Source organism: Mustela erminea, chromosome 5 (assembly GCF_009829155.1).
Source record: "Mustela erminea isolate mMusErm1 chromosome 5, mMusErm1.Pri, whole genome shotgun sequence".
Taxonomy (NCBI): domain Eukaryota; kingdom Metazoa; phylum Chordata; class Mammalia; order Carnivora; family Mustelidae; genus Mustela; species Mustela erminea.
In genome coordinates this window covers 141,393,356-141,465,275 of record NC_045618.1, presented here as the reverse complement: position 1 = coordinate 141,465,275, position 71,920 = coordinate 141,393,356, and the positions used below count along the sequence as shown (strand labels likewise).

Below are 71,920 nucleotides of genomic sequence, written 5' to 3'. Positions count from 1 at the left end.
ATAGGTCATTTCTCCTGCATAATTTTGTAACACTAAATTGATTATTTGAAAAATATTACTTCTTTGAGTTATGCAGGTTTTCCAAATGTTGACATACTTGAATATATGACATAAAATTATACTTATTTATATCAGCATTAAACTTACCAGAAAAGTCTTTAAATACTTGGGGAACCACTAGGTTCATGGTGGCTAATACAAGTTTTCCACAATATTAACTTTTAATTTCTAATTTGAAAACTCAAATTATGTCATGGGTAATACACACTGTAAATTGTTTTCCTTAAGTAACATGTTAACTTTGTTAATTTTATTTGACTGCCAAATATCCAGGTTGGAATAACCATAGTCTATTAGCTGTTCTTTCCAAATGAAATGGTGTTGGATTAAAAAGTGGTTAGTTCACCTTGCAACTTAATCACACAGGTGCTCTTCCTTGAGACAATCATTTTATTTTAGGATGAAGTAGCTGTGCATTATGTCCATGTCTCATTTCATCACATGGAATGTTAAAAATATGTGGTCAAGGGTCATGATTTAATAAAAATTAATGCTTTCAAAAAACCATCCTATGAAGGCTGGTTGAATAAAATTGGCTCCCCATCCCACATTTTTCTTGCAAGCATATTGTAATGTAGACTACAATGACTGGTGTTGTCGTTTCTTTCCACTCTTGTGATTTGTGTTAAGGCACCAACATTTTTATCTACTGTAGCTTTTACAATAGCAGTACACATGCTGACAAGATAAAAAAGGGCAAATGATGCCTTAGTATTGTTATGAAAATAGTTTTCACCTTGAAGACCCCTCCAGAACTCCTAGGGCTCTATTAACCACATTTTGACAATTGTTACCCCAGAGATTACAGTGGAAGTCTTTGATTTTTTTTTTCTTCTGTCTAATATGAAACAGGACTTTCCCACTATTTGGCAAGGTTTTTTTTTTTAATATTTTATTTATTTGACAGAGAGAGATCACAAGTAGGCAGATAGGGGAAGCAGGATCCCCACTGAGCAGAGAGCCAGATGTGGGGCTCGATCCCAGGACCCTGAGATCATGACCTGAGCTGAAGGCAGAGGCTTAACCCACTGAACCACCCAAGTGCTCCTTGGCAAGGGTTTTAGAGGGCTTTAACTTATTTACTTTTCCCCTTCTCTACTTATAAATATTTTACTTACATTTTAGTTCTTTATTCCATGCCCCACAAGTCATTATTACTGTATTTCACACAGTTGATATTCATTTACATCTACCCACACATTCAACTTTCCATCATTTTGTCATTGTTAACTATGTCCAAGCTTTCTGCTAGAGTGCCTTTCAGTATTTCCTTTCTTGTGGGCTGCTGGTGAGTATTTTCTCAGCCTGAAAATATTCTTCTCCCAGTCTGAAAATGTCTTTATTTTACCTTTATTATTGAAGGATATTATTTCGCTGGGGAATTTTATGTTGACAAATTTTGTTTCCAATACTTTGTATATAGTGTTCTATTGTCTTCTGGCTTTATTGTTCTGCAGAGAAGTCAGATGTTAATATTATTCTTGCTCTTTTGAAAGTAGTGCTTCTTTTTTCCTCCTCTCTGATTTGTAAGATTCTTCTGTGTCTTTGGTTTTCAGTTGCTTTAGTATGATCTAAGTGTGGTTCCCTTTGTGTTTATTTTGCTTGGGGGTTAATAGTACCATTGAATCTTTTAAGTATAATTTACCACTTTTTGATAATTTTCAGCTATTATCTCTTGAGGTGTTGCTTCTTCCTCACTCTTTCTTCTGTTCTTCTGGGACTCCAGTTTCACATGTTAGACTTTTTGGTGGTTTCTCATATGTCTCTCACACTTTTCCCCTATCTTCATGTCTCTCCATGCATCATTTTAGATATTTCCTTCTGACAGATCTTTCAGTTTACTGATTATTCCTTCAGCTGTATCTTGTTATTAAACCTATCCACTATTTTTAAATTTCAGTTATTCAATTTTTCAGTCATAGAATTTACATTTTGTCCATTTTTATAGTTTCTGGTTCTCTGATGTAATCCTCAATCTTTTGTTTCCTAGAACATAATAAGCTAGTTATTTCAAAATTCTGGGTCTGATACTTCCATTTCCAGGAGGTCTTGTGGGAAATTTCCTTTTATGTAGTGCCTCTTTGTTTTCAGCCATGTAATTTTGTTTCCTTATATGCCTTGTATGCACTGCGAAAAATGTAGAGATAAATTGAGTACTGGGTTTAATGCTGGTTTCTGGCATAGGCTACTAGCAAAGCCAGATGTGCTTAATACAATTAGGGGTGGAGATGTTTTAGACTGGGCTAATTCCTTTTGAAGGATAGCATATTATAGGGTGGATCCCTCTGAAGTCAGTTAAAAAACAAAACCCGACAATTCTTCAATAAAAGGCAAAGAAAAAGAAAAGAATATCATAAGAAAAATAGATACCATTTTGGTGTTGGTGATTTACTAAGTCCCCCTTATGAATCGTCGCTGAACTTTTATTTTTGTCCCTCTAGTGATATGAATTTGTCAAAATTTCAGCCTCTCAGCCTCTCCTTCCAGAATCACTGGGCACCTTTAGGGGAAAATCTGTCCAAATGCTCAGCTTGTCTCATCGAGTTTCCTTCTTCTTCTGGACCTTCGCCATAAATCTTCACTATCTTGATAACTCTCCAATGCCTTCAGGCTTTTGATTTTTAATTTAAAAGTTTATCCATATTTTCTAGGTTTTACAGTGGTGAAGTTGGCCCTAATTACCTAGTCTGCCATTGCCAGGAATGTGGCAATCTGGTACAACTACTTTCAATTTGTCAATATCTAGGAGAATTGAAGGTATTTACATTCCATGACTGAGAAATTCTACACCTAAGAATATTTACCTTGGAGAGAAACTTTTGCAAATGTAAACAGTTTTTAGAATAGCAATACCAATCAACAGGGGAAATGGATAAATCAATTGTGGCATAGCCTTTTACAAATAATACAGCAGTGAAAATTAAGGAACTAATGTTAATGTATCAAAATAGGCAAACCTCATGAATGTAATATTGAGTAAAAATGAGATGTGCTGAAATAAAAGTGCGTGTGTTTGTGTGTGTATAGTAATATTTACATTTGTAGTGAAATATATGAAATTGATCATTTTAATAGGCTCTGAATTGGATACTCTTTTTATTTCTGGTGGGAGGATAGGTTTGAGATCAGGTTTGTACTCTTGGACAAAGATGTGTCAGTTTTGCTGATAATGTCTTAGTCCTTAATGAGGTAGTAGGTACACCTGGGTGTTTCTTGAGTTAAAAAAAAACAACATTTTGGATAATCTTGAGTTGGTCAGTTTAGTCCATTTATATTTATCTAGATTATTGATTTTTTTATTATTTCTATTATCTTTGTGATTTCTCTTTTTCCACTTTTTTTCTATCATTCCCTTTTCTTCTTTCTTGCCTTTTGAGTTTTTAAAAAAAGTTATCCATTTGCTTTTTTCTTATTCCATTTTTCTTTTCCTTATACTGCTTTGAAATGTATTCTTTCTTATTATTGTTTTTCTGATCATCTTGGACACGAAATCATGCATATTTAGCTTAACAACCCATGAAATAAAGCATTATTGTAGCATCTTTTGAATAATAAGAGGAATAGCCAAAATTAAATCACCACCTTTTTGACTTACATATTATTGTTTTCTAGTATTTTAATTCTGTTATTTTCTTTAACTTTATAAATTAGACTATTATTGTTTTAGACCCACACTTTTGTTCACTTTACATACATGTCTGTCAACTTCTGTCCCCTCTTGCATCTCGTACTGCTCTTTTTGTGATCATTTGCTTTCCTTCCTTAGGGAATATCTGCTGGTTTACCATTAACCACACGTGTCTGAATATATCTTTATTTCATTTTTGCCCTACTGGGTACACAGTTTTGTGAAGTACACAATTCTAGATTGACACTAAATGCACCTCCTCATGTGGAAGGTGCTCAGCTATGCCTTCTGGCTGCATTGTTGGAGCCGAAAGCTTTTCCCTCACTCTTATTGTCATTCTTTTGAAAATTAGCTCTTCTTTTTGTCTGACTGCTTTAAAAATATTTTTGTCTTTGGTATTTTAAAGATTCATCATAGGAGGGTTGAGGGAATTTAAAATATTGAATTTTACTTGGAATATATTGTGATCCTGAATCTTGGATTTATATTTCTCATCTGTTCTTGAAAGTTCTTAACTATTATATCTTTGAATATGACCTGTCTCTGCACTAACCTTCTGGGACTCTGATTAGATATATGCCAGCACTTCTCATTCTGTTTTCATATCTCCTACATTTCCCTTTATGTGTTTCTATTTCCCTGTCTCTTCGTACTGCAGTTGGGTAGTTTAATCAGACTCTTACTCTTGGGCTTATAAATTTTACTTTTAGTTGTGTATAATCATCCTTTGAGGTTTTAAAAAATCAATCACAATGTTCACTTTTAGAACTTCCATTTGGTTATCTTCCAAACCTGTTGGGTCATTCCTGGTAATCTTTTGTTGATTGTTCACCTTTGTGATCCTTTCTGTCCTTATACGTTTCATACTTGATGTTATATATTATGTATCAGACTATTCAATCTCTGCCAGTTTTGGATGTTTACATCTGTTGTTTGTTGTCACTGCCACTCATGGACATGTGCCTCCTTCTGTTTCTGTGACTTTTCATTGTGGGGTCATTGCTTATCTTTAACCTGTGGGATGTTTGTAGGCCTAAACTGGGGATGCTTTCCTCCAGAGATTTCTAACTGGTTCTGTTGTGATTCAGGACCACCAAAGACCGGGAGACACTTCTATTACCTTGAGCTTCCCAGATCTGCAAGGAATCACTAGGTTCAGCTCCTCTGCCTTGACTTTGGTCCTAGGATCAGAAAGCAAATTGCAGTACTCTTATCGGTGCTCACATTCAGGGCAATTAAACTCCTTCTCTCTGTGCATTGTTGGCTCATCCCAGCTTCAGGTCTAGCTCACATTTGGGGAAGCAATGGGGTGGGGGATTCGGAGACCCCATATGCCTTGCCAGCCCAACAATGTGTCAGAAGCCCTTGTTATTCAGGATAGTCTTGTTTTGACATGACAGAGTACCTTGGAGGACGTGATGTGCTGTACTCCCAGTGTGGAAGTTCTTGAATTTTTCTGTACTAACTTTTTTTTTTTCTTCTTAAGCTCTCATAAAGATTACATAATAAAGGCAACAGTACTATCCACCTGGAAGGATAATTATAAGAATCAGGGAGCTTAGAAAGCCTCTAGCATTTAGCAGATGCTAAATGTACGAAAGCTAATAACAATGATGATGGTGATTAAATATTTGCAGGACTTAATTGACCATATATTGATTGTTGTAGATGCACAGACCCCCATGCGTATATTATCTCACTTAATCTTGTAACACCATTAACCAGGTAATATTCTTATTTTATAGACTAGGAAACTGAGGCTCAGAGAGTATAACAAAAGGCATCTGTTTTTAAATGATAGAAAAAATATGATGGTGCCTAATCTATTCATTCTTTGTTTTTTGATTTTTAATTTTCTAATTTTTAAAATTTTAAAAATTTTTTCAGTGTTCCAGAATTCATTGTTTATGTACCACACCTAGTGCTTCATGTAGTATGCATCCTCCATTCATTCTGTGAACAGATACAAGCCAAGTGCATTTGTACCAGACCCCATGCTGATATGTAATAGGTGTTTGCACTAGGAGGGACCTGGATAAAATCTCTTTTGAGGTGGGGCTTGGGATTCTGGTAATAATCTTCCTTCTATAAATTACTTGGAACTCCGGGGCCCTGGCTTATAAGCACTGTAAGTTTGTTTTAGGGCAGTCGTTTAAGATGTGAGATGTGATGTATGAATTGCAATGTATCAATGATATTTAGTAATAAGTAATATCATTAGAATGGAATGATGGGCTTGAGTGGCACATCGCTTAAATACGTGGTGCTCTCTGGGGGAGCAGTGGCCATTGGGTCCTCTGATTCTTTCAAAGATCTGCCTGGGGTGACAGAAGTGCACCACATTCTGTCTACTGCTGTCATCTTCTGGAATCTTCTATTACTCCTCAACACATCCAACTCTTCTAGGGATCTCCAAGGTGCTATGATACCAGCCCCACTTTTTCCACTGTGCTGGGTCCCACAGGCTGCTGGGATGGTGAAACCTGTGACTTTTGCTCTCCCCTAGAAGTAGGACTGTGAAGATAGGTCATGAAGCTTGGTTTTGTTGTGTTTATGGGCAATGGTGAGCCTGTGTTTTGGTGAGGGTCCATAGTGTAGGAGTGCCTGCCTTGGCCCCACCTTGAGAACTGTGACCTAAGTCTTTAAGCAGGACTCAACCTTTTATGTGTACTTATACATGGGGATGTGTGCTGGAGAGAGGGGGTAGGAGGAGGGGGGAAAGGAGGGAAGACTTTTATTTTACTTTTTCATCCAGTAAGTATTCATTTATTGAGTATTGAGTTTGTACAACTACCAATAGTCAGAGAGGGTATTCAAACTCATTTCTGTCTGGGTTCTGTAGCCCACACCCTGCTGTCTGTCCTAATACCGACCTTCCGGGGTGGTTATGAAGCTTGGAGATATTCTGTGCATGGCCAGCACAGTGCCTCACATTGTAAGAACTCAGTATGTGCTATTGTCATTCTTTCTCCGAGCAAAAGGAAATCTTAGAAGGAAGTGAAAATCTGTTGCCTTGGAGAAGTTTGAGAAGAAACCAGAGTGTGTGGGAAGGAATTTGCTTGGCCTCAGCCTGGGCTGTTGCACTAGTTCTGGTGGGCTCCCAGAGTCCCCCAGCTGATGGGGTGCATTTAACCACCTCCTGTTGGTTTTTTGTCCCCCCATCATCCCCCCCATGGTCCGGCAGGCATCATAGGCAGACAGGCTGGCAGGTTTGCACCTTTCAGTGATGTGCTTGGATACGCTAAAGCTTATCTTTTATTTATTATGATTATGCTTATAATGAAGGGCTGCAAATCTGACAGATTGAATAACATCTCAGAGGCTGTACTTTTCATAGTTCTTGCAGTCTGGGTTGACTTGGGAGAGAAAAAAAGGGAGAGAGACTCTTTGTGAGAGAACATAATTTTTATCTGAATAGTCATTACAGAACATGATTACATTGTATTCATCTAACTGTGTAGAAATGATGCCAGCAAACACGACTCCTTTACTTTGCTGAGTAAAAGAAGTCGCAGTGGTTTAGTAAGCTGAAGGAACACAAACAATCGAGTGAGGGGTGGGACAGAGCAGTGGCCTCTGCCTCCCTCCACGTGCTCCTGGGAAGGAGCTGAGGGTCAGACGCGCAGCGTGGTTTGACCTCTCTCTCTGGATGTTTCACAGCATGATTCTGAGGCCGATCCTCCTTTATAAGATGAGTGTTCTGCTTGTCTGTCGCTGCAGCAAACCACACCACTACTGGGATAAACCGATATTTACTTACCATCATTGCTTCTTTTTTTGTGGGGGTGGCGGGGCTCAGCAGGGCGGTTCTCACCAGGACGTGTCAGGAGCTGTGGTCAAGTGGCTGGACCACCTGAAGTCATCCTCACTCATGTGTCGGGTGGGTGCTGTGGGCTACTGGTTGGGATCTCAGAGGGACATCAGCCAGAATGTTTGTGCATGGCCTCTCTATGTGCCTCAGGCTCCCTCATGGCATGGTGGCTGAGTTCTCAGGGTGAGCGGTCTGTGAGACCTGAGGAGGCTGCCTTGCCTTCTATGACTGAGCCTCAGAGGTTACGCAGCTACACTTCTGTTGTCCTCCATTGTTAGACACTCACCAGAACCACCAGGGGCAAGGGGAGGGGACACGGACTGCTGTCCTTGATGGAGGAGAGGCAAGGCTCTGATGGGAAATACTGTGGCTGTTCTGGAAAATACCCTGGGAGTTGGCAGGCAGGTCATTGTGCATATAAATGAGACACTAGCAGGTGAGGAGGTATGGGGGAAACAGCCTGGCGTGGGTGTCAGGAGGGCTTGGATCCTGACTCTGATTTCTCTACTTCCCAGGGTGGGCAATCTGACCACGTGTTGGTGGCCTCGGTCCCTCAGAGCCTGATTGACAAAGGTGTGGGGTGAGGGTGGGGGCATTTCTACCTGTTCTAGAGGTTCTCCCTTTCCCTGGTTCTGGTATATCTGGTGGGTTGCTGCTGACTTGTACAGTGTTTGAGGGTAAACTGCGGCAAGTCTTACCTTTCCTTTAAGATTGCTGTGATTTCGATGAAATACTGGGTTCCTTAGGTTGAGAGTCATGTTGGAAGCTGTCCCTGTCACAGTCCTTTGCTGTGGGGAAATTTGCTCCTTTATAACACAGTTCTTCCTGGGTCACGGCAAAGCCCTAGTGAAAGAATATGCTTGAGGGGAGAGTGTAGAGTGTGGTGGTGACGGACTAAGTGTGGGCTGTGTGGGTGGGTGCACTTGGGTTGGGATCCTGCCTCAGTGGCTCAGCTGGGAACCTTAGATAAGGCAGGAACCATCTCTGAGCCCCTCTTCCCCTGTCTCTAAAATGGGCTGATATCTAGGTCGGCCATGGTGCACACACTACAAGGAACATTGACCCACAGCATCGACCACGTGAACGGCACCCCCTGGAGGTGTGTACACAGAGTCTTGGTGATCTCAGTGACCTCTGCCTTCCACAGCTACTGTGAGGGCAAGAAGAGGGGTGGAGGGGAAAGGTAGGGGCAGAGTGAGCCTGGGTAGAGGAGAGTCTCAGCAAAGATCTGCTTCCCCATCTTCCTGAACCCTCAGTGGGGACCCGCGAGGTTTCTGTCTCATCTGGCAACTTTACAGACAGTGCCCTTCTCTCTCCCATGCTAAGTGCACACCTCTGGGCTCAGCCCTGGAGACGCCAGAGTGATCTGGTTCCTCACATCCCACAGCCCCGGGAAGGGCACTCTTGATGCCAGTAGTGACATATGAAGCCACAAGTTTGTTCCCTGTGGTTTATGTCCAGATCGAAAGCTCAGAAAGGGATTTCACTGGTCTTCTGATTAGTCCAGTGTGTTCTCAGACACACAGCTCATTGATTCTGCACCATCCCCTCTAGGCTGTGTGTAAAATGGTGAGGTGTGCGTGTGACGTCCAGACAAACCTGGATTTGAATTCCTGGCACTCAGTTGCCGCATACGGGCTGCACCATTTCCTCAGTTTCTCTGAGCCTCGTTTTGTTATTTACAGAACTGGTGCAATGATACGTGCCTGTCAGGCTGGACATGGGGATAAGATGAGATAAACCTGTGAGTAGTTAATTAATGAAGCAATATGGACCAAGTATTGATCTAGTATCCAGGCCCTAGTCAGGTTGCGAGAGATGTGAACAGACAAGTGCAGGTGCTCACGGGGCAGAAGTGGACGCTGGTGAGGACACAGGTTAGCACACTAGCTGCCAGACGGCGGTCCCTGTATGAGGGGTGTGTGGGGGGTTGGTCTAGCAGCTCCTGGCTGTTGTGGTGGGTCTGAGCAAAGCCTGGAGTGAGAAGGGAATGAACAGGTAGCTCTTCGTGGGAAAAGCACCGGGCAGAGGGGACAGCATGGCAAAGACCTCGCCTGGGGTGTGTGTGTTGAGCACTGGGAGAGGGGCTGGGAGTCTGGCGGTCTCGGGTAGGACCAGCACAGGTAAGTGGAGAAAGGGAAGGAGCAGATGCCCAGGACCCTGCCGGTCACGGTGCATCAGTCAGCCTTAGACCACAGTGAGAAGAGCCTGTGCGGATTCGGGAAATGCTCTGCTCTTCTCTGCTTGCTCTCAGTATTTTACCACTTTTTAATACACCTTGAAAGACTGTACATTGTTTTTAAACTTTTCTCCACACCTTCTTTACAGTTTTTCCTCTTCCTCTGAAAACAAAGAAGCTCTACTTTGGAGAGCAAGGTAAATCCAAATGCTTGCATCTGCCTGGCGTGTTTGGAAGTGATGTTTATGCCTAGTTCCATCCTCCAGCCCCGCTTTTTATTTTTGATTTTAGATTTTATTTGAGAGAGAGAGGGAGGAGGGAGGGAGAGAAAAAGAGAGAGAGCAAGTGCAGGAGCAGGGTGGGGGGAGCAGCAGGCAGAGGGAGAGGGAGAAGTAGACTCCCTGCTGAGCTTGCCACAGGCTTGCAAAAGGCAGACAGAACTTGAACCTGAGTTTACCTGAGTCCATCATCCTTGGCTGATGACGTCCAGTCCTGGAGCCTCTGGCATCTGACAGTTTCTGTTGCTGATGCGTGCGGATGACCTGGGCTTCCCCATCACCTTCCAGGTTTGACAGGGCTAAATGGGTTTCTTTTGGTGGTGATGGATGTAATTAATTTGGAATAGAAGATGCCTCATTGCTGCTGGTGTGATCAATAAAAAGACCGCACGACAGCTCTGAACAGAACGACACGCTCAGTCAGAACTGGAGGGAAAGGATTCTTTGGGAGAAGTGGACAAAGGGTGTGGGCTGGCTCTTGGAAGTGTGAATGCACTTTGACAAAGTGAATGCGCTTTGTCCCAAACAGCAAACAAAACACCAGCAGTGTGACAGCCGACGTGCTGGGCTTGGGAAATGGGTGCTGCGAACCTGGCAGGTGCACTATTTCCTGGACGAACTCAGCAGGTGGCATGCTGTTCAGTGTTCCCAAACCTCACTGTCTATACACATCATTCAGGAGGCATGTTAAAAAAAAAAAAGTCCAGATTCCTTAGCCAAAGCTTCAGAGACTCTGATTCAATCCATCTGGGGTAGGTCCTGGAATCTTTATTTTTAACAGTCATTCGGAGTGTTTTTGGTGCAGGAGGTTTGAGAAGCATGCACGCAGGGGTGGGGTAGCGTGAGCTCTGGTGCTTTTCAGTTGCAGGTTTGAAGCTGGTAGGACCCAACCCAAGACCTCCGACCTCTCCGAGCTTCACTAGGCCGTGCTGTAAGGGAGCCAGAAGAAAGTCTCCTTTAGGGGCTGGTTGGAACAATTACGGGTCCATCCACATAGCTCTGCTTTCATTCCGCATTTACAAGTGGTGAGGAGTAGACTCAGCCTCCAAGGGGACTGATGTCTGTGTCCACCCCAAATTCGTAGATTGAAGTCCTCATCCCCCAATGTGACTGCATTTGGAGTTAGGGCCTGTGAGGTGAGAAGGTAAAAGAGGGTCATAAAGGTGAGGCCCTAAGTCATGAGGGCTGGTGGTCTAACAAGAGGAGAAGGAGACATCGGAGTGCTCCCTCTCCCATCACAGGAGGACCCAGTGGGAAAAGCGGCTGTCTCTAGGAAGAGGGACCTTGGCAGGAACTGAGTCATCTGGCTCCTTGATCTTGGGCTTCCCAGCCTCCAGAATAAACAGAAATAAGCGTCTGTCAGTTAGAACATCCCGTCTGTATTGTATTGTTAGAGCAGCCCGAGCTAGTCACGGGGCCCGCGGAAGGCAGATTGGATGGAAGGGAGGAGGTGGATCCCCAAATTTTCGGAGCTCACCTTCATTTTCCCGGATGAACCTTCTCTAGGCATCTCCCTGGAGGCAAGTGGCACTTTGTTGCATCTGTCCTGGTGCACAGGGCTCCTGGCACCCTGCACTGCCCCCCCATGAGCTTGAGTGCTTTGCAAACCCCTCTACCCGGGTGTTGGCTAATTGCATAATGCAGTTAGTTATCTGCTAGTGAGTTGAGGCCCAAATGTTGCTCTTTGCATGGTAATTATGCTGGATAAGTGAATGGCTGGAATATTTACAAGATTTTGTCCCTTGGTCGATTTCTTTTCTCAGAAGACAGCCGCTGTGTGGGGTAAAACATAAGAAAGAAAATATCTCTGGGGCTTACGCAACATGGCGACAGGAAGGTTTGTGGTGTTTGAGAGAGGAACATGCAAAATATTAAGTTTGGGTAAAAAAGAGCATACAACTGTTCCGTCCTCGAGATGCATATGTTCTGCCGGATGATTGGCAGGGCTCCGGCCGGCTCTTGCCTGTTTCCAGCCGAGGAACGCCTCTCATTTCCGGCCCCGGGGCGTGTCGCACGGTGCAGGGGCCACAAGGTTGGGCCGGACGTGGATCCCAGGGTGTGTGGTTGGGTGTTCGGGTTCTGCTGCGTTAGGTCTGGAGCCTGGTGTGTCCATGGTTGATTTAAACACCCTAAGCCTTGTTTTCTTCATTCATAAAATGGAAGAACAGTGTCTTTGGAGACTTGTGTGGAGGGTCCCCGAGGGGGGTAAAGGGTCCCATGCCAGGGGTGCGGTGGGGGGACTGTGTTTCTTCACCTTCCCTCCCAGACACCAAGGGGCAAGTCAGGGCCCAGCAGGTGGGACTCCTGGGGGACCCAGAAAGCCCTGCCTCAGGTCACCCATTGCGGCATCCTCTCCATGGATTCAGCACAGCCGGATGAGCCGGGAGGCCTCGTCCATTGAAGATCGAAGGGTTGGGAGTGGGAAGAAAAGAACTAGTTGAAGGCTCTACGAGAATTTGCCTTTCCTACGCATTGCCCAGCACTGTGGGAGAAAATGTTCTTCCATTACACGTAAGCCTTGAAAACATTTCCACCTCTGTTCTTTGTAGGGTTTGAGGCTCAGAGAGGTTCCATGATGTTCTCTGTGTCCCACAGCTCGCAGATGGCAAGACTGGCTCCCAATAGCCCACAGCACCTGGTGTGGGGGGCAAGTGTTGATGAAAGGTTTGCAGAGGAGGTCAGAGTCCTTGCGGGGGAGGCCTGGCCTGGCCATCTACCAGCTTCATGACTTCATGACTTCCAGTGAGTTCTTCATCTTCTCTGTGCCTCAGTGTGTTCTTCTGTCCAGTAGGTATATGACATTTCCCTCAGGGGTGGTTGGTGAGGGCAGTGCCTGGCTCACGGAGTCATCTCAGGCTTTCTGTCATCCTGGTAATCACTGCCACTGTCTGGCTGCTGAGTGATGGAGCCTGGGACAGCAAGAAAGTTGGACCAAAGCGTGCGAGGACGGTGTGTGTGTCTGCAGTTCCAGCAGCACACATAGGTGTGCGAGATCTCGCCATCTCGCTGCCAACAAGGGGCCTCCAGCGAGCGTGTGTGGATAGGGCTCACTCAGGACCTCTTTGTTTCATCTCCTCCAACTTGGGGCCTTAGGGAAAGGGACCAGGTGCTGTGCTGGGCGGGTCGGAGCACTGGGTTGGGAAAGGCAGAGCCCCAAGAGCTCAGGGTGAGCTGTACCTCACCTTGTTGTCCTGCTGTGACCCTGGCCAGAAATAGTTCATCCCCAGCAGCATTTGCCAAGGGCTCACATGGTGCCGGGGTAGGTCAGGGATGCAGGTAGGGTTCTCAAATAGCTCACGACTTCAGCAGGCAGATAGACATGCACATAATGAGTGCAAGTTGCATGAGGATTTGGAGGTACATGGGTGCAGCCTCTCTGGTCTCCCCAGATTGGGATCTTCTGTCTTCTTAACCAATAGGCCCTGACCTTACCAGCTTTGGATCTTTCCTGGTCACTCCTGACCGATGTGCTCATACGAGGTTTGAATTTCCTATTTTGGCAGGACAGAGCAGCTAAAGCTCATCCCCGGCTCGGTCTGACCACCTGCCAGCCAAGTGCCCAGCAGCTGGGGCTGTGCTGGCCCTCTGAGCAGGGCACAGGTAGATACAGGACAAGGACTGTCTCCTGCAGCTGTCTTCCCCTTAGTGGCTGCAGAGGCCCCACATGCAGTGGCCCCAGGCGGTCTTTGTGGAGACACGACCTCGCCTCTCAGTAGCCTCACATGTCCTGTGCGCAGTGCTCACTGTACCCGGTACATAGTAGGACTGGACAATGCTTCTTGAATTGCTGATGGATATAAAAACTCCAACTCCCCTCAAAACAAACAAAATGTGTGTGTGTGTATGTGTGTGTGTGTGTGTGTGTGTGTGTTTAATGGCAGTTTGGAAACTCCTGATGTTGTCAGGTTAAAAATAGAAAGGGTCGTGATGTACTTTGCAGAATGTCATGAAACACTGTTGGCATTTGAAGCCTAAAATGATGAAATACACTAAGTATAGTTTGAAGTAGGATAGGTGATATCTTCTACTAGCACAGAGAATCAAAAGTTTAAGAGAAATTTAGGACAGGAAGAACTTGAAATTGAGAAAATTCTACTCATAGCTGGTGTGTGTGTGTGTGTGTATGTGCATACATGTGAACAGGTGGGCTAGAAAAAGTCTTCTACTGCAGTGAGTTTGCTCCAGAGAATTAGGCACATGTGTAATCCTAGCCTAGGTATATAGCAGGTGTTCAATAAATGCTCTTGGATGAATGAAGCACCCTGCTTCATGCCCCATTTATTTTTCTGGGGTTTATTATTTAAAAATTGCTGGACTGCAGAAGAAAAAAACGCCTCAGTTATCAGTTAACTTGGTGCAAAAATCTATTATTTTGGCCTCAAAACATTGTACTCACCTGTCCCTTTACTCACCTGAGAGGCTCTGAAACGGGTGTCGGGCACAAACGTGAGAGGCCAGTTCTGCCTCCACCTGGGCTGGTTTCTGGTGGCAGCCATAACAAAGTACGGCCTGGGTGAGTAATCCAACAGAGAGGGGTTGTCTCATGGTTCTGGAAGCCAGAAGTTCAAGATCAAAGTGCCCTCAGGGTTGGTTCCTTCTGTGGGCTGAGGAAAACTCTGTTCTGATCTCGCTCCTTGGTTTGTCAGTGCTGTCTTCATGTTCACGTGGTGCTCTCCCTGTGTGTCTGTGTCTAAATGTCCCCTTCTCAGGACACCCATTGCATTGGATCAGAGCCCACTCTAATGACTTCAACTTGAAAACTTCATTTTAACTCTGTAAATCTCTCTCCAACTATGATCATGTGCGGAGGTACTGGGTGTTGGGACTCTGGCATGGGAATTTTGTGAGGGACACAATTCAACTCCAGATGGTAGGACCCCAAGGATCAATGAGAAGGCGGGAAGGCCATGGACAACTACTTGGGAGCTAGACTGAGGTATCTTGGAAGTGGGGAAATAGTTGCCGACTCTGCTTGGGAAGGTCTGGAAGCCTTCAGAGGATGCCACAAGTAGTTGGAAGTGGATGGCTAAGCAGGGTTTTGCAGATTGTCAAGGCAGATTGGTGGAGAGGGTTCTCTGGGTGACCTTGAGGGAGCTCAGGGAGCATGGTGGTCTGGGAGGGTGCCGGCAGCACCCTCGGGGCCTCCAAAGCTGTGTGGGCAGTAGGAGAAAATGCTGCAGGTTCCTGGGGCAGCCATGGGAGCTCTGGATGCCAGGCGAGGACCTTGGGCTCAGTCTGGAGGTCATGTTGTCTAGAAGGGCTTTACACAAGACAGGAACAAGATCAAATTTGTGCTTTAAAAAATTCACAATTTAAAAAACTCATACCTTTCGTCACTTATTCACTTGCTCGACAGGAATTTACTGGTTGGATTTTTCCTTGGCCCTGGAGTCTCTACAGTTGTCCTTATTAAGGTCACCTAGCTGAGTGACATTGGCTGAGTTATTTAAACTCTCTGAACCTTGGTTTCTCAGCTGTAGAACGAAGACATGGTAGTGCCCACCTCCTGGGCCCTGGGAAGATGAGGCGACGGCAGGCAGGGAAGCACTTGCTTTGGGCCCGTCATGTAGCCAAGTGTTGGATAAATAGGATCTACCACGAAGCAGGAAAATGGAGGGGCTTCGGGTGCCTGGGTGGCTCAGTTTGTTAAGCATCGAACTATTGATTTCATTTCAGGTCATGATCTCAGGGCTTTGGGATCAAGCCCTGAGTTGGGCTCTGCACTCAGAGAGGGGTCTGCTTCAGATTCTCTCTTCCTCTCCCTTCTGCTCATTCTCTCTCTCTGTAAAATAAATAAAGTCTTAAAAAATGAAAAAAGGATAGGTTGCAGTAAGAGCAGGGTGTCTAGCAGGGGTGGCCTAGCACGGAGAAGAGTGGCGGACAGGGCTGAAGCCAGGAGGAGCATCACATCCTACAGAGGCTGGAGCTACCCCTTGAGCATTCATGGTCTTCCTAGCACGCTTTCCCTACCTGTGGCCAGTAGACAGCTTCTCGGACCAAGGACAAGACTGCTTCCTTGGCTCAGTGACTACATTTCTGGTGTGTGCACGTGGATAGTTCCTGTAGATAATCAATCACTGGGAGACTGAGCTGTCCCCCTTGGCTGTCTCAGTGGGATGGATCAGGGTTTGGCTGCTTCCCGAGGTACAGTGTCTTCTGGATGCTGGCTCTGCCTCTGACAGTGTAGGGGTTGTGATCCTTCACCTGGCCATCTGTGCACACTTGCTGGGCTCCTTCCGATGGTCCCTGTGATCTTAATTGCCTGGTGTCATTTCCCGGGAGGACTCAAGAGTGTGTTGAGAAGTGAGGTCTTGTCCTGCACTTCCTCACTTGTGAAATGGACCTCCTGGACCCATGGCTGAAATTTCAGCTGTTGTCTCAGCTCCTGCATGCTCCAGCGGGATGTGTCTGTGCTGTTCTGGTTCTTACACGTATCTTGAGGCTGTTGGAGGAAATGAAATGATCAGTGGTGTGGTGTGGTGTTAATGTGTAACCACCAGCTTTTTGGGAGGAAATTCCTGATTTGCAACAATTTGCCAATTTCCATGGTGTCAATACTTCCACCTAGATAATTTCAAGCTACCCAAATATGCTACTGAATGCTGAGATGGGATGAGGGGAACACAGTCAGATTTTGGGACCTGCTGTAAGCTACCTCCACAGGACATTAATGCCTCCAGAGGTGGACACAATGTGCACTCCTGGCAACTGTCGTTATCTTTGAGGACTGGCTGTAGACAATTGATCTGCCAAATGACAACTGATGGGAATTTGATGGTCCGGTTTGCTGGCACATGTGTCCACTGAGCACCCCATCGGAATATTAATGCACATGAACTCACTTAATCCTCATGATCTTCCATGGTGGAGACTTATATTCCCATTTTGTAGATGAAGAAACAGACCTAGAGACGCTAACCCCCTTGTCAAGTTCTCCAGCCAATAAGTGGTGAATTGGGTCTTGAAACATGAGGAAGATGATGACGGTTCATAGTAGTATTTATAGGAAATCTTCACTGGGTATTTGTTCTATGCCAAGACCATTGTTATTATGCTCTTAGGTGTACTAGGGGATACTTGGTACCCAAGTACCGAGAAGTACCTTGGGGTACTTCTGTCCATAAAGAATCTCCGATTTTAGTCCCCAGACTTCAGTAAAATAGAAATCCCATTTGGGATGCCCTGCTAAGTGCACGTGCAGCACGCATCCTGCTGGGACGGCTCTGACAGATGCGAGGGGTGGTGGGTGTGTAGGGAGGAGGAGGAGGCCTCTGCACGTCTGTGCCGGGGAGCGGCAAGAGCACAGACCTTGGAGGCAGAGACACCTGGGGCCCTGGTATTGGTGGACGAGTCCCTTTCCTGCTCAGAGCCTAGTTGGCTCCTCTGTGTACCGGTTGTGACAAGGCCCTCCCTACTCACAGAAGTAGGATGAGATAAGGAAGATAAAGTACAGGGCACAGGCCCTGGTACACAGTAAGTGCTCAATGGATGGAGGTTTTCTCCCTCTTTCTTATGGGCCACATCATGTTCTTCTTTTCAAATGGCCAGGGAGTAAGTCCTTGTACATCTCTAGTCCCACAGAGAAGCGTTGGCAGGCGGAGTCCTAGGACCAGCTCATCTCCTCCCTGGAAGTCCTCGTGTTTGCAGACTCTGGACCGAGCCTCCCTGAGCTGGAAGGTGGCCTGTGTCTGTGGGCTGCCACTGCACCCTCCTAGGGCTCTGCAGACGCTGGCTCACTGGGGCCAGGACAAAGCCCTATTATGAAGGGCACTCTCAAACACGGCTGAAGTGTGTGAACCTGCCCGCCCAGCCCGCCTCGGCCCACGGCCGGCCGGCACCGCTCTGCTCAGCCATTGTTCCCCCAGAGCCAGGGAGCTCACCCGGGGTGATGCTGCCCAGCGGCGTCTTTTCTGGGTACAGACCATGAACACGCTTTTGCCGAGATGGGACTAGCTGTTCTGCACTCAGCTTGGTCCTGGTCACAGGCTGTGGCTCCGGTGGCGGGGTGGGGGGGAGTCTGGAAGGAGGGGCCCAGGCTCTGTTCAGCATCGGGTTGGAAAGCTGAGTCCCGGGCTTCTTTTAAAACAGAGTAGGTGTCTAACTGGAGGACGTGGCCCTTGTCGGCCACAAAGGGCCAGACTACATTCGCTCTTCCGGTCAATAAACACTTGTCGAGAGCCCACGATGGGCCAGGCTCTGCGGATCCATGAAACCAGATACAAATCTCTACTCTCGTGGGGCTTACATTCCAGGGCAGATTTCTCCTGGAAGACCTCCTCTGGCCTTTTCTGGCTTCCCATCTCTATGAAATAATTCGCGAAACCAGCCAACACTTACTGAGCCTGGGGACGTAGACATTCATTCATTCAACAAACATCTGTTGAGGGGCACCTACTGTAGGCCACACCCTTCCCGAGCAACGGGGATGGTCCGCTGCTTAGACCCCATGTTAAGGACATGCTCCCAGAAGAGGCTGATAAGAGACAGGGGCAGGGATGAGAAGAGGGTAGGGAGAAGCCCAGTGAGAGCATGATTTTGGGCGAACCCCAGTCTCAGCCTGACTCCATAGGGGTGCTTTGGAGCACAGGTGTATGTCTTAGCTCCTAGGACTGGAGCACAGGGAGCTGGGCCAGGCACTGGCCAAGGGACTTCCAAGGGGTGGTGAACTTCTGGGTACTTGGACTTTCTGAATGCAGGTGAGGCAGCTCAGGTAGCCCAGACGTGTCCTCTAAAGGGTGTTGCAAGTACAGGCTGATAGAGGCAAAAGTGATGGAACCAGAGGAGGACACATGCAAAAATGTAAAATGGATCCCGAGGACGTGGTCCCATAAAAGAGATGAAAAGGTCCAAGACCTGGTGAGGGATGGACAGGTCAAGAGATCATGACATTATGTAGGGAAAGCCCCCAGCACGGCTCCCACTAACACAGGAAGGAGCTGTGGCAAAGCTGTGAGGTGGGTATAAGTTGATCTGGGTCAGACAAGCCCTTCCCCACAAAGTCTAAGGAAGAGAAATCAGGGAGGGCTTCTTGGAGGAGGTAATAGCTCTGGTGCATGAGGAGTAGCACCTCCTCTTTCACGCACACATGTGCACGCACAGAGGCAGAAAGTCATGGCACAGTTAGGATTTGAGGGTGCACCTACAGATTCTAAACTTGCGTTAGTTTGTTTTTTTCTCCTTAGATTGGCGTTTACCCATCCAAGGTCATGTCTTCACAGAATCAGAGCTCACTGAGGGTTGGAAGGAATTTTAGTGGTCATCTTAACAGTACCTTTGATTTTTGGATGGGGAAGCTGAAGCCCAGAGTAGGGCAGTAGCTTGCCTGTGTCACACAGCAGTTTGGCACCTGAGCAGGGTTAGAGCCCCGGCCTCAGAGCCCTAGCCTGGACTTGCCAAGGCTCTGTTCCTGCCAACATTGATTCATGGGCTGTGGGTTCTGTGAGTCTGCAGTCCAGATGGGACAGGCTGCTTCCTTCTGGGAAAGGCCCTCGTGGTCACTCTGAAAACAAGATTGCAATGATGGCTAGCGGGAAATGAGACAGCGCCTTGTCTGCCTCCTCCAGGAAAGCAGTGGGGGTTCGCCCAGGTGAGGACAGGTAATCTTGGTAGGGGCGAAATTGCAAAACACATTTTGTCAGTTTTGACTAGCAAATTGGTTTCACACTTGCATTTCGGGGCGCTTGTCCACCGTACCCAGAGCCTGGAGTGCAAGGTGAGAACATCCCTGCCGTGCCTCCACTCTAAGGGGTGGGGGGCAACCATCACTTGAAAGGAACTTCAGCTAGAAAAGAAGTTTGTGCTCCTCAGCTTTGCCTGGGGTGCATTTCTTATCTGTGAGTAATAGGCTTTCACAATCCACCTTTTATGTTCTTTTCAATAATGCGCCTTCCCTAAGCCAACGTTCTCTTAAAGGAGAAGGCGCTGCTTATTTTCCGATCTGCTTCCCGAGCGAGCGCGGCCCCTGAGCCTAGAGCCTGGGAGAAGCTTGGGAGGCTCATCCTCCAACCTACTCTCTCCTCAATGAAAAATTAAACCAAGAATACTCATTTCATCTAGACCAGAAAACCAAACAGAGTGAAAAAAACCCCCAAGCTCCAAAGATTTCAAAGGAACCCAGCTTTAGGGGCTTTTGAAGGTGGAAGATGAAAGCCCCAGATGGTAAAATATACTCTATGTCATGCGTGTCTTTGGTCAGGGTTGCTGGCCAGGGATCCTGGACAGGTGGTCACAGTGCCAGCCAGGCTGGCTGTCAGGAGCCTTCCTCCTGGCCACAGTAGGTAGGAATGTGGATCTGTCTCTCACCCTCATGGCCTGCGTGGTACATCCCTCTTCGATGGCTGGGATGTTTCCTGATCCCCTAAGCAAGGTAGAGTTAACCTCAATAAAGCACACTACAGGAAATTCACAGAGGTTCTTGCAGCTCTTTAATGAAGGCTGGATATTTATTTATTTTTACTCGTCTATTTCTGGGCTTATAGGAAGCAAAGGCTCAGAGAGGTGTAGGACTGGCTCGGTCACACAGCTGGTTCGCGATGGGGCCAGGATACCAACCTGCTTGTGAAGGTCTTCTGGTTTCCATACCAGGGCCCGTCACCACCACCAAGGCGGTTTCAGAATCAGCCCGTGCCCACAACCAACCCGCGCCACATGCATTCCTCCTTCCTCGTGCCTTCCACGGTAGTCTGGCTGCTCTTTACCACAATCATCAGCCTTTCAGTGTTTGCTCTGTGAAAAGGATCCGTAGCCGTGGGTCAGCAGCAGCAGCTCAGAGAGAGAGAGTGTCCGAGCCGTACCCTGTAGTCCTCGCCGGGGCGGGAGGTAAACAGGCTCCTGGGACTCAGGCACAACATTTTTTAGCGTCTTGCACTTTTGGTAAGTGACAATTTTGCAAATTGCGGGTAAAGAACTTAAATGTCTAATTAAATCCTGAAGATGTACAGGAGTTTGAAACCGGTGATTGATGTTCACGGAGGTGCGGGTCCTTGATGGAGGCTGCCTGACAGGGACTGCAAAGCCCGCTCAGCAACTGATGTCTTGTTGTGATCCGTGTTGTCATTTTTTCATTACTGATTAAAATTAAAAATCTGCTTGGCAAATCCATTGTAAAAATTCCCTTCATGAGCATCGACGGGTACAAATTATTTTGTCAATCGTCTGGCAATCAAAATGGGGCTGGAGACGGTTTCTAGCCCACACTTTTTTTTATCCCCTCTCACTCACGCCAGTGACTTTTCACAACAAAGTTTTAAAAAGCGTAGGTAGCAGTCTTGGCAGTGCTTAAAAAAAAAAAAAAATTAAAGATTAGTCTCTCTCTCTCTCTTTTTTTTTTTAATGAAATGTTCTGTTTATGCGTGCCCCTCCCCCTACTGAAAGCGGGGCTGGGGTGGGGGGGGGAAGGTTTGTGGCGGGAGAGCCAGTCTGCGCTCTGTAATTGTCTAATGCCTTGTAATGACAGGTGGATAATAGTAATAAAAGCCTTTATTAGGATAAAAATCTGTTTTGAGAATGGGAGCGTAAATTGTCTAAAACCACGAGGCAGGAAAGGAATCTCGCTAACCTGCAAACCAAATGGAAAATATTTGCAGGGACTCCACTGAGATAGTTCTTGACTTGGTATCCAAGCATCATTAAAGATGGAGGGAGGCAGGGGAGTGCATGCCGGTGGCTCGGAGCTGCAGGTGGAGCCCTGAGTTGGAAGACTTGGGTTGTCGCTGTGTGACTCTGAGGAAGGCAGTTCCCCTCTCTGGGCCCCATTTCCTCTTTTGTAAGATAAAGTGATTGGATTGCTCAGCGAGTTCCCGGGTTCTTTCCAATACACACTCTGCAGACAGGCTGATTCATCTGAAGTCTGGACGTCAGTGAGGCATTCAAAGATGCCCTGGATTCATCTCTTCAGGCGGAACACGGTGCAGGGAAGAGAGCATCCCAGGGTTTGGAGCTGGAAGTGCTGGGCTGGACCTTGGTCAGCTGCATACACGTTCTGGGTGTTGAGAAATTTACTCATGTCCTAGACGGTCAGTCCCTGTGAGTAAATGATAAAATGAGCTAACAGCATTAGGGGTCCCGGTGTGGGGCTTGCCATGGGGTCGTCACTGAACTCAATGAATATTTTTATTAAGGTAAAATTGGTATACAGCACGATATTAGTTTCAAGGGTATAGCATAATAATTTGATATTTGTATACACTACAAAGTGATCAACACGATGTCTGGTTGCCGTCTGTCTTCACACAATTGACTTACTTTCCTCATTGTGCCCCCCCCCCCCCCGCCAAACCCTTCCCCTCTGAAGACCACAAATCTATCCTCTGTCTGTAGGAGTTCTGTTTTGTTCATTCATTTGTTTTGTGTTTTAGGTTCCACATATAAGTGAAATCGTATGATACTTGCTTTCCCCTCTCTGATTTATTACATGTAGCGTAATACTGTCAAGGTGCATCCATGTTGTTGGAAGTGGGTCGAGTAATACTCCATTGCACATACACACCACGTCTTCTTTATCCCTTACCCATTGATGGACACACAGGTCGTTTCCCTATCTTGGGTATTATAAATACCCAATATAAATAAATAATGCTGCCCTTGAACGGAGAGTGGTGAGATCTCTTTGAATTAGTGTTGTCATTTTTTTTTTTTTTTTGGATAAATATCCGGCAGTGGACCTGGATCATACGGTAGCTCTATTTTTAATTTTCTGAGGCACCTTCATGCTGTTTTCCAGAGTGGTTGCACTAGTTTGCATTCTCACCAACAGTGCACGAGGGTTCTCTTTTTCCACATTCTCTCCAACACTGGTTACTTCTTGTCTTTTTGTTATTAGCCATTCTAATAGGTATGAGGTGATATCTCATTATGGTTTTGATTTGCATTTCCTTGATAGTAATGTTGAACATCTTTTCATGTACCTGTTAACCATTTGTATGTCTTCTTTGGAAAAATGTCTGTCTAGATCCTCTGCCCAGTTTTGAAAAGATTTATTTATTTATTTTAGATAGAGAGCAAGAGAGGGGAAAGGGATAAAGGGAGAGGGAGAAGGACAAGCAGACTCCCCACTGAGTGTGGACCCGGACATGGGGCTCCATCTCAGGATCCTGAGATCACCATCTGAACTGAAATCAAGAGTCGTCTGCTTAACTGACTGAGCCACCCAGGTACCCCTACCCATTCTGTAATTTAGATATTTTGTTTTTTAGTTGAGTTCTTTATATATTTTGGGTATTAACCCCTTATCAGATACGTGATTGATTTGCAAATATTTTCTTCCATTTGGAAGGTTGCCTTTTCATGTTGTTGATGGTTTCCTTTGCTGTGAAGAAGCTTTTTAGTTTGACATGGTCCCAAACATTGTATAGCTTTGCTTTTGTTGCCTTTGTTTTTGGAGTCAGACCCAAAAATTCAACACAAGACCAATGGAGCTTACTGCCTATGTGTCTTCTAGGAGTTTCATGGTTTCAAGTCTTGCAATCAAATCTTTAATCCATTTTGAATTAATTTTTGTGTGTGGTGTAAGAAATGATCTAGTTTCAATCTTGTGCATGTGGCTGTCCTATTTTCCAAACACCATTATTGATTGTCATAAATTAGTTGACCACATATGTGGGTTTATTTCTGGGCTGTCTTCTGTTCCCTTGATTTCTGTGTCTGTGTTTAGGTCAATTATGCTATTTTGATTACAGTAGCTTTGTAGTATAGTTAAAAACAGGGAGTGTGATATCTTCAGTTTGTTCTTCTTTCTCAAGATTGCTTTGACAACTTGGGGTCTTTTCACACAAATTTTAGAATTGTTTCGTCTATTTTTGTAAAAAATTCTATTGGAATTTTGATAGGGATTTCATTGATTTTGTAGATTGTTTGGGGGGGTATATGGACATTTTAAACAATATTAATTCTTCCCAATCCATGAGCACAGACTATCTTTCCATTTATTTGTGTCATCTTTAATTTCTTTCATTAAAGTCTTATAGTTTTCAGAATACAGGTCCTTCATTTCCTTGGTTAAATGTATTCCTAGGTATTTTATTCTTTTTGATATAATTGTAAATAGGATTTTAAAAATTAACATATAATGTGTCATTTGCCCCAGGGATACAGGTCTGTGACTCTTCAGGCTTACACATTTCATAGCACTCACCATAGCACATATCCTCCCTAATGTCCATCACCCAGCCACCCTATCCCTACCCCCGACCCCCACCACCCAGCAATTCTCAGTTTGTTTCATGAGATTAAGAGTCTCTTATGGATTGTCTTCCTCCCAATCCCGTCTTGTTTCATTTTTGCCCTCCCTAACCTTCACAACCCACCATCCTGCCTCTCAAATTCCTCATATCAGAGAGATCATATGATAATTGTCTTTCTCTGACTGACTTATTTTGCTTAGCATTATACCCTCTAGTTCCATCCATGTCTTTGCAAATGGCCAGATTTCGTTTCTTTTGATGGCTGCATAGTATTCCATTGTATGTATGTGTATATCTATATCTATATCTATATCTATATCTATATCTATATCTATATCTATATCTATATCTGTATCTATATCTATATCTACCACATATTCTTTATCCATTCATCTGTGGATGGACATCTAAGTTCTTTCCATAGTTTGGCTATTGTGGATATTGTTGCTATGAATATTTGGGTGCACGTGCCCCTTCAGATCACTATATTTGTAACTGTAGGGTAAATACGCAGTAGTGTGATTGCTGGGTCATAGGGTAACTATATTTTCAACTTTTTGAGGAACCTCCATACTGTTTTCCAGAGTGGCTGCATTCCTACCAGCAGTGTAGGAGGGCTTCCCTTCCTCCTCATCCTCGCCAGCATTTGTCATTTCCTGACTTGTTAATTTTAGCTATTCTGACTGGTGTGAGGTGGTATTTCATTGTGGTTTTGATTTGTATTACCCTGATGCCAAATGATATGGAGCACTTTTTCATGTGTTTTTTGGCCATTTGGATGTCTTCTTTGCAGAAATGTATGTTCATGTTTTCTTCCCATTTCTTGATTGGATTATTTGTTCATTGGGTGTTGAGTGTGATAAGTTCTTTCTAGATTTTGGATACTAGCCCTTTATCTGATATGTCATTTGCAAATGTCTTTTCCCATTCTTTCAGCTGTCTTTTGGTTTTGTTGACTGTTTCCTTTGCTGTGCAAAAGGTTTTGATCTGGATGAAGTCCCAATACCTCACTTTTGCCCTTGCTTCCCTTGCTTTTGGTGATATTTCTAGGAAGAAGTTGCTGCAGCTGAGGTCAAAGAGGTTGCTGCCTGTGTTCTCCTCAAGGATTTTGATGGGTTCCTTTCTCACACTGAGGTCTTTCATCCATTTTGAGACTATTTTTGTGTGTGGTGTAAAGACATGGTCCAGTTTTATTCTTCTGCATGTGACTGTCCAAATTTTCCCACGCCATTTTTTGAAGAGATTTTTTTCCATTGGACATTCTTTCCTGCTTTGTCGAGGATTAGTTGACTATAGAGTTAAGGGTCTATTTCTGGGCTCTCTATTCTGTTCCATTGATCTATGTATCTGTTTTTGGACTAGTACCATACTGTCTTGATGATTACAGCTTTGTAATAGAGCTTGAATTCTGGAATTGAGATGCCACCAACTTTGGTTTTCTTTTTCAACATTCCTCTGGCTATTCTGGGTCTTTTCTGTTTCCATGTAAATTTTAGGATTATTTGTTCCGTTTCTTTGAAAAAAAATTTGATAGAGATTGCATTAAATGTATAGATTGCTTTAGGTGACATTGACATTTATACAATATTTGTTCTTCCAGTCCATAGCATGGAATGTTTTTCCATTTCTTTCTGTCTCCCTCAATTTCTTTTATGAGTGCTTTATAATTTTCTGAGTATACATTCTTTGCCTCTTTGGTTAGGTTTATTCCTAGGTATCTTATGGTTTTGGGTACAATTGTAAATGGGATCGACTCCTTAATTTCTCTTTCTTCTGTCTTGCTGTTGGTGTGTAGAAATGCAACCGATTTCTGTGCATTGATTTTTATATCCTGACACTTTACTGAATTCCTGTATGAGTTCTAGGAGTTTTGGAATGGAGTCTTTTGGGTTTTCCACATAAAATATCATATCATCTGTAAAGAGTGAGAGTTTGACTTCTTTTTGGCCAATTCAGAGGCCTTTTATTTCTTTTTGTTGTCTGATTGCTGAGGCTAAGACTTCCTGTACTATGTTGAATAGCAGTTCTGATAGTGGACATCCCTACCATGTTCCTGACCTAAGGGGTAACACTCTCAGTTTTTCCTCATTGAGGATTATATTCACTGTGGGTTTTTCATAGATGGCTTTGATGATACTGAAGTATACCCTCTATTCCTATACTTTGAAGAGTTTTGATCAAGAAAGGATGCTGTATTTGTCAAATGCTTTTTCAGCATCTATTGAGAGTATCATAGTGTTCTTGTTCTTTCTTTTATTAATGTATTGTATCACACTGATTAATTTGCAGATTTTGAACCAACCTTGCAGCTCAGGAATAAATCCCACTTGGTTGTGATGAATAATCCTCTTAATGCACTGTTGGATCTTATTGGCTAGTATTTTAGTGAGAATTTTTACATCCATGTTCATCAAGGATGATATTGGTCTGTAATTCTCCTTTTTGATGGAGTCTTTGTCTAGTTTTGGGATCAAGGTAATGCTGGCCTCATAAAATGAGTTTGGAAATTTTCTTTTCATTTCTATTTTTTGGAACAGTTTCAGGAGAATAGGTATTAATTCTTCTTTAAATGTTTGGTAGAATTCCTCTGGGGAGCCATCTGGCTGTGGGCTCTTGTTTATTGGGAGATTTTTGATGACTGCTTCAATTTCCTTCCTGGTTATGGGGCTGTTCAGGTTTTCTATTTCTTCCTGGTTCAGTTTTGGTAGTTTACATCTAGGAACGCATCAATTTCTTCCAGATTGTCTAATTTGCTGGTGTAATGTTGCTTATAATTGTTCTTATAATTGTATTTCTTTGGTGTTGGTTGTGATCTCTCCTCTTTCATTCATGATTTTATTAGTTTGGGTCCTTTCTCTTTTCTTTTTGATAAGTCTGGCCAGGGGTTTACCAATCTTATTAATTCTTTCAAAGAATCAGCTCCTAGTTTCATTTATTTGTTCTACTGTTCTTTTGGTTTCTATTTCATTGATTTCTGCTCTGATCTTTATGGTTTCTCTTCTCCTGCTGGGTTGAGGCTTTCTTTGCTGTTCTTCCTCCAGCTCCTTTAGGTGTAGGGCTAGATTGTGTACTTGAGACCTTTCTTGTTTCTTGAGAAAGGCTTGTATGGCTGTATACTTTCCTCTCAGGACAGCCTTTGCTGTGTCCCAAAGATTTTGAATAGTTGTGTTTTCATTTTCATTTGTTTCCATGAATTTTTAAAAAGTTCTTCTTTAATTTCTTGCTTGACCCATTTATTCTTCAGTAGGATGCTCTTTAGCTTCACGTATTTGTGTTCTTCCCAACTTTCCTTTTATGATTGACTTCTAGTTTCAAAGTATTATGGTCTGAAAATATGCAGGGAATGATCCCAATCTTTTGGTACCGGATGAGATCTGATTTGTGACCCAGGATGTGATCTATTCTGGTGAATGTTCCATGTGCATTACAGAAGAATGTGTATTTTGTTGTTTTGGGATGGAGTGTTCTAAATATATCTCTGATGTCCATCTTGTCCAGTGTGTCATTTAAAGCCTTTATTTCCTTGTTGATCTTTTGCTTAGATGATCTGTCCATTTCAGTGAGGGGAGTGTTAAAGTCCCCTACTATTACTGTATTATTGTTGATATGTTTCTTTGGTTTTGTTATTAATTGGTTTATATAATTGACTGCTCCCATGTTAGGGACATAGATATTTATAATTGTTAGATCTTCTTGTTGGATAGACCCTTTAAGTATGATATAGTGTCCTCATCTCTTATTATGGTTTTTGACTTAAAATCTAATTTATCTGATAGAAGGATTGCCACATCAGTTTTCTTTTGATGTTCATCAGCATGATAAATTGTTTTCCACCCTTTCACTTTAAATCTGGAGGTGTCTTTGGGTCTAAAATGAGTTTCTTGTAGACAGCATATTGATGGGTCTTATTTTTTTTTATCCATTCTGATACCCCGTGTCTTTTGATTGGGACATTTAGCCCATTTACATTCAAGGTACCTATGGAAAGATATGAATTTAGTGCCACTGTATTGCCTGTAAGGTGACTGTTACTGAATACTGTCTCAGTTCTTTTCTGGTCTTTTACTTTTAGGCTCTCTCTTTGCTTAGAGGAGCCCTTTCAATATTTCCAATAGGGCAGGTTTGGTGTTCATAAATTCTTTTAGTTTTTGTTTGTCCTGGAAGATTTTTATCTCTCCTTCTATTTTCAATGACAGTCAAGCTGGATATAGTATTCTTGGCTGCATATTTTTCTTGCCTAGAGCTCTGAATATATCATGCCAGTCCTTTCTGGCCTGCCAGGTGTCTGTGGGTAGGTCTGCTACCAATCTAATATTTCTACTGTTGTGTGTTACAGACCTCTTGTCCTGAACTGCTTTCAGGATTTTCTCTTTGTCACAGAGACTTGTAAGTTTTATTAGTAAATGATGGGGTGTTGACTTATTTTTATTAATTTTGAGGGGGATTCTCTGTGCCTCCTGGATTTTGATGCTTGTTCTCTTCACCAAATTAGGGAAATTCTCTGCTATAATTTGCTCCAATATACCTTCTTCCCCACTCTCTCTCTCTTCTTCTTCTGGGATCCCAATTATTCTAATACTGTTTTGTCTTATGGTATCACTTAACTCTCGAATTCCCTCCTCATTGTCCAGTAGTTGTTTGTCTCTCTTTTCCTCAGCTTCTTTATTCTCCATCATTTGGTCTTCTGTATCACTAATTCTCTCTTCTGCCTCATTCATCCTAACAATAAGCACCTCCATTTTTTATTGTATCTAATTAATAGCTTTTTAAAAATTTCATATTTGTTAGATTTTAGTTCTTTTATTTCCCCAGAAAGGGATTTTATTTCTCCAGAAAGAGATTCTCTAATATCTTCCATGCTTTTTTCAAGCCCAGCTAGCACCTTGATATTCGTCATTTTGAACTCTAGTTCTGACATATTACTAATGTCCATATTGATTGGGTCCCTAGCCATTGGTACTGCCTTTTGTGGTTTTTTTTTTTTTTTTTTTTGTGGTGCGTTTTTCCACCTTTTCATTTTATCTAGATAAGAATAGATGAATGAGAGAACAAAATAGTAAAAGGGTAGTAATTACCCCTGAAAAATATACACTAACCAAACCAGAAGAGACCCACAAAAGGGGGAAGCAGAGAGGGGGAGGAAAGAAAAAAATATGTATTAGACTGGTGAATAGAGCAGAGCCACACACTTGATTTTGGGTGTATTTTGGTCTGCTAGAAGAAACTACCACCCAAAATTTTAAAGAAAAAAAATTATACATATATAAAAATAAGGGTAAACATGATCAAGGGATGGAATATGACTGTAAAGATGAAAATTAAAAAAAAGATTCTAAAAAAGGACTTGATAAGATAAGAAGTTCATTGGAAAAAGAAATAAAAAGAGGATAGAATGTGATTAGACTGGAGACTAGAACAAAGCCATGTGCTAGATTTAGGGTATATTTTATCTATTAGAAGAAACTGTATCCCAAAATTTTAGAGAAAAAAACCTATATGTATACAAAAAATAAGGTTAAATACAATGAAGGGATAAAATATGACTATAAAAATGAAAATTTAAAAAGATTTTTTAAAAAAGGTATTGGTAAGACAAAATAGTTAAAAAATGCTAAAATAGGAAAGAGAAAAATTTAAAAAGTAGAATAAGAAAAAAAAAATTAACTTTGAAAGACTAAAGGTTCATGGGGAAAAAAGCCATGAATTCTATGTCTTGCTTTCCCCGAGCTCTGGAGTTTTGCAGTCCTCCTTGGTTGGTGAACTTGATCTTGGCTGGCTGTTCTTGCTGATCTTCTGGGTGAGGGGCCTGTTGCCTCAATTCTCAATTATCTTTGCCTGAGGTGGAATTACACTGCCCTTGCCAAGGGCCAGGATAAGTAATCTGCTCAGGTTTGCTCTTGGGAACTTTTGTTCCCTGAATGCTTTCTGTACAGCTTTGGAGGTAGAGAATGAAGATGGTGGCCTCCCAATTTCTGGCCCCCTAGGAGCCAAGAGCTCGGGCCCATTCTTCATTGTGCCCTCAGAGAAAAACAGTCACTTTCATCTCCCTGGTCTCCAGCTGTGTTCCAAGCTCACCCAGCTTGTGACCAAGTGTTTCTATCTCTGCTGTACAGCCCCATTTGGTGTCTCTAAACATAGCAAATTCCTGCTGCGTACTCCTGCGCCACTTGTCCTGGAGGAGGAATGTGAGTCTCACCAGGTCTGCCACTTGTGGGGTCCCTGCTTGAAGGGCAGTGGCCTGACTGTGCTTTGGATTACAGTTTAAGGTAACCCCAAGCTGAGAGCTCACTGCTTGTCTCAGTCTATATAGTTGGCTTCCCTGCTCCAGTACCTGGGGTCTCTGCCACACTCAGATACCCCTGGTCATTCTGTGACCCTGTGGTTCCTGAGACCACACTGTCTCTGTGAGGGCTCCACCCCTGCTTAGCCTCTGGAGCGATGTCCTTCAGTGGAGCAGACTTGTGCAAGTTCTGATTTTGTGCTCTGCTGCTCTCTCACTTGCTGGGAGCTGGCCCCTCCTGCCATGGTCTATCTTCCTGTTGCTTCAGATTCGCTTCTCCTCATGTTGTACCTTCCAGAAAGTGGTTGATTTTCTGTTCCTAGAACTGTTGGTCTTCTCTTCTCTCTCCTGTTGAGTTCGTAGCTGTTAAGAATGGTTTGATAACTAGCTGAACTCCGGGATACTCTCCTACTCCTCTCCTACTCTCCTACTCCTTCAACTCTCCTACTCCTCCACCATCTTCGTCCTCCCCCAGGATTATTTTTTAATTCTTTCCTGGTAGGTCACTACTGGTGTAGAGAAATGCAACAGATTTCTGTATATTGATTTTTAAATCCTACAACTTTACTCAATTCATTTATCAGTTCTAACAATTTTTTAATGGTATTTTAGGTTTTTCTATATGTAATATATTATGTAATCTGTTTCTTTCCCATATGGATGCTTCTTTTTTCCCATCTATTTGGTGTGGCTAGGATTTCCAATACTATGTTGAATAAAAGTGGTAAGAGTGGACATCCCTGTCATTTTCCTGATTTTAGAGGAAAAACTTTCAGCTTTTCACCATTGACCATGATGTTAGCTCTGGGCTTGTCATATATGGACCTTATTATGTTGTGGTATGTTCCCTCACTACCAACTTTGTTGAGAATTTTTATCATGAATGGATGTTAAATTATGTTAAATGCTTTTTTTCCTGCATCTATTGAGAGGATCTTATGATTTTTATCTTTCATTTTGTTAATGTGGTGTATCATATTGATTGATTAAAGATGTTGAACCATCCTTATATTCCCGGAAAAAATTCCCACTTGACCATGGTGTATGATCTTTCTAATATGTTGTTGAATTCGGTTTGTGAATATTTTTGTTGCTGAGAACTTTTGCATCTATGTTCACCAGGGATATTTTCTTGTGATCTTTTATTGTGGTATCCTTATCTAGTTTTGGTATCAGGTAATGCTGGTCTCTTAAAATGAGTTTGGAAGTGTTTCCTCCTCTTTATTTAGAAGACTTTGAGAAGGACAGGTATTAAATGTGTGTGTGTGTGTATTTTCGAGTGTATATATTTATATATATGTGTGTGTATATATATGTATATATGTGTGATATATACATACATATATAAATGTTTTTAATTTTAATTTTTTTTAATTTTTAATTTTTTTTTTTTAAGTAGGCCCTAAGGTAGGGCTTGGACTCTGAGATCAAGACCTTGAGATAAAGATAAAGAGTTGGATGTTTAAACCACTGAACACCCAGGTGTCCCAACTATTAAATTTTTCAATGTTTGGTGGAATTCACCAGTGATGCTCTCTGGGTCTGGACTTTTGTTTATTGAGAAGTTTTTGATTACTGACTCAATATCCTTACTTGGTGATCATCTATTTAGATTTTCTGTTTCTTCATGATTCAATCTTAGAAGATTGTATGTTTCTAGGAATTTATCTGCTTCTTTTATGTTGTGTAATTTGTTGGCATGTAATTGTTCATAGTAGTCTCTTATGATCCTCTGCATTTTTGTGCTATCAGCTGTGACTTCTCTTTCATTTCTGATTAGAATCTAGTTAAAAGTTTGTCAATTTTATTTATCTTTTCAAAGAATAAGCTCTTAGATTCAGGGATCATTTCCTACTTTTTTGCTCTTTATTCCATTTATTGTTAATCTTTATTTTTTCCTTCCTTCTACTAAGTTTGGGCTTCTTTTGTTCTTCTTTTTTTAGTTCCTATAGGTGTAAAGTTAGATTGTTGTTTGAGATTTTTCTTATTCCTTGAGGTGGGCCTGTGTCTCTGTGAAATTCCCCCTTAGAACTGTTTTTGCTGTATCTCATAGATTTTAAACTGTTGTGTTTCCATTTCTCTTTGTATCATGGTTTCTTTTTTCCTCTTTTTTAAATTTCCCTTTTGATTTCTTAATTGACCCATTGGTTATTCAGTAGCATACTGTTTATTCATTTCCCCAGTTTTTCTTCTTGTAATTGATCTCTAGTTATATACTATTGTGGTTGGAGAAGATCCTTTACATGATTTTGGTACTCTGAACTTTACTGAGACTGTTTTGTGACCCAACATGTGATCTATTCAGGGGGATGTTCCATTTGCACTTGGAGAAGACTGTGTTTTCTGCTATTTTAGGATGGGATATTCTATGTATTACTATTAAGTCCATTTAGTCTAAAGTGTCATTTAGTTTCGCCTTAGCTTGAAGGAGGGCTCAGAAATGGCGTCTCCCTATGTTCCTGGAGAGTGTCTCTGTAACTTCAGATGTGGGACAAACCCGAAGCCTGTTCCTTGGGTTGAAGCTCTAGGATAAAAAGATGGGTTTTTCTCACAGCAGACTGGGGTGTGTTTTTGTCTGCTCTCTGTGTAGTCTTCTGGGTGTGGTAGGCTTCCAGGAGCTGTCTTTCTGATTGTTACAGTCTCATGCCATCCAGAAAAGCAAACCCCTCTGGCCACCAGGGCCAAGGGATCAAGGGGTGTCCCCTATGAGGACTTCTTTCATCTGCCAGCCTTAGTGAGGCTGTGGGAGAGTGCTGGGGGCCGTACACTCTGTGACCTTAGTGGGGCCATGGGAGAACACTAGGGCAAGGCACACCTGTAGCTTTAGTGAGGCTACGTTTGCCTGTGTGTGTCTGTGCTTGCAAGGTAAAGGGAGAGTGCAAAAATGCACATGTCAGCATCTTGGTAACCCAAGAAAGTCTCAACTAGAGTCTTCCCTTCCAGTAGATGCTTTAAGGTAAGCGAAAAGTATCTTCCCTATATAATCTAACCACTTTCAAACTACTGCCTTTGAGTTGGATCCCAGGATTAGCAAGTTTATGTGTGAGCCCCTGGAAAGTATTATCTCAGATGCCCATAGCCTCTGAGGTTCCCTGGATATAAGTGCCACTGGTCTCCAAAACCAGACATATTTGAGATCTCATCTGTCTGGTGCAGGTCCCAAGAGTGGGATGTCCAATGTGGGTCATGAACCTCTCATTCCTCTGGGAGAGGCTCTGGACCCATGAGATCCTTCCAGTGTAGACTGCCATACTGAGGGGGGTGTGTGTGGGAATTCTCCTGTGGGAATTTTGGTGAAGCCACCTCTCTGACTCTCCTACTCATCTTGACGTGGTCCTTTATCCCCTTGTTGTAGAGGGAGTTGTTCAGTTAGTTCTCGTTCTTTTTCAATGGAAATTATTTCCTATTGCAGCTGTGGATTTCCACCGGAGGAGAGTTCACGGTTTTCCAATGCCTCATCTTGGACTGCCTCCATTATTTTAAAAAAAGTCACCATCAGCTATATAAAGAAATCTTTGAAGGCCTCTGAAAAAGAAAATGACTTTTCATGTCTATGTTTCCCAGGTCTCCAGATCCTTACATTTCTCATCACCAGTTACAGTATGTGAGGTTTTCCCCACACCAAGCAGTTGTCTGACACCAGATTCAACTCAGTTCTGACACCATCTACCTCTCATTTAGACCCCACCGGTGAAAGGCTCAGTCCTATAAGATTGCCTCACCCCCCACTTCAGATACCAATTGCTAAGTCCAGGTTTTCTCCTGTGTTTCTGACCCACCAGCTGTTGACTGGAGATTATGATGACTCCCTCCCTCGCACTATGAATTTGCTAGCTCGGCTCACAGAACTCAGAGAAATATTTCACTTGATAGGTTACCAGTTTATCATAAAAGGATATAACTCAGGAACGGCAAGATGGAAGAGATGCACAGGCTAGGAGTGGTGGAAGGATCTTGGCGCTTCCCCACCCTCTCCGAGCCTCCTACCCTCCCCACACCTCCACGTGATTACCAACTCAGAAGCGCGACAAACCCATCTTTTTGGGTTTTTATGGAGGGTTGGGTTTTGTTACTTAGATGTGATGGAAAAAATCATTGGCCATTCATGATGGATTTAACGTCCAACTCCTCTCTTCCTCCCTGAGAGTCAAGAGTCGGGGGGCACTGCAACCTGCAGTCACATGGTTTGTTCCCCTGACAGCCAGCCCCCATTCTTAGGTGCTTTCCCAAATTCTGAAAGTCATCATTAACATAAACATAGGCGTGGTTGCAGGGGGTTTGTTACGAATATTAAGACACCTTTATGGCTCTTATCACTTAGGAAATTGCAAGGGTTTTAGTAGCCCTGGCCAGAAATAGGGGCAAAGACCAAATATATATACTTATTATAGATTACAATATCACCTCTGACTCCCAACACCAGCTCCTACCAACCTGCTACCGAGCCCCCTGATGTGTACTCTGTGGAGTTGGAGGCCCTCTGCTCTTGGCTGTCAGGGTCTGGAGGGCAAGAATTGATCTCATTCTCTTCTGGATTTCCACAGCCCAGCCCAGTGCCTTGCACATAATAGGTGCTGTGGGCATGATTTTGAATAAGGAGTAGATGTTTGATTGAACACACCTAAGGGAACATGGAAATGTGAATGTCCCCAAATGAGGTAAAGCTGATCGCAAGACCTGAAACCAGTGCCTGGCCTTGAGGTCCCAGCAGCATCCAGCTTTTGTCCTGACAAGTGTCCCATTCAACACACAGGAGTTCTATATCCCAGGGTGAGATACGACCTCATTTCTGTGGTTCTCAGACACAGGAACAAATGGAGCTGTGAGATGCAACTTTTAGTACTCTCTAGAATGGAAACAGACTTAATTAAAAAATATTTCATTCTGTTTGGGTTTTTTAATTATAATTTATGCACCTTCATTTTTCCCTTCCTCCCTCCTAAAAATCGAAGTGTTTCCTATCTTCTAGGAAAGGCAAAAGCAGAATATATTTTTAAAGACTTGAGATCATAGGGTCATCTTTAATGAAAAACAATATGCTTTCTGTCTTTTTACAGACTCATTTGCTTATTAAATACTTTGAACAAATCACAGTATGGAGAAAGAATTTATAAACAATTAAAATCAGGAGGTTCAGAACTCCAAATCTTCATCTTTCATAACTGAATTGGAATATTTGTATTTCTTCACACATAGCTGACATGTGAACCTCATCCAGAAAGTAGGGATATTATAAAATGCAAATAAATCCACATTTTCCTTTTTCCATAACACAGCAGATACAGGACTACTGGGAATAAAGGTCATGGATATTTGAATGATTAAAAAAAAAAACCCAAACAAAACCTTTAACGATTGGGTAATTTTTTATTTTGGAAAATGGCTCATTCTAATTTGTAAGATGATTTCCCCAAACCTATATTTTGTGGATATTTTGCTAATGTGCCAACCCACAGCTGGAAAGATGGGCATGTACTTTCCACACCCCCGAAATGTGAGCTCATGCACAAAGTGGTGGGTGAGAGTCCTGTACCCAGGAACACCAGGGAGTCGGGCTCTCTGTGTTCCCTGCCTGGTGAGGCTGATGCAGACAGGACACTTAGAGAAGTGTTATCTGAGAGTCTACTGTCCATTTGCATGTCCACCCACTTACCTTCTGGACTCATCATTGTTGAACCAAGTTTAATTTACTTATCCCCGCCCAACACACACACTCACAGGACCTTGTATTATGTGCAGGTGGTGGGAGTGCAGAAATTAACCAGATTCAGAACTTGCCCTTGAAGAATACTCCAAACTAGTTGGAGAGAAAAACAGGCAGAGCTGGAGAGAAGGTCTGGGTACAGGAAATCTGATAAGGCTGCGGAATGGGTCACTTTTGAATTCTGTCGTGGTTGCAAGATCTGTCTGTGAACAATAACGTTAACTGATGTGAACAGTGTGGTCTAAGGTCACGGTCAGCTGTGTCAGGGGCAGACTTTGCTAACTGACTGTGGCACCCGATCCACTCGAACCAGGGGCAACCGCTGCTAATCCACTGGAGCTAGTAAAGGAGGGTAAATCTGGGTGCTGGTTGGAGTCTGGTGGTTGGGAAGGGCCCTGCGTTAGGAGGCAGGAGACTCGTTTGCTGCTAACTCTCTGGATAACACAATCAAGACGGCTAAATTGGGGGATTGTAGATGATCTTTAAAATTGTTTCTAGCTGGGACATTTCAGCTGTAAGTTGATTATTGAGGACATAATGAAGTTAGTACACCTTGGTTGAGGACCTACTGTGTGTTGAGCATTGTGTTAGTTCTGGGGACGTGGGACGTATAGAACATGAGCAGTAGGAGGAAGATGGGTAGTTTGCAGGGGGTCCTGGTATCACTGGAATGCGAAGAAGAAGAGATGGTGGTTTGGTGAAGGGTTCTGGGAAAGGAGGAAGACTGGCAAGGTGTCCTGGAGGAGGAGGCATGAAGTCCAAGCCCTGATGGATGAAAAGGAACTCAGTGAGCAAAGAGGGTTTGATTTGCCATTCAAGTGAAGAGACTCCTGGTCTCCGTCAGTGTCCAGTGCTTCCTCTGCGAAGTGGGAACCCAACAATCCTCTTTCACCGAGACTGGACAAGACCATGCCTGGGAATATGCCTTGGAGCGTGCCCTGGAATGCCCATCATTGTTAGCTCAGGCATTAGTTCATCAAGAAATATTTGTTGAGCATCTATTAAGCACCAGGAATATTTAAACCCTGGGGATAAAGAGGCATTTGGGTAGGTGACATCTCTCCCTCTGAGAAGTTTGCATTCTGGTCGGCATTTCCAATTTTGTTGGATATCCTAGTGTATGAGTGTGTCAGCATAAGACACCTCAAAATGTCTTTGGAAGCTGGTGAGTTGGTATATGGTGAGTTTCACAGACAAGTGAGACATAGTGTTTTAGTCTCTGGGGTTTAGAACCCATATTATTTCAAGGAAATAGTTTGTGCTAGGGAGGTAGTTCTGTTCCCCTGGAGATCTTCCAGAACTGGTTTTCTGCCATGTGCATAAAAAGGCAAGAACCATGAGATCATGTGAAGGGAGGGTTTTCCGTAGCTCCTGGCCAGCAGCGCGTGCTCTGCAGACACTGGCTGATGTCTGAGATTGGCTGCAGGCTGCAGGGTTTTCTTACCACCATGGCCCAGCTTGAGCCCCCAAGAGCTCATCGGCCCTCCACTTATAAATGTGGACTGAGAGTTACCAGGGTGAATGTCTGCCGCAGGGGCATACAGTGTGCGTGCAGCAGAACTGTCCTAGCTCCATGGTGCCCAGCATTTGAGGTCTGTCACAACTCCATCAGCAGGAAGCATCCCTTTCACCTGTGCATCACCTGGTTCCCTGCTCAGGCCTCATGGGGGCTGTTGAAGGTAGGCAAGGTGGGGGGGCTATGCCTGGAGCTTGTGACCTGAGCCAAGTCCTGGGCCCAAGCCCTTATTAACCATGTGTCCCTGTCACATTGCCTCTGTGAGCCTTAGTTTCCATATCTGTACCTCGGGGATCTAAAGGAGTTGACTCCGGCAGGGTGGCAGGGATGGGCAGTGAGTTGGGAGGGAGAAGACATTCAGAGGAAGCGTGTGGCCAAGGCTGGCTGTGAGACCAGCCTCAACACCCGGCCAGGGCCTCTCAGCCCCTTCGGAGTCAGGCACCAGCTTCCATGAAAGGAGGTCTCTGGGCTGCTTTGTCATCCACCCCGAAGCTGCCACTGCCAGGCTGGGCGCACATGGTGTCCTAAAACGCTCTCTGTCTCTCTTGAGCTGATACATACTTGTCGTGGGCGATGTTCCCACTATCAGACATTTGGTAGAATCATAAAAATCCATTCCCACCCTGCTTAATACATTTGCATGTTTCTTCTTTGACAGGCCCGGGTGCGTTGGATTTGGGGTCCCACTGTCTTGAGGCCCACGCTTCTGGTGCACTTGGGAAGGGAAGGTGTGTGGGAATTGCCCAGGCTACTGAAACAAGAAAAGGGAAGACAGGGTCAAGGGCAAAAGTGAAAGTGGAGCCTGCCCCTGTGATGTGTCCATTTGCCTATTTTTGCAGCCTCCTGAGTCAGTAAGAGGTTTGCACACACTCAGAGCTTCAGCCCTGTTTCTAACCACATGCCCACAGTTCATCTCTCTGAGCCTCAGTGTTTATGAAACAGGTATAATAAAAATGCCCACCCATACAGTTAAGTGATTAAATGGAGTGATGCACAGAGATAGCTGTGCCCCATGCCTGGCTCATGGCAAGAACTCAGTGCCGTTGTAATATGAAGGCATTAATATTATAAGTCAGCAAACATTCTGATTCTGTGGTCGGAGCTATATCCATGTATCTCACTTAAAAAAAAAATCACAATTACCCTGACTGGGGAGGTTGTTATTACATCTTTATTTTGTACATAAAGAAATCAAGACTTAGGGAAGGCATGGCAGAACAAAGTGAAACCCCAGGAGTTGCTTGAGCTGCCAGTGTGATGTCCCTGCTGCACCCACCTGAGCCCACGTTCATGGCCTGCAGGATGGCTAAGGGTGGGCAGCACACTGGAGCAGGCTCTGGCTGGAGAGGTGGCCTTTGAGATGTTGTCTGAGTAATCCAAAGTGCTGTGTCAACCAAGGCTGATACGAATGTTTCTGGAAGGCCCTCCCTCTGGCAATATGAACCTGTTGGTTTCCAAGGACTGGAAGCCTCAAGCATGTGCAGCCCTCAAACCTCAAAAAGGGTTTGGCTGCTGTGGATTTTCTGGCAACAGATGCTGTTGATTTCTTTTTCAAGCCAAGTGGCTAGCTGAGCACACCAGTTACAACCTGCTATTAGATGCTCCTCACTGTGGTCTATGTGGAAGGCTTGGGGTAGAACCCCTAAGAATGGGGGATCCCAGCTTCTCTCTCTTCTTTCCTTTGAGTTAGCATGTGGCTGGGGCAGGGAATACATGGTGAGCGTTTCTTCATGGCAGGACTGCGCAAGGCCCCCAGAGCTCATCTGAGACTTGTGGATCCTACCATGTTTGGTATTGGCTTGGAGGCTGGTCTCTTCCTCTGAGAGAGGTGCCCAGGACTCCTTAAATGCCTCCAAACCAACTATGGGACCAGCTTCTGGAGAACTTCCTACATATATGGATGCAAATTCAGAAGAAGGGTGGAACCTAAAGCATTTGTGGTGATTCTGATGTCTGCCACCATGGATAACCTTCTCAACCTCTGTCCACTCCTCACCAGAATGAATGCTTCACAGGGCAAGGTTCTGGTCCCTCTTGTTCTCCAGTATATCCTCAGTAACTAGAACAGGGTGATCTGGAACAGCATATAGCAGGTGTTCAAGATATTGAATGGATGGGCATATCAGTGGCTGCTGGGTGGAGTTAGCCTTAACTTAGTCATATTTTGAGAGAGCCATTATGAGTTTCTGCCGCAGCAAATGGAATAAAGTCTTGTGCTCACCATCTGCTTAATCGGGGAGCTGGACTCGATTATCCACCAAGTGATCATCTCCCCTTTCTATGTCTAGGGTTTGACACAGGCCTGGAATAGAAGGTGAATGTTAATGGTTCTGGAGAGGAATAGCTGGTGTGGAACTTAAACCACCAAGTGAAGGATTCTTTTGTGCCCAGTCCTGATCCCCCTTCCACTACCCTCTGTCTGTTTTGGGAGAACCCTCTGTGTGCAGAAGAAATGCAATTATACCACAGATGCTCAGCACATGTAAAAGTGTCCATTCTGCTGAGAATCTCAATTAGGGCCAGAGTGCTAACTTCCAAACAACCACAGGATTGTGTGTTTCTGTTGACTTTCCAGGGTAGGAACAGAGCTGGAGTTTTGGGATCTGTGGGCAGGTATAGACATTTGTATCAGTCAAGATAGGTTAGTTATGCTGTATAACAAATAGCCCTAATATCTCAGTGATTTAATACAACCAAGGTTTGTTGCTTACACTACACAGTTTAGTGGGTGAGATGATGACATTCACATGAATAAAAGGGGAAATTACCATTGTGATGGGTACTTCAAAATGGAGTATGAAACACTGATTGCAAAAATAGTCCTGGCTCCCCACCTTCCCTGTGTAATGTGACTTTTCAGTTCCTCCCATTAAGAGGTGGAAGATATTTCTCCACCCCATGCCTATGGGATGGTCTGTAACATGCTTTGGCCAATGGAATGAAGTGAGAGTGAGGCTGTACCAATTCCAAGTGTAGGTATCAAGAGGTCTTACATGCTTCTTGCCACCAAAATGAGCACATGCCTAGGTGAGCTTGTTGTGGCTGAGAGGTCATGTGGAACATGGCAGTGTCATACCAGCTGAACCAGCCTCCAACTCTGACTCACCAGATGACCCCAGATATAAGTGTGAACCCATCCAAGACCAGCTAAGCCTGGCTCAGATTGGTAGAGCTGTCTGGCTGATTTATAGGCTTACAGAAATAATATACAGTGATTGTGTTAAACTTTGGGTGGTTTTGTTTCACAGCATTATCATGGTAATACATGACCGATACAGAGATCTCCATGAGAATGTGTAATCAGTGAATTTGACTAGTCCCAAAAGATGGGGATGGCTTCTCTGAGGAAACAGAGACTGAGCTGAGGCCTGGTGGCAGAGCAGAGTAGGCATTAACTAGGTTTAGAGGTGGAGAAGAGTATTCCACAGGGAGAGGACAGTGCTTGCACAAAGGCCCAGTGGTGGGAGGAACTTGGCCTATCAGGAACTGACAGGGGCCAGTGTGGTGGGCAGCAGCAACAGGAATGCTAGCTCCCCTTCCCACACCTCTATAAATAAGCCTTTTCATTTCTAGGGAACTCAACATCCCACTTATCATGAGCAATACTAATGATGCCATGCTCTTCACCATGGCTGGGGCTGATGTTTACATAGGACAAGCCTTGAAGGCTCTGCTTTCATGGGTCCCAGGGGAACCAAGTGGGTGACCCAAGGTAGCAGAGCTGAAAGTATTCTTAGAGATTGTCTGGACCAACCTGTTCTATAATGACTGGGAAGCAGAGGCCTACAGAGGGTGTGTGATTGGCTTATGGTGTTCTGGTGATGGCTATGTGTGTGCAGGACAATACACCATTTTTTTTTTTTTTTTCAAATGTGACCTGCATGATCTGGGTAACCCTACTAGGCCTTGTGCTCAGGAGTTTGGAATTTTTCTGTAAGGACAGATTATCTGCTAGATGATTTCATTTTTTTTCTTGGAAAAAAAAAAAAAAGAGCCTTAGGTAGCATGTATGGTAGGGTTAGTGATGACCATTTTAAAGATGAAGAGATGGAGACTTAGAGAAGTTCACATTTTCCCAGGTAGGGGTTGGTTGAGTTGAAAATTAAATTACACTGAGAACCATGTCTTCTTTGTTTTCATATCCTTAGGCCCACAGCCGACACTGAAGAGGTGGAGTGTGGTGTGATTTAAGCTGTATTTTCACACTATAAATGTCTAGAGAGCAGAGGATGGGTGGGAAGAGGGTGAGGCAGAAGGACTGGTTGGAAGAGAAAAAGTATCTGGTAAAGATGGTGGTCCTGGGGATCATAGAGACAGGGTGTTTGCAAAATAGATGTCTTCAAGTTCCCACAAAACATCATGCAGTATCTAGAGTGCATTTAATTGAGTTGGAAGATTATGGTCTCATTTTTCCAAGTCTCTGGCCTGTGTGGAACTTCAAATTCCTCATCTGGAAACAGAGTTTGAAATACCATTCTCCTAATGATTGCTAAGGTTTGAATGAGATATGAGTGCTTAAAAAAAGACACTTTTCAAACTCAAAAATATGAAGAGTAATGTAACTAATGCCCAGGTACCCACTACCTAGAATTAACAAATATTAATGTTTGCTAAACTGGCTTTAGCTCTTTTGTTTGTTTTGGAAACAAAATCTTTGGACAGTTATATTGATTCTCTATTGTACCCTTCTCCAAATCTATTCTTCTCACTTCCTGCCTGAGGCAACACTCTGGAATTAGATGCATTCTTTCTGTACCTTTACTACACATGAGCATAGCCATAAAAGGTAAATGGTATTGTTCCGTGTTTCAAACCTGTATATATGTGGCATCACATGGTGTCATTCTGCAGCTTGAATATTCTAATCGATAAATTTAATGCATTTACTTTTATTGTGATTCTTCATGGACTTAGTTTTTTGTTTTTTACATATATACATTTTCTTGATTACTCTCTTTTGTCCTTTCATTTGCCTTCTATGGCAGTAGGTGGCAAATTATGGCTTTCAGATCAAATCTGGCCTGCCACCTGTTTTTGTAAATAAAAACTTTATTGGCATATAGCTAGGCTTATTGACTTACATATGGTCAGTGGCTGTTTTTGCATTACAGTGAAAGCTGAGTAGTTTTGGCAGGAACCATACAAATTGGAAAATATTTACTATCTGGCCCTTTATAGAATAAGTACCTAGATCTGTCTGTAGGGTTGATTTAATTTTTTGTAACTACAGATTTGGGAGAAGTACATTCTACAATTATATTTTTAGCCATTGTCCTCAAATTTTAAGGTGTATATTTAGCAAAACCTGTAGGTCTTTATATCCTCTGTCCTAACTACTTAATGACCTTAGAATGCTTTAAATTCTGAATTCTTCCTCTCTTTAAAGAATCTTAGTGTTATGTAATATTTTTGTTCTACCATATTTTTACTCTTCTTTAGTCATTCTAACTTCTTTTCAGTTGATATTTATTTGGATTTCCAACTATTTACCAATTTGTAGACTCACACTGCTTCATGCACTCCCCTCTTTCTTTCTGACTTTGCTTTCTCATCATAGCACTTTTCTTAGTTAAGAGTCTGTGGGTGATGTGTTTGTCCTTTTCCTTGTATATCTGAATATGTCCTTTCAGCTCTCACTTGAATGGTGGGCTTATCATTTCCTATAAGTCTTTATAAGATTGTATCATTGTCTTCTGGACTTGTAAAAGAATGGCAAGATGTTATCATTCAACTATCATTCAATCCTTCCTTTCTTTTCTCTCTAGTCATTTCCCCCTTTATTGTTGATGTTTGATAGGTCTACTACACTTAATTTCTATTGTTTGAGTCAATATGAGGACTCGTGGTTTTTTTAATTCTGCAAAATTCTCAACTGTCAGCTCTCTAAACATTGTCTCTTTCCCACAGTTTAAAAAAGATTTTACTTATTTTTAGAGAGAGAAAGAGTGCAAGCAGGGGAAAGAGCAGATGGGATGGAAGAGGGAGGGGAGTCTCAAGCAGACTCTGCACCCAGTGCAGAGCCTGGTGTGGGGCTTCATCTCAACACCACAAGACAATGACCTGAGCTGAAACCAAGAGTTGGGATGTTTAACCAACTGAGCCATCCAGGAGCCCCTCCCTCATTCTTTATTTTTTTCCTTTCCACCACTTGTGTATGAAATTGCTGATAGTCAACCATTTTAGACCTACAAAGAGAGTTCAACTTAATATATTGGAGCTACTCTTTATTCTTTTTTTCTTTAAATTTACATTTTACTTTATGTTTTATTGTGTTTTGTTAGTCACCATAAAATACATCATTAGTTTTTGATGCAGTATTCCAAGATTCATGATTTATGTATGACACCCAGTGCTCCATGCACTAAAAATATGAAACACTTTGTGAATTTGCATGTTATCCTTGTGTTGGGACCATGTTAATCTTCTCTGTCTCATTCCAATTTTAGTTTATGTGCTGCTGAAGTGAGCACAGGAGCTCTCTTTCTGTAATGCAGATCTTAAATTACTCTTTCATATTATCCACTTAAGTTACTTATTTTTTCTGCATTCTGTGTGATTTCCAAATGTCTGTTTTAGAGTTCAATATTTTTGCTTCAGTGTATCTATTCTATTTAACCTATTTAACTTTTCTACCTTAATGATTGTATTTTTCTTTTTTTTTTTAAGATTTTATTTATTAATTTGACAGAGAGAAATCACAAGTAGATGGAGAGGCAGCCAGAGAGAGAGAGAGAGAGGGAAGCAGGCTCCCTGCCGAGCAGAGAGCCCGATGTGGGACACGATCCCAGGACCCTGAGATCATGACCTGAGCCGAAGGCAGCGGCTTAACCCACTGAGCCACCCAGGCGCCCCAATGATTGTATTTTTCGCCCCAATGATTGTATTTTTCATTTTTAGAATCTCCATTTAGCTCTTTTCAGATGTGACTTTGCGTTTACATTCAATCTTGTTTTTGTATGTATTTTTTCCCTATTTCTCTTTGAAGATTTTACATATGGGAAGTTTCTTCTAGTTTTTTCCTTTATTTCTGGTTTTTAAGGCGAATTTATCTCATTTGCTATGTCTATTGATTGTTACTAAACCTCAGAGTGATTTTTTTTGCTCCTGTGGATTGTAATTTTTTGTTGTGAGCTCATCTCGAATGGGGGAGGGTTTCATAGGAGCTTTGCTCTCTTGAGTTTTGGAGGAATCCCTTCTGAGTAGCTTCCCATTGGAAGTTACTCAGGATCCTGTGAGTTTTATCAGCTCTGGACAAATTTTAGAACATTTCTGCTTGGAGTTTCATGGGCATGCCATGCTTCATGGTTCCTGGCTTTATGAGGGGACTCAGAGGCACACTGTCCTCCCTTAAGCCTCAAGTCTTGTTCTTCCCTTGACTTCAGCTCCTATAAACAGTTCTAGTATCTTGTGAGATTTTTGTCTTCAGCTTTTACCAATGACTCTGGTTTGGGTTTTATCTTCATTTTGAGCTCCCGGAGATTTTCCTTTCCATACTTTTGAAATTGATTTTGTATTTAAATAGTTTATTGTCACATTATATCCAAAATTTTTATTTGTTTGGACTGGGGGTATGTGGGGTGAATAGTCTTTCATTGTCTGCTCAGCCTGTCATACTGATTGGACATGTGAGGCTCATGAGTTATTATGATTATGGATATTTTTAATATCATGAAAGAAATGTCTTAGTCTCCATAGATAAGGTATGAGGTACCCAATTTCCATTTCTAAGGAAGGAATTTTAAAAATACTTTGCATGTATTGAACTTATTTTCAGTCTCTGCTTTCCCAGCTCCCTCACAGAAATGGTGTGTATCAGTCAAAGACACCCATGTGATCTTCATCTGTCCAAATCCAGTAGGCTGTTCTCTGTCCTCCTGTTGCTCTCTTGGCTCAGGTGACCTTTCCATTCTTCACCAAATTCTTTTCCTGCAGTGCTTCTAGGACACTGCGCTCTCCTGGTTTCTTCCCATCTCACTGGCAACCATTCCGATACTCCTTTATCCAGCTTCTAAAAGGTTAAGCTTCTTTTCTCCAGATTGCATCTAATTTCATTACCAAGCTGTATTCCCAGATTAATAGGCTTCTCTCCCTCTCCATTGCATCTGTGATAGTCCATTATCTTTGGCTAGACTGAGAAAGTGTCTTAACTGGTCTTTGTCTTTTCCTGCATATCTTACTTTGATTCTGTCCCCATCTAGCAGAGTCAGGATGCAAATTAATCCTGCAATTTCACTGCTTAAAATCTACAGACGGCTTCCCATTGAACTTAGAATAAAGCCCAATACAATCTCTTGTTGTGAACTTCAAGGAGTCTCCTAATCTTGCAGTTGTGTTTCCTTGTAGCCTCTCCTTTACTCCGAACTACCTCACATGTTCTAACCTGGCCATCTCATTCTGCCTCAGGGCCTTTGCACATGCTAATCCTTTTGATGTCTCTTTCATACTCCTTAGCCTCAGTTCAAGGGGCAACTCCTCAGAGAGGCCCTCACTGGTTACCCTTGCTGAAGTAGTCCAGCACTGCTCCCCCACCCCCAGTCATTCTCTACTGCACTACCTCCTGCTCTTTAAGCCTTTGTCATCAAATATGATCTCATTTATGTCTTTATTCATTTATGGTCTCACCCCAGCAAGAATGTGAGATATACCAGGTCAGTATCTGGGTCTGACTTGTTCACTGTTGATTTTCCAGTATTGAAAATAATGCCAGGCACTTAGTAGGTACTCAACAATTATTTTTTGAAGGAATGGGTGGATCTACTTTGTGTTTTACCTACATCATCTCGTTCAAGGTTTTCAGGAACCCTAAGGTATAAAATAAATATAAAATATAAGGTATAAAATAAATATAAAAAAGTGCCCATTACAGAGATGAGGAAAGATGATCCTCTGAGATTCCTAAGATTCTCAGAGTCCTAAAGCTAGGATGAAACTGAGCTAGGCATCACATTTTCCTGGCTGGATCCAAAGTCCATGCTCATTCCCTTGTATCAAATTGCCTCTTGTGGGCAGATTTGGGATTTAGGTGCAGAGGTCAGAACACAAACAGTTGTTGAGTCAGGATATCCCTTTTGTTTAAGAACAAAACCTTTCATTTAAGCCAATGAAGAACATCCAAGTCCCCAAAGTCCCAGCACCGGATGGCATGCTTCCTTGAAAATGCCCACACAATGGTCGGCATTATGCAGAGGCATTTTTTTAATCAACTCTGTTTTGGAGTCTTTCGAACCATAAAAAGACCAGTGTGAAACCACAAAACTTCTATGTTTCTTGCACTCTTAAAACTAAAGAAGGAAAAAAAAAAAGGAGAGGCGGGATTATTTGAACCATATTTTGCAAACGCTAGCTTCTCTCCCAGTCTGAGGCGGCTGGTGCCAAGTTGCAACTCGCCGCACATTTTTATGGTTGGAGTTATTAACCTTTGCAAGCAGCTGCCTACAGTGGAATTATTGACAGGGTCCAGGTCTCTGGGCAAAAGTAGTGCAGTGCCCACCAAATGCAGAGTTTCCCCCCTGGCTCTAGAGATTTAACAGTTCTTTGGCCACACATGTTTACTGGCACTGCAAAGAATTCCCTTTTTCTTTCATTCACTGAAGACTTGGAAGTTTTGGGAGTTGGCACTATCAATGTGTTGGACCACAAGGTAGGCCCAGGCAAGAAGAGCATGTGTCTTGAGGCCTATGTTACCTGGAAATAGTGTAGAGTCAGGCAAAGGGCCATCCAGTTTGATGGACTTGAATTTGAATCCTGGCTTCTCTGACAGACACTCCATCTGGATGACAATGGGCCAGTGACTTGATCTGGCCCATTCCCAGTTTCCTTGTCTATATAAAGGGGCTCCTTGCCTTATAGGCTGGGTGTCAGGATTCAGTGCGGCATTACATGAAGTGAACATAGCCTGACAGTTAAAAGCATGGACTATGGAGTCCATGAGACCCCTGTTTGAACCCAACTTCAGCGCCTACCAGCTGCCTGATCTTAGATCAGCTTAGGCTCAATGGCTCTTAGAGTCAGTTTCCCCATCTCACTGGGTTATGCAGAGGTTCAAATGAGAGAATGAGTGTGAAGCTCTTGGCACAGAGCCTGACTCATCGTTCTCAATAAGTACATCCCGTTTTTGTTTTTCTCCTAATAACCAGTTCCTGGGATAGTGGATCGCACAGAGCATGCCCGGAACGAGAATCATCGATATTATAAATGTGTTCTCAGGTCCTTTAGCCAACTTAAAAAGCATTTAAGTTAGTAATCATGATGAGGTTTTGTGTGTGTGTTTTACTTAAACTTAGAAAAATTGGGAAAACGAAGAAAATCCTTTGTTCCGTGGAGAACATGTTTCAAAGAAAAGTCATCAGTCAAGAATATTCAGGACCTTTTGTTATGTTTAGAAGAGATGATTATTTTGTAGGCTCTGAGGCACTTAAACTCTGTCCAGAAATTCCTTTGGTAAATAATAATAATAGAAAATATCCTTTGGAAATAATAGAGGGGATTTAGCAAATGCCTTTCTTTCACGGATCTCAAAGGCTTTCACGTAATTTTAGGGCTTTTGCGATTTTCTTAAAAGGGTTCAACTTTCTTTCCTTTATCAGCCAGAGGTATGATTACAGGAACTGTAGCTCTTTGGAGCTGGAACAGGTCCTAAGGGTGAATTTGTCCAGCCTGTCTGTTGTACCTACAGGAGAAACTGAGGCACAGAGAAGACATGATCTGCTGGCAGGATCGGAGTGTAGGACTCCCATACCCAGCTCAGTGTGCCAGCTCAGTGCTTTCCCTGACTGCAGGCTTCCTGATGCCTATGGCTTCCACATTCTGGAAAAGGCATCTGAAGTTGACGTTATATTGACGTCTGGCACGTTGGCTCATCTCACATGTCAGCTTCTGCCTGTGCTTATGCTTGACTGGGAGTGGCAGGTGAGCAGCAAGGACACGGGCTTCCCCCTGGGGCTCCTGTCCTGGAGTGCGAGCGCCCAAGCAGGCTGGAGACCATTCCGGGCTTTGGAGTCAGCTTGGCAGCTCGCATGCTAGCTGTGACCTTGGGTGACTCACCTAAGTGCCCTGGGCCTCTTTGCCTTGCCTTTATGAGGCAGTAGTTAGTAGTTACTTGGGTGGATTTTGGGTTCAGCGTTAAGAGCCTGTGGGCCATGTTGATCCATCGCCAGAGAGTGAACTGTTCTTATCCACCCATGTCAGATTGGTCTCCCCAATTCAGGATGGCCACTTAACACCATTTTTTGACTCACTTCCTCATGGAGTCTTCACTCTGTCATTCAACGGACGTTCTCGGCCCAGCGACGTGGTAGGTTTTCTTCATGGGTCCTGCAAGGTAGTCAAACGAAACGTGGATTCTGCCATGAGGGACTGTTCTCAGAAAAACTAGAGCAGTGGGTCGGTAGCACCAACACAGTGTGAGGCAGGTTTGAGGCAGTAACAAACAGCCCCACACGCCGTGGCTTAAAAACAACACGGCTGGACTTTGGCTCTTGCTACGTGTCTAACGCTGGTTAGCAGGAGGGCTCCGTTGGTCACAGCTGGTCAGAAGTGCAGGCTGATGAAGAACTGCCTCGACACGGGGCTTTGTGATCCCTGAACAGCTCCAGGGGGAGACTGGGGAGTCACCCCGAGATGCTTAGAGCTTCCAGCAGAAATGACCCGCGTTGTTTCTACTCGTATTTCATTGGCCAAAGACAGTCGTCTGGCCACACCTGACTTCAAAGGAGCTGAGGGGCCACATTCTGTCAGGCTCCTGGAAGGACAACGGGCAGAGCTGTGTGTCTCAGTTTGCCCATCCGTTAAAGCAGGAGGCAGGACCGGTGGGCACCAGACAGCCCGAGGCAACACACGGTCCTGTCTCCTGTGTAACTGGAGCAGGATCACTCATGTTCACCTTCAAGGAGTTGGCGGGGAAGTGGGTGTAGCCGGTGCTCAGAACTAATTTAGATTTCTGATTTCCAGAGAGATGCCTTTATTTTGGGCCTCCTTTCCCTTCTGCTCTTAAATTCTGGCAGAAGTATTTTCAAGGTTATGGTTATTACATCAATTATTTTTCTAATTTCTTTTTTGAGTGAAATCCATTTTTGCAGAGTGAAGAAGGAGTGGTGTGAAAGGGGTTTAATAAGGGGAGGGAAGCCATAATTTTGGCAGGAGAATCGTGACACTTTCAAAGTGAGTAATTATGGATGGGGTGAGCTTGAAACCAACTTTCACAGCAAATTCCCCTGCTGTTTCCAATTGGTTTTGTTGGTTAGCTTTAAATCTTGCCCTGGCTTTTTCCACCGCTGCTGGAAATCCTCACCCTACGGCAGTCGGTCCCTCTGGTGGTGGTCGCGTTTCCAGCGCTGGTGATCTCATGGGAATCGTCTTGAAATATGAACTTGGAGATTGGTTTCTGTGCAAATCTCAGGCCACTGTCTGTGGGGGTTCCAGGGACCTCCTTGAAGGCCTTATGACCGAGCTTAATTCCAAATGACAGAAATGTATTTTTGTCAGTTTAGGGGGACCCCTCGCTCTGGGGTCAAGTCCACCTTCTCAGAGGAGCACGTTGGGCCGTCGGTGACCATCACTGGTCCTCCTCTCTCTTCCGTGTTGTCCCGGGCATGTCGCTTGCCTTCCCCTGGCAGTCTTCTCCTCGTTGCTGGGGCACTAGCAGGGAGGCCCGGGAACATCTTCTCAGGTCCCTGAGAGCTCTTTGTGGCCACATCCCTTTCCCTGGGCACATGTCTGGTGGGGCCAAGGCCATGGGCTTGCTATGTCCTATGCTGTCCTAGAAGCAAGGCAGAGCTCCACTCTGCCCTCAGACTGGCCAAACTCCACTTCTGCATCTCACCCCAGACTTGACTCTTTTCTCCATAAAAAATGCCAGCACCCAACTCTCCAACTTCATGTTTGGCTTGAGCAGATTTCTCTTGGGATTGATGGACCTTCATTCTCTGATCATGAGGACCTCGGGCACAGGGAAAGGCCAAGCAGCCCGGTCTGGGTTAGCATCACCCCGCAGGCTTGGGAGCTGGAGTTGAGAACCCTTGGGTGGCCATCCTCCCACACGATGGAGGCCTGGCTCTGATGGGGCCTCCTTCCTCAGCCTGGGAACTGTAGGCTGTCTCCACTGGATACTCCTGATCTTCAAGGTTGAGCTCAGAGGCCACTCCTCTCTGGAACTTTCCCCGACATTTCTGCCTCACGTTGTCTTCCCATGTTGGAGCTTCTCATTATGTCTCAGTCTGATTGTTGAGCCAGTGCAGGGCCATCTTCTTCTAGCCATCAGCCAGGAGCAGAACCATTGGCAAGTACGTGGTCTGCTGTAGGGAGCTGGCCTCACACCACTGTGGGAGTTGTGCACGCTGTCCCTGTGCATCTGTTGGCCTTACTTCCGAAGCTGGAGCTCCCAGTCTGTAGAGCAGAGGTTTGGGAAGGGAAGCAGGATGTGAAGTGGGAAGTGGGGACGTCAAGAATCAGGTGGAATCAGAAACCATGTTGCAGTGTGTGGGGGCAGACGTTGCTGCCCCCAGTGCTGGTGGTGTCCTCCTGGATGTCCTGCCTGAAGGAGCTGGGGCCCTGCAACGAGAAGCAAAACACACGGTGGCCCAGGGCTAGAGAGCTGAAGGAGCACATGGGCGATGATGGGGCAGTTGCAGCCTCGCTTCACCCTGAGGCAAGCCAGGAGATGGGCAGTGGGTGTGAGCTACAGAAGTGGTCACTCAGCGTGCTGAGCTTGAAGTAGAAGAGAGGCTTCCACTTCAGTCCACCCTCCAAGCATCCTGTGAGGATATGTCTGGGGCCGCTCCGAACTGGAGGGCTACAGGGAGTGAAACTTGGGAGACTTAGCCCTGCCTAGCCAATCCCATGCATCACAAAGTCCCCCTGCTCGACCAGTGAACCTGAACACGGGGTAGGGATTGTGCCTAATTCAGCAAGTTTCATTCACTGGGCAAATTTTGGGGGTGGGGAGCGGCAGCTACTATGTGCCAGGGCCAGTGCCAGGGCTTGGCAACAAAGAAATGGTAGGAACCTAGTCTCTGCCCTAAGGACCTGCATAGTGAGGGACAGGCTCAGCACCAGGCAGAGGTTACGTGGAGATTATATGGGGCTGTGGGCCCACACAGGGCACTGAGCCAGCCTGGGGAGCAGTGGGAACGGGGCAGAGGCTTCCTGGAGGAGGGGCTGCCTGAAGGATGGATGAGTTAGCTGGGTGGAGGAGGGGGGTTTCCAGAGATAACATATGCAAAGGCCCTGAGGTATAAGGAAGCATACACATTGCCGAGCAATGAGCCACACAGTCCTGCCAAAGCATGGAGGGGTGAAACCCCAGATGAGTGAGTTGGGGGCAGGGAAGGCCAGGGTGGGCCAGCCTCGGCAGGATCCTAGGTTCGTGGCTAAGGAAATGGGCTGAGGAGCTATAGGGTGCCATCTGGGCTTTAGGAGTTTCCTGACTTGGATGGGAAGGGTGAGACTGCAGGCAGGCCGGCCAGCTCTGCGCCCTGCTGAGGGATGACAGAGACCCCGAAGGACACAGCGGGGTGTAACAGGACCTAATCGTGTCCTCTTCCTTCACAGGGTGGGCAGAAATGAAAACAAATGCAGGGGTGACCCACACCCCAGTCTTGGATTAAGAAGGTCAGTTTAGACAAAGCGTAGACTTTATTTTTCACACTCTGAGCTCCCGAGCCAGGGGGCCTCCGGACACTGGGTTGATGGGGGCTGGAGCAAGAGCTTGGCAGTCCCCAGACACCCTGCGGGCCCCCCCCCCCCCGCCATGGCCCCGGAAAGGAGGACAGAGCCCGGGGAAGGCTGATGAGGCCTTGCGGGGTGGGGCGGGGGAGCAGAATTCCACAGGCCACGTTGGCTGTGTCCCTGCCCCCGACCGCGCGTGGCCGCATTCCACAAGCTTGGGTCCTGGCACGGTAGCTCCAGCCCCCGGTGCGGGCGGGGGCAGCAGAAGCGAAACCCCGCCAACGCCGGCCTTTCACATAATGTGTTGCAGCCGTAATAGAATTCTCCTTAAATTTCAAACAGAAATGTTCATCTGCAGTGTTTTGGAAAGGGTATTATTACGGAGCTTCTAATTCCCGCTGCCGCTAAGTACGCATTAATAACCAGGGGAAGTGTGGAGAAGGTGCCCCAGCCAACGGCGCTTGACATTTAGTGGATGAATTAAAGTTTACAGAGAAACGGGTCTTTGACTAGTAATATTAGTGGGCTTTGTTCTTGGCTTTTCTTTCCCAGTGCCTTTGTTTTGACCACGTTTCTCTCTCTCTCCCTTCTTCTCCTCCCTCTTGGCAGCTGAGCCCATGTGTGATGTCCCATATCCCCCTGGACCCATCTTGGGCCCTGGCCCTGCCCCTGCCCCTGCCCCGGTCCCTGTCCCCATCCTGCTGTCCCCATCCTGCCCCAGCCGGCTCATGCTTGCCTCCCTGGCTGCCTAGGGACTGAGAAGGAGCTCCTGGATCCGCTCCGGGGATCCAGGCGGGACCTGGAGGTGAGTGATCGGCAGTGTGGAGCCCCTCCGTCCGGCCTGCAGCCTGGCTCTTCCGTGGAGAGGCTGCCCTCCTCCCCTCCTGAGCGCACACTGCCTCCCGTCCGAGGGACCTGCCCTGTTACTGTCTGGTGGAATTGGGAACTAACTGTGGGATCTAGAACCCGAGTGATACAAAAGGCAACTTCCACCAGCTGGGATACTCAGCAGAGGATCTGGAAATGCAGGGTCCTTCCTACTGTCTGTCCTCTCCTGGATCAGGGCTTGGGAGATGGCCCAGGGGTCGAGCCCTGGACAGGGTCCCTGGGATGTGCATCTGGGCTCTGCCCTCTAACTCACATATTACCCATCTGTAAAATGAGCTGGGTTCGGGCCGCATTCTGTAAGTCCTCTCTGGGTCTCCATTTGAGGGTCCTGTCTGGGGAGGGATGGAGGCAGTTTGGGGGAGGGAGAGACAGAGGTCATCAGGCGACAGCTGGCATTCTAGATGCCAAGGACATTGTTTTGCAACCACCCCTCCCCTGGCCTCTGCCCAGCCCCCTCCCGTCCACCCCACAAACACTTTGAGGGTGGGTGGGGCTCTGGTTCCCTGCGATGTCAGTCATACCTCGCCTTCAGGGAGGGCAAAGCCCCTCTAGATCATCACCCTGGAACTGTGAGCCGAGGAGGGTGGGAGGTGGCGGGGGGGGTGGCAAACAGTGTGCGTCTAGCTGTGAAGGCCGACAGCTTCATACGGGGGCAGCGCACGGGGAGAGGGATGACGGTAGACAGACATGGGTGCTGTGTGTCCATGACAGCCTCTTTTCTCTGGGCCAGGCTCTCACTTGTGGAGGACGAGCAGAGGGGACTGTCCCCTCTGGACTGGGCTGCTCAGAACAGCTGTGTCCTCTCTTCATGCTCTGGCACCTCATTCACTGGGGGAAGACACATACCGCAGTGGATACTGCGAGGCCCAAGGTAGTGGTCCACTTGTTGGAAGGAACCTGGGTGTCCAGAAAGCTGCCTGGAGCCAGGCCAGCCCCCCACTAACCTCCCTTCTTCTGCGGTGAACTGGGAGGTGAGTCAGAAATAAACCTTGGCTGTGTTAAACCACTTAGGTTTTCAGGTTGTGTGTTACAGGAGCTAGCACAGCCCCACACAGGGAGAGGGCAAAGCGGTGGGTGGAAACCGGCAGGGATTAATTCTGAGAGTCTGTTTCTGTATCAAATAGAATTTTCTTTTGTTGGCAAGGGACAGAAACCCCACTCAAAATGGCTTAAGAAGAAAAGGGAATTTATTAAAATGTAGGGGATGAATGAAGCCTCAGGTATGGCTAGATCTAGGTGCTCAGGCATGGTGGCAAGCTCTCTTTCTCTTTCCTATTTTTCTTTATGTTGACTTCATGTTCTCTAAGGTGGCAAAGATGGTCTATAGCAGCTCCGAGATTAGCCCCTTCTTTATCTTTGGGGAAAGAGATAGTGTTTACCTCAATTATTTTAGAATAAGTCCTAGAGTCCACTCTGATTTGGGTCACACATATATCCTGTGGTTGATGGTAGGGGTCCCAGGGTTCTGACTGGCCAGGCTGGGTCACGTGTTCATCTTTGGAGTTGGGGGTGAGCAGGTCTTCGGCCAAGCCTGTAACCGGGAGCTGGATAAGGAGAGAGCGGGTGGTTGGAGAAAGACGCATGTGCACCCCTGGAGATGCCTGTGCCCTTCCAGCATGGTCTGCCTCTGGGGCAGTGGAAGGAAGCTGGTCAGGAGGCTCATAACCCATGGCCTGGCCTCCTCCCTGCCTGCCCCCATCCCTGGGCATGGTTTGGGGCAGGAGAGGCTATAACGGTGCTAGAAAAAGGCACTTGCTTCCTTCCCAGCTGCCTCATTAAAGGGCCGTCTCCCGGAGGGGACTGTGCCTCCTCCTTTACCCAGAATGTTTTCCTGTCCTGCAGAGAGAGCGCTATGTGGTGTCAGAGCCAGGTTCCCTCCCTCAGTCTTGCTTGGCGGCAGCGTGCATGTCCCTGGGCCCGTCATTTCCCTCCCTCTCTCTGAGGTCCCAGTTTGGGCCTCGCTGGCACGGCCTCTGCACGTGTGAGAGGTTCTGTCCTGTAGAGACGTTGATTTCTGCAGCATCAGAGTGACCTGCCATCCTGTGAGCCTGAAGGCCACCGATCAGGGAGCCTGGACAGCTATGGCCTTTTTAAAAAAGATTTTATTTATTAATTTGACAGAGAGATAGAAAGAGAGAGAGAGAGAGAGAACAAGCAGGAGGAGCGGCAGAGGGAAAGGGAGAAGCAGGCTCCCTGCTCAGCATGTGAGACTCGATGTGGGACTCAATCCCAGGACCCCCGGATCATGACCGGAGCTGAAGGCAGACACGTAATGACGGAGTCACCCAGGCATCTCCGTTGCTTTTTTTTAACCATTTTTTTTTTTAATTGTGGTAAAATACACATGACATAAAAATGGTCGTCTTCACCATTTTCCGGTGTGCTGCTGAGGGACCCACTGAGCACCTTCACGTCCGTCCATCCCCTGAATACCTTTCATCCTGCAAAAGCCAACTCTGTCCCTTTAAACGCGAACTTTCCATCCCCCCTCCCCCAGCTCCTGGCAACCCCCAGTCCTTGTGTCTTTAGGGTTTTGAGCTCATACCGAGTGGAATCACTCAGCTCTGTGTTTTGTGACCGGCTTATGTCACTCAACACAGTGTCTGCGAGCTTCATCAATGTTGGAGCAGGTATCAGGATCTCCTTCCTCTTGAAGGCTCCGTAATATTCCATTGTCTGGCCGGACCGCGTGAGGCTTATCCATTCATCTGTTCGCCCACGGACGGACACTGGGGTTGTGTCGCCCTTCGGCTGTTAGGAATAATGCTGCTGGAATGAGTGTACAAATAGCTATTCAAGACCCCTTTCTCAATTCTTCTGAGTCTATGCCCAGAAGTGGACTTGCTAGATCCCATGAGAATTCTATTTTTAATTTTTTAAGGAACGCCATAGGTGGGAACCATTTTGAAAAGCCTCTGGTCCCATTAGCAAGGACTTACAAATCAGAAAGGGGAAAAAAAAAAAAAAACAGATAAGGGAAAAGAAGACAAAACCCTACCTTTGGGGGCTGAAATGGCACCCTGGCGGGAGAAAGAATTTATTTTGACCAGCAGACCAAGCAAGCGTAATCCAGCTGCCGGGGCAGCAGGCGGAGGGGGCGGCCAGGAAGAGCTCCGAGCCTCGTGCCGATGCCTCACCGGCTCTCAGCACGGGCAGCAGCCTTATGTCGACGGCAAATTGCCACTTGGGCAGAATTCAGGAGCACTACTTACATCCTTAGGAGGCAGTCTCTAATTAACTCACTCAAGGATGTGTGAAGGGTAGGATTCTTCCAGGGACAGTTAGAGCGGTCCCACCTGCTCCTTCCTGGGAGGAGGTGGGGACCTCACTTCAGCCAGAAGCTGACGCAACATTAGTGGCATTGTGTTGTTCAAGGCCCCCTCCACCAGGAAGCCTTCCTGACCACGGGGCTTCGAACGCCAGGGTCAGGGCCCCCGAAACAGTGGCCCAAACTCCTTGAGGGGTTAAGCAACTTTTAAAATGTCGACAGGGAAGGGAAAACACTGGGGCACTTTCTGACCACGAGGCTGCCTGCAGCCCGGTTTCCCAAGCCATGGGCGGGATCGGCGTCTGCATGTCCCCTCTGGAATGTCTGGGCTGCAGCCGGGGCTTGCTCTAAATGAGAACCAGGCTGGCAGGCCACGGCCAGCTCCTCGTGCGGTCTGGGCAGGGCCGCTTGGCACGGGCCGCCACGGAGGACACACTGGCTGTGCCTGGCGGGCCTCCCACCAGCATGGGAGGCTTGGGGGGCCGGCCAGCCAGTTCAGGCCAGCGCCTGCAAGGAGGGAGGGCACCACCCTGGAGGCAGATGGAGCCGGTTCTGCTCCTGGCCCAGCCCCCCATCTCGTTCTGCAACCTTGGGAACAACACGATTCTCAGAGTCTCAGTTGAACATGGGAGCAATGACCTCCCCCAGGATGGCAGGGACTGTGCCTCACGGCGCAGACTTGGGGGAACATGGGTGGGATTTCTAATGCCTGGAAAGATCGAAAAGGCCAGCTCAATGTTCTGACTTTATAGCTGTAGGAAAGGGGTCCAGAGAAGTTCAGGGACTTACTCAGGATCACACAGCAAGGTATGGAGTCTTCTGTGAGCTAACTGTGGTGCAGACCAGCACTTCTCTGCTGGAATCCAGCCCGGAACAGTGTTTTCCAGTTCCTTCCCAGCCTTGCCTCTTTCCCTTTAGGGAATCCTCCTCTTTTCCACCCTCCCTCCCCCGCCCCCGCCGGGCAGCCAGGCTTTGGTCACCGTAATCTCCCCATTTGCTCCGAGCTCCCGGTTCCCAGCGTTTTCACGCATGTTTTCTAATCCTACAGGGTGGACAGTCAGTCAGTCACATCCCAGGGGCCTCGCAGATCAGAGTTATCCCTGAAACTTGAGGGGCACCAAGCAAGCCCCCCTGCTCTCCCGAACGCTTGCCCACTTCCCCAGGTGGGGAGAAGCCGGGCAGTCGGGACTCTGCCTGCGGAAGGTCACAGCACTTCTATGAGAGACCCAGGATGCCGCTGTCAACCGCCCAGGCTGTGGCTCATTGCACTCAGAATAAGAGACTGAGACCTTCCGTGACCAGGCAAGGACCATCCCGGAAGGAGGGAGAAGCTGGGCCGCACACCAGGGCCACCGGGAACCACAGGCCACGCTGCCTTTGCTCCGTCTGGGCTACAAACGGGCGGGGCAAGGCCTCACCATCTGACCCTTTTCCTGTGGGACAAAGAGCATGGCCTTCAGGTTTACACATGTCCCGGCGTGGGACCTTGGGCAAACAACGTAGTGTCTCCAAACCGCAGTTTCTCCACCTGAAGTTGGGGCCGATGAGGTAGGAGCGTGAATGAAGGAGAGCAGGTGTGGGGGACATCCTGGGGAGACCCCGAGGTTCTGGGGTCTGGATGGGGCTCGTGGCCACGGGCAGGCCGGGTCTGCGGCAAGGAGTCCCCCACGACCAGACTCCCGGGACCTTGAGCGTTAAGAAAGAGATCCGATTTTAACCTTTTCACGGCAGGAGACGGAGGGTTAAGGTGGGAGGTGACCTGTCTCTTGGTGCCTTGGGAGGGCCACCCTGTCTGCCAGATTGGAAGACGGTGGCCTGGAGGGACCAAGGCGGGAGCAGGAGGAGCAGCAGGGCGAGGGGTAAGGAGCGGAGCAGGAGCAGGAGCAGGAGAGGGGCCCCTCCCTCCCTCGCCGTTCCTCTCCCTTCCCTTTCCTTACGCGATTGGCAGTATCCGCTTCCTGTCCCTGCTAGAAGTTTTGGGTTTAGTTCCATAAAAGCAATCGAGCTGGAGCTTTTTTGTGACGAAGGCATTTTCAAGGTTAGTGCAAGGGCAGAGCGCGGCCTCCCCCTCCCACTTGCTGCCTGCCCACTTCCTGTTTCTTATTCCCGGGGAAGCCCCAAGCCCCAACCCCTGAGAAGGGTCCACTGGACCCTGCACCAACAGATGCCCCATCAGAGGCGTCGGGACACTGGAGGCAGCCCCTCTCTTCTGCATAAGCCGCCCGGCACCCATAGCTCTGATGGTTCACCTGCACCCTGAGGTCCGCACGGGCTCCTAGCTGCTGGCTGGACCCCATCCCTTCACAGTCCTATGCAGACCCCAACCCCACCGATGCACAGCGTCACACAACGCCCCCCAAAGATGAAGGGCCACGGGGAGTGGCTGAAGTAGAGACGCATCAAGCCACTGGGGTGGAAGGTCACAGACACAGGGCAGCGGGCTGGGATTCAAATGCTCCGTCGTGACCCTGCTCCTGGGAGGAGCTCTCCTCTAAGTTAGGAAGATGTCCCCAAACTCTCTTTTAAGTGACTGTTTTTGATGACTTGGGACATCTCAAGCGCTGTCTCATGGTGCACCTGTGCGTGGTGGGACTGTGGATGAGAACCGTCAGTCACACGCGTGGGTGACATCTCAGAACAGGGGAAGGGAGAGGCTCAGATCGGAGCTGTCCCTGCAATTCGGGCCCAGAGGGAAGCGCATTATACACCGCTGTCCCACCTTCCTGAGTGGCGAAACTGAGGCAAAATACAGTAGGAGGGACAGTGAATGGCCCCTTTGTTGTGGTGCTCAGAGGAGGTGTACAGACCTATTGCTTGTATACGCACTTCGTGCATTTGCTTTATTTTGGTGCTGGGTTTGCATGAGTCTCCGTAGGCGTGCATGAGATGTGGTGTGCAAGTGTGCGTGCACTCGTGCATGTACACCTGTGTGCGTAGATAGGGGTGAAGGGCACCTCCTTATTTCCCAAATGCCTTGGGAAAGTCACACTTGGTGAATGGTTCAGCCAGACTCTGGGCCTGGGGAGGGAGCATCAGCCCAAGTGTCTGCTAGCCTATGGCTCTGGCCGGGAGCGGGATACCAGAAAGGGTTAAGGGGCTTGACAGGCTGCTACCCAGGGAGTTAGTGCCCCTCGGTGCCCAGGGAAAGATCGATAGGCCTTTAAAGTGATTTATAAAAATGGATGGGGGAAGCAAGGTCCTTTCCTCAACTCCGGTGAGTCAAATCAGCCTCCTCTCCTTAGTATTGATCGTCCTGCTCTGTCTAAACACACATTAGCAGGGGCAGACCATAAAAGCGAATCCTCCGCGTTCATCAAAGGGAAGGTCATCCTCCCGGCCTCCCCAAGGGGAGTGATGTCATGAAACGTCTTGTTCGGAGGGAGAGATTTTTATTAGATCTGATGAGGCTGTTTGCACAAAAGCTAATTAGGGCAGCCGGCGGGAGAGCGGAGCTCACGCGAGTGTGTCAGGAGGACCCTGGTCTACCAGACTCACTGGCGGAGATGCTCTGGGTTATGCAACTTAACGTGGAAAGTCTTCATTCAGAAGTTTTACCCAGAGCTGACCTAACTGACCGATTTCTGACTTTTAAAAGAATTGAGGTAGTGCCATACAGATTCTGGCAAAAACTCAATTAACACCGGCAGTGATGGTGCCTCTGTCCCTGTCTGCTCCCTCCTAGCGCTCCTTGTACGCAGGTGGCCCCACCTGGTGCGGTAGGGCTGGTGTGAGCATTACCATAGAACGCAAGGCTCCCCACACCGTGCCAAGGATTACAACTTTGGTCTCATGTATGTACTTGTTTTACCATGATTTATTTACTATTTTCATGTAAACCAACTCACTTTTTTTTCTACATAAACTTGTTTAAAAGGGAAACATTAGACTACGATTATAAATGGGAAATTAGGATCATGTACTAGAAATAGAAGGCAGTGATCAAAACAAACGTATACCTGTGTGTGACATGATGGTCTCTGTAGAAAATCCCACGGAATCTGCAAAAACATCCTCCTAAAACAAGTAAGAGAGCCCAGCAAAGTTGTAAGAGACAAGATAAATATACACAAAATGATTTTATTTGTACATAATAGCAAAGAACCCATGGAAATAAAAAATTTTAAAAGTACCATTTATAAACTCTCAAACAATATTTGGGTATAAATAACAGAGCTCAGATGCTGAAAACTAAACATACTGATGGAAGCCATCAAAGGAAGTCACGTGGATGGAGAGATGTGCTGTGTTCATGTCAGGAAAGTCAGTGTGACAAACATAGAGGATCTTTCCACATTGATAAAGAGGGGCGCCTGGGTGGCTCAGTGGGTTAAGCCGCTGCCTTCGGCTCAGGTCATGATCCCAGGGTCCTGGGATCGAGTCCCACATCGGGCTCTCTGCTCAGCAGGGAGCCTGCTTCCTCCTCTCTCTCTGCCTGCCTCTCTGCCTACTTGTGATCTCTCTGTCTGTCAAATAAATAAATAAAATCTTTAAAAAAAAGTCCACTAATGATTTTTGTAGATCGGCAAAATGATTCTGAGATTGACATGGAAAGGAACTGGAGCAGCTATAGTAACTTTGAAAAAGAAGAATCAAGTGGGAGAAGTCACTTTACCTGACTTCAAGACTTATGACATAGCCACAGTAATCAAAAAGAAATGTCGATCAATAAGGTTGATTAAGAGTGAGCGCAAACCACTCGCAAGCTTACGGCCCATCATTGCCTGGTCTGGGACTTGTGTGGGTTCTGTGCAGAAGGGTGGGCTCTCTTCTGGCCTCAAAGGTCTAGTGGGGAGATGAGCTGAATGCAGAAACTGTGTCTGAGTGAGTGAGTGTGTGTGTGTGTGAGAGAGAGAGAGAGACAGACAGACAGACAGGTGGGAGGAGGGGCAGAGAGGAGGAAGAACATTGCACAAGGTCCTGTGCTGTGTTGAAAGCCCCAGAAGCCCTCCTCCTTCTTTTCCCTTTTTCTTTCCTCCCAGTCTTTCTTCCTGCTTTTTGGCCAGCTATCTTTGGGACGACTGCATTGAGGAGGAAGTGCTGTGTGGTGTAAAAGCTTGCATAGTTTTCTGATTTTCAGCAGTAGACACCCTTTAAGAATGCAGTTTGACGTTGGCTCGTGCAGTGGACTGTATGTTTGTGTCTTCCAAATTCATATGGTGAAGTCCTATCCTAAATCCTGGGAAGTAGGGTCTTTGGGATTAGTGTCCTTATAAAAGAGACCCCAGCATGCTTCCTCATGCTTTCTGCAAGGTGAGGAGGGCCCGGCGAAAAGGTGCTGCCTAGGAGCCAGGAGGCAGGTTCTCACCAGACACTGAATCTGCCGGTACCTTGACCTTGGGCTTCCAGAACAGTACGAAATAAACCTTTGTTATTGAAGCTTCCTGGTCTGTGGAGTTTGGTGATAGCAGCCCGAATGGACTGTGCCATGCCCCAATATCTCTTTTGTATTTTTTTTTAAAAAGATTTTTTAATTAATTATTTTTACTAACATATAATGTATTATTTGCCCAGGGGTACAGGTCTGTGAATGATCAGGCTTACACATTTCACAGCACTCACCATAGCACAGACCCTCCCCAATGTCCATAACCCCATCACCCTCTCCACACCACCCCTCCCCCCAGCAATCTTCAGTTTGTTTTGTGAGATTAAGAGTCTCTTACGGTTTATCTCCCTCCCAATCCCATTTTGTATTTTTTTTTAAACTTTTTTATTTATTGACTTGAGAGAGACAGTGAGCAAAAGCAGGGGGAGATGCAGAGGGAGAGGGAGAAGCAGACTCCCCACTGAGCAGAGAGCCTGACCCCAGGACCTGGAGATCATGACCTGAGCTATAGGCAGATATTCAACCATCCGAGCCTCCCAGGCACCCTAGCACCCCAATATGTACACTAGAAGGGCAGCTCCCCAGGTGGACTCCTACACCCCCACCCCCATGCATGGCAGGTGCATATCTCAGGAAGCAGACAGGAATGGGGTGGGCAGGGAGTTTATGAGGGATGAATTTCCATGCAAGGGCAGGGGGGCAGCAGGGCTGTGCAAAGGAGGAAGTCCAGCTGGGACGCAGGCTGACGGCACCTCCATGTCCCCAAAGGTGAGCGTCGATAGCCGTGCTGGGTGAAGTGACAGGGTCTTCAGACTCCCCCCGTCTGTCAGTCTCTGGTGGGGGGCTGCTCTGGGAAGCACATGTTCTTGGATGAGGCTCTGAAGGGGGCGGCTGGCTGGGGGCTCCTGGCTGGGGCAACACATCCTTTGTTCAAGGGGATCTGGGTGAGCAATGGTGGAACCTTGAGTCAGGAGAGAGGGGGGTGGGCTTTTAAGACCTGTTTTGGAGGTGATGTGGGCAGGACTTGGGGAGGGGAGGAAGGACTCTTGGGTTTCTGCTGTGAGAATCTATGATAGAGAGTGGTGCCACTTTGGAGGCCGGTTCCAAAGAATCAGCCTGGAAGACGACGTTTGGGATACAAAGGCTGCAGCCTAGCTGGTGGCTGATTGGTCATTCTTCCCGCTGTCTCTCTGGTTATTCGATTAAAACGCACCAGCGCTTCTGTGTGTGAGGTGCTCCTTGGGATTCCAGCTACACAAAGATTGCAGTCCCGTCTTTAAGAAACGCGTATGCTGGTGAGGGAGGTTGTAGCGTGTGAAAGCACACAACAAGGTCAGTTCAGGGAGGTCTGGGGAGTGTGGGCCAGGGTGGGAGAGGCCAACTCCGCAGAGGGTCGACTGTGGGGGGCCCTGGGCTCGGGACCCTCCAATGAGTAGGTGCTTCTAAGTAGGGGTGGGGTGGGAAGGGTGTCACAGGCAGAGGGAGCCCCGACCCCTGCAACAGCTTGACTTGCATGGTGTAGCTGGGTGTGCAGGACCATGGATGGGATGGAGGGTCCTGAAGAGGTAGGAAGTCCGGGCTTGCTGTCTTCTGCTTGCTGTTAAATAGTGTCTTGAAGCATGAAGGAAACGCATGCTTTTCTCCGGAATCGGTAAATCAGAAAGTGCTTCCAGGATCGCTCAGGTGAGGTGGATTCCACCGCACTCCAGGACGGACGGTGTGGCTGATGACCCGGTCAGAGGCCCTGCCCCCGCCTGGGGTGGGACATTCCTCCACGGAGCCTCCCCGCATCCTCACAGATCACTCTACGGGGAGAGGCCAATGTGAACATGTTAATCCAGCCCCGTCTGGCTCTTTTCCACCAAAGCTTCAATATGCATCTGATCTCAGGATATTGGATTTTTCTTTGAGGAAAGAAATAAATGACTTATCTGGGGAATAAGCCCAGAGTTCCCTCCGTGCTTCACACGTTCTCTGGATTGGGCTAAAATAAGGTTTGCTGATTCTCATGTAAAGCTCTAAAGCCTGGGTGTCATAATATGAGTATTTTATGTGCTAGGTGAATAGGTTGCATCCCTAGGAAAAAAAAAAAAAAAAAAAGGAAAGAAAAAAAGCAAGGAAGAAAGATTAGTGATTGTATCCAAAGAGAAGGAGAACAGATTCGAATACTTTAAGTGCCTATAGCTTCTTGATGCAGTGGACAAGAAATACGATTCCCTCTGAAAAGCAGTCATTTCGGTTTATACTGGAATTGATCTTGAAGTCTGGCAGGATGTTCTTTTTGTAGTTCTGACTGTGCATTTCTTTTCTATCTCCTCTGGGCCTGACAAGGTGATGCTTCATAAAATCCTAGCGGTTTTTGTTTCTTTCCCGTGTGGATTGTGCAGGACGAATGGGAGAACGCGGTTCCCTGCCCCCTGCAAATACTCACTGTGCCTCTGATCGGTTTTCACCAAATGGGTACTTCGGAGAACCTCGTTCATGTCCTGATGGCTTTGAGGAGTGAAAACCAAGGATAGCCCGTGAGGATCTTGTCAGCATGACTTTGCCAGGCTGGTGGGAGCGAAAGAGGTGTTTTTGTTTTTGTTTTTTTTTTTCTGATATGAAAACCTGTAGGGACATTTCAGGGCTTGGCAAATACAAAGCAAGAATCAAGGTGACTTGGATGACTTTCCGCTACGTCAAATACAAATGTAAGGTGGTGTATATATTCCCCAACTTTAACCTGAACACAGACGTTTGGAGTTAGAAAATGTTTTGACATATTTAATCAATTCCTTTTTTTTTTCTATTGATGAGAAATCGAGCCCAGAGCAGATGAGGCGGTCTATCCACTATCCCAGAGTGAGCTGCAGAAGAAAGTCTCTGATTAGTGAATGCCGCAGGGCTGTATTTTCCACAGGTGGATGCAGCCATATCTCCCATCCCACAAGATCTTCTGCGACGTGGTCTTTTCATCCTTCCTTGCAGGGGTGAAGTCTGTTTCTTCCCTCTTGAATCTGGGATGATGCTGTGACAGCTTTGTCCACTTTCAGGCGTAGCCTTTAATGGCCTGGAGGCTTTTGGTTCTGGCTTCTTGGAACCTTTACTTTCTCTCTGAACTCAGCTGTCATAATGTGAGAAATCCACATCACCTGGAGACGCCACTGCAGGTGTTCTGGGTGACAGCCTCAGGTGACCGCCTAGCTGACCGCCAGCATCCACTTTTTCAGCCCTCGGAGGGCACCATCTTGGATATCCAGCCCAGCTGAGCTGTCCGATGACCACAGTCCCAGCTGGATGCACGAGAGCTTGTGTAATCCTCCCAGCTGTGAAAATTAATAATACATTATTGGTGTAAACCACTATGTTGTAGGGTTGTTTCTTATGCAGCAATATGTAACTGGAACCCCACCCAAAACACTAATCTGCCAACTTGGGGTTGACCATCACTCCCCAGCTTTATCAACGACTCTTCCATTTTTGTAAAGCTTCTTGCTTTTCTAAGGGAGGGTCATGAAATCACTTGAGGGGATTGCAAAAATTTAAATCAAACAGGATAGAATTTGTTAGAGTGTGTTATACACAGGGAGGGAGATCATCGTTCATTGAAACTTTTGTTTCAGCTGTGTGCGTGTGTGTGTGTGTGTGTGTGTGTGTGTGTTCTATATTTTACCGTGTATTTCTTACTGTGGGCCACAGTCAAAAATATTAGGAAAATGGTGAGATCTGATTTGACCCTGGCTATGGCTTTGATAAGCAAGTAGAAGAGGTTTCACTGTCTTCTTTTCCATCAGTGAAGATACCAAAATGAGAAGATCGGTTACATGGCACATCTGGGCTTCTTCTTCTGTCACCCCATGTCTGACGTCACAGAGCCTCCTTACTATTCTTAAAACATTTAAAATCTCTCAGGGAGAACCTACTCCCTGGACCTGGTGTGTGTGCCCCGACAATGGTAGTAGCAGGGGACACACCCAGGTGCTCAGGCTGTGCGCGTTACGTTCTCCTCACTGTGCTCAGGACGCCCCACAACTGACTTACGGGGCGTGTGATGACTATGCCCATTTTCCAGGTGAGGAAGATGCGTAATTTAGCCCCTGTTATGCTTCCAGTAGGTGGCAGAGCCAGAATCCAAGCCTACGGGAGCAGGCCCCTGCATCGGCACTCTTAACCTTGAGGCCGACTCCGGTCCTGGTTGGGAAATCCCTACTGTGAGAACAGCCGCACCTCTGCGTGGCGTTCCTGTGCTCACTCCCGTCCGGCTGCTTGTCGCATGTGCTCCCCGCTCCGTCTGCCTGTCCCTTTACAGCCCCAGAAGCCTCTTCTGGGGCTGGATGTCAGTTGTCCTTCCCGGCAGCAGTCGCGTGGCAGGGCCGCGTGTCCTCTGGAGACTCTGAGTGGCCACCTCCCAGGGTCTGGAGGTGGGCCAGCCCTTCCCAGGGCCTGCGAGGGAGGGTGTTGTCTTTCTAGCTGCTTCTCTTCTTGTTTATAAGATGGGGATCTGCTCCGTGGTCCAATAGTGGATGTTGGCAGAAGAGTTAGGATAAGGGAATCTGTGTGTTTGGAGCCAGGTTTTTTCTCCTTTGCCTTACTTTCAATTCCTTCCTTCTGGGTGCGCTTGTCGAGGGGAAGTCCCCTGGGAGAGAAGCCTGGCTGGCGGACACCGTCTGCCCCGTTGCCCTGTAAAGTGAGAGTCTGCACTGGACTAATCCAGTGGTTCTCAACCGGAAGTGACTTCTCTGCCCAGGGGATGTTTGGCAATATCTGGGGACATTTTGGGTGGTCACAGTTTGGTGTGGAGGGTGTTGCTAGCATCTAATGGGCAGAACATCACACTGCATACAGAACAGCCCCCACAGCAAAGAGGTATCGTTCCCAAATGTCAACAGTGCTGGGGTTAAGAAACCTGGATGAACACCTTAATGTAAAATCCCCACTCACTGGGGCCTTCTGTATGCCAGACCGTGCACCGGATGATGCTCCGGAGATGAAAACAAAACGAAGTAAAACACGATCTATGAACCTACTTGCAATTTAGTGGGAAAACCAAATGTGTCAATGTTTTCAGAAATGATAAAGTCAGAGAGGAAATGCTTATACAGTGTTGTGATAAGTGGCCAAGTGCCAGGTAAGCTACTGAGGACTTCACAGAGGAGGTGCCCCTGGCACTGGCCCCAGGGGGCTGCAGGGAAAACACAGAAGGGAGATGGGAAAGCGCCAGATATGGCCAGGATCACTGGAGTGGGGGTTCATGGAAGATGGGTGTGGAGAGCCTGGAAGGGGCCAGAGCTGCTCTGCCTGCCTCAGGACCTTAGCACATGCTGTGTCCCCAGGCCAGAAAGGCTTTATCATGTCTCATCTACTGTTCTCATCTCTTCGGTCTCTGCCTAAACGTCACTTCTTTGGAGGGACTTTCTTGACCTCCTGAGGCCCTCATGGCACTCTGTGACTAGGCTTCCTGGTTTGTGACTAACAAACTCAGTTTGTGACTTAACATTCATTTCTCCAAGGATGTGATTATTGTCTGTGCACTTCTGCGTTCATCACCCATTCAAAATGGTCTCTCCTCTCCTGAAGCAGGCTGCACCAGTCTCTCTGGGGTCCAGCTCCCCCAACTAGGGCAGCCAATCACATGCCCTCTCCTATGTATTTGAACTTCTCATCAATCCCCATTGCCTTCGAAGTAAATTCCAAATACCAAGCTTTGTACTCTGGGCCCTTTGTCCTTCATGATCTGGTTCTGCCTCCTGCTCCAGCCCGTCCCTACCTCTAAACCCTCACCCCTTGGCTTCACCAAATGTTCTCTCAAGGGCCCAGAGTGACCTTCTGCTCTCTGGCTTCTGGGCGTTGCCCAGAAAACTCTGCATGTGTTAACCTGCTTCTGGTTAGATTGTAGACTTCCTTTAGTCTGTCTTAATGACTCCTCTTCCAGGAAGCTCCCTCTTTTTCCCTCAGGTCTGAGCTAAGTGCCTTTTCTCCGTGTGTTTAGAGTCTCTGGGATTACCATGGCTTCTGTACATTCACTGCCCTGAGATTGTCTTGAGGTAGGGTTTGGGTCAGCATTTTTGGCACCCCTTGCAGATAGATGCCAGCACATTTGACTCTTCATTTAATGAGCAAGGTCACAGATGCCAGTTTCTTCCTGCTAATTTCCCAGATCTGGTTGAGAAAGGATCCAGCGTCCCTGGGGATACGCCTATCCAGAAAAATCCTCCCTGGTCCTACAAACCCGCCTCTTTGGATGTAAATTTATAATACAATCTACATCCCCTCCTGTCCCCAGCAATGCTAGAATCGAGGCCAAGTCCCTGTTTCTGTGATATAATGGGTGGCTCAGGCAGTTAAGTGTCTGACTTTTGAAAGTTCAGGTCATGATCTCAGGGTTGTGAGATCAAGTTCTGTCTTAGGTTCCACACTGAGCAAGGAGCCTGCTTAAGGTTCTCTCTCTCTCTTTCTCCCTCTGCCTGTGTGCTCTTTCTGTCTCTGTCTCTCTCTTAAAAAATAGCATTGAAAAAACAAGAGATTATTATTGAAAATGACCCTCACAATTCTTGAATGATCAAGAGATTCTGTTTCACATATGGACTGAACATGTTCACTCTGAACTGGACATGTTGGGTAAAGATATTGAACCACCCAAATTTATACTGTTTGATACTTACAGTATAATGATGCATCTAAGATTTGATGTTTGCCATGATCGTGAACGCAATGAAGAGGCCCAATTAACAGGTTTGCTTCCATCTCTTAGAATCCCAGCAGCAGAGCACAGAGGCCGGCTCTGAGCTGCCATCTCCATCACACCCCTGGCATATGGCAGGGTCTTGGTAAATGCTGGTAATGCCTGCTCTGTGCCAAGTACCTTGCTAAGCACTGGGAGAAATTAGAATATAAATCAGATCTGATCTCTGCCTTCAAGGAGCTTCCTATGTTATAAGAAAATTAGAATATCTATATATCTCAAGAATTCTAGATAGCGAGAAATATTGAAAAAACTAGAATGGGATGGAAAATTACAAAACACGAGAGATCATATTTGATGTGCATCCTGAAAAAAGTATAGATTTGAAAGAACAGTTGTTCGCATAACGTCGGATACACAGAGGTGAAGGAAAGGCTATCCCCGCTAGAGAGGACGGCCTGAGCAAAATGTCCAGAGGAAGAAAAGTGAGGTTCTGAGGACTGATTTTTATGTTTTCTTCCAGAAGATTTGTAGTTTTAGATTTTACAATTTAGATCCATAATCCATTTTGAGTTAGTTTTTGTATATGGTGTAGGGTATGGATTGAAGTCGTTTTTTTCCCATGTAGATATCCAATTATTCTAGCATCATTTATTGTATTGTGCTTTTAAGAAAATCACCCAGTTGGTGATGTTTAGATCATTTATATTTAATGTGATTATTGATATAATTAGATTTAAATCTATTGTCTTGACATTTTATTTTTCTATTTGTCCAATCTGTTGTCCTTCTTTTCCTTTTGTTCTTCCTAATTTTGAAGTATTTGAGGTTTTTTTTTTTAGATTTATTTAAATTCAAGTTAGTTAACATATGGCATATTATTAATTTCAGGTGTAGAATTTAGTGATTCATCAATTCCATATAACGCCCAATGCTCATTACAAGTGCCCTCCATAATGCTCATCATTTGAGTATTTTTATGACTACAGTGTATCTCTTTCATTGGATTATTAGCCATAACCGTTGGTTTCATAACTCTAGTGGTTGCTTTAACTTACCAGTTTAACTTGAAGTGATGTTTTCTTCCTTCAAGTACAGCATAAGAACTTTGTAATAGTATACTCTCATTTCTTCCTTCCTGCCCTTTGTGTTATTGTTGCCCTGTATTTTACTTTCTGCATCTTATAAACCCCACGCTACATTGTTATTATTTTAAAGAGATTTGCATAGTCAGAAAAACATCTAATGTGTTTGCCCATATGTTTGCCATTCAGGAGCTCTTTCTTCTTTGTTTGAAATATTTCCATCTGGAATATTTTTCCTTCTGTCTAATAAAGATAATTCTTCTGGCTTGCATGTTTTCCCAAGTCTTGGTTTCCCCTTTGTCTTGGGAGAAATTTTTGATGGTTATAGAACTTGAGGTTGGCGGTTTGTTTTTCTGTCCAGTCATTTAAGGAAGCTGCCCCATCATTTTCCAGGCCCATCATTCTGAAAAGAAATGTGTTGTAATTCTTACATTTATTCCTTTGTGTGTTGTGACTCTTCTTCCTCTTACCTTTTTTAAGATTTTCTCTTTACTACTGGTTTTCAACAATTTGAAGACCTGCTTTGGTATAGTTTTACTCATGTTTCTTGTTCCTGGGGTTCATCGAGCCCCTTGGATCTGTAAAATAAAGTGTTCATTCAATCTGGAAAAACATTTTAGCCATTATTTTTAAAAAGTTTTTGGTCTTAACCTCTCCTCATCTTCTGAGACATAATTTCATGTATTTTAGGTCACTTGAAGTTGTCACACAGTTCATTGGTGCATTTAATGTTCTGTTCATTAAATGGCTTTTTTTTTCTGTTTCTGTTTCATTTTGGATAGTTTCTATTTTATGTCTTCAAACTGTTAATATTTTTCTTCTTCAAGGTCTAATCTGCTATTAGTCCCATATAGTGAGTTTCCTATCTCTGGCATTATAGTTTTCATCTCTAGAAGTTTTATTTTGGTCTTTTTATTGATCATACTTTTTTCTGCTTTTCTGAATGCCTATTAATTTTTAGTTGAATGCCACACATTGTGAGTTTTACCTTGTTAGATATTGGATATTTTTGTGTTTTTATATTTTTGAGATTTTTTTTTATGTGGGGTAATTAATATACTTGAAAATAAGTGCCTCTTTTCAGGTTTGCTTTTAAATTTTATTAGGCAGAATAAAAGAAGTATTCAGTCTAAGCCTTATTATTTTCCTTTATTAAACTCAAACTATTCTGACTGCTCTACCCAATACTCCATGAATCATGAGGGTCTTCAGTTTGGTGGGTAGCAACAGGGACTCCTCCTGGTTCTATGTGAGCCCCAGCACTGTTTTTTTGGGTGGGACCATTGGACGGTTCCTTCACTAGCCTTGCATAGCTTCTTCACACATATGCTATGGTCTGAACTCAGCTGGATGCTCTGGGAACACTCCACAGATCTCTGGAGTTCTCTCTCTCTCTCTCTCTCCCTCTCTGCAGCTGTCTTCTTTTTAGTGCTTTATTCTACAAACTCTGTCCACTTTATTCTCTCTTGTTCTCAGCTCCACATCTTCAGCGTTTCCTGAAAACTCTCAAGGCAGTATACTGGGACCATTGTGACACCTCACTCAATTTGTTCCTTTTCTCAGTGGGATCATTGCCGTGCATTGTCTCCATGGTCCTGTAAACTCTTGATGTATATGTATATGTATATGAATATATCTATCTATCAAGACATGTCTTATTTTAATATGTACATAGGGGCACTTGGGTGGATCAGTCAGTTCAGTGTCTAACTCTTGATTTTGGCTCAGGTCATGATCTCACAGTTGGGAGACTGAGCCCTGTGTTGGGCTTCATGCTGGGCATGGAGCCTGCTTAGAATTCTGTCTCCCTCTCCCTCTGCACCTCCCACCCCTTTCTCCCTCTCTAAAATATATAAAATATATCCAACCCACACCCCTCCCCCCAAGTTATTTTTGTTGTTTCACTCAGCATAGTAAATCCAGTTCCTGCTTTCTCATCTTTGTTGGAGTGGAAAGTCTCAGAATTTCTTAAGTCTCTAATGAAACTGATCAGAGCTCACTTGTGTATGTCTTCTTCTCCACCATTATTCCTTCCACCACCATAGTTTACTTGGACTCTGCAATCATTTCTACAGGGTCTTTCGATCTCTACCTCAGCTGCTCTCCAATCCATTCCTATGTAGTAGAGCATTTGGCCTTGCTCAGAAAGAGGGCTGGCCTTTGTCCTTAGTTCTTTGGAGGAAATGTTTTAGCTCTTGGAATGTTACTCCTTCTTTGTTTCCCTGGGGGCCTTGGGTTGCACCAACAATGTGATTTGAGGTGGGAAACTTGGGTCACAAGGCATCAGCCTGACCTCTAGAGGGAACAGGGACAGGTCAATCATGTTGGCAGTCAACCAGTTTTTTGAGAATGAGCTTGAGTAAAGACTGACTATCAAGGCTTGGGTGGG

General features: G+C 45.6%; 1 non-coding gene across 1 annotated transcript; it reads right to left on the bottom strand.

Moving 5' to 3' along the window:
* Positions 1–43,999: 43,999 nt before the first annotated feature.
* On the bottom strand, positions 44,000–44,106 carry LOC116592130. The gene has a single exon (XR_004286322.1). It is a non-coding gene; the product is annotated as a U6 spliceosomal RNA (small nuclear RNA).
* Between the last annotated feature and the right edge of the window lie 27,814 nt (positions 44,107–71,920).